General features: G+C 37.8%; 1 protein-coding gene across 1 annotated transcript; it reads right to left on the reverse strand.

The window, feature by feature from the left end:
* Positions 1-1,663: 1,663 nt before the first annotated feature.
* Positions 1,664-27,764, reverse strand: Hpgd (15-hydroxyprostaglandin dehydrogenase). The gene is made up of 7 exons (XM_021230162.2): positions 27,550-27,764; positions 27,208-27,331; positions 23,439-23,545; positions 16,342-16,438; positions 5,632-5,708; positions 4,327-4,490; positions 1,664-2,623 (listed from the first exon to the last, which is right to left on the reverse strand). Exons 1-7 carry the CDS (start codon positions 27,640-27,642, stop codon positions 2,485-2,487), a joined length of 801 nt encoding a protein of 266 aa, XP_021085821.1. The 5' UTR covers positions 27,643-27,764; the 3' UTR covers positions 1,664-2,484.
* Between the last annotated feature and the right edge of the window lie 44,325 nt (positions 27,765-72,089).

The raw sequence follows: 72,089 nt of genomic DNA on the forward strand, positions 1-72,089 counted from the left end.
TTGTCTAAAAGGATTATGATTCTGTTTTGTCAAGACCTTGAGACATGGGTGTGTATGTCCTACAATAGAGTAGTTCTACGTTATCCATGGTTTCAGTACTCATAGTTTGAAAATATTAAATGGAAAACCCCAGGGATAAACAATTCATAAGTTCTAAGTTAGTGTGTCTTTTCATTTTTTCTTGCTTGGGACATGAATAATTTTGTCCAGCATATTCATATTTTATATCTACCCACTAATTACTATCTTGGCTACCAGACTGACAGTCATGGTATCTGAACGCATGTGTTCAAGTAACTTATTTTATTTAAAGTTTTTAATTTGAGAAAAATGATCTGGCCCGGTCATTTCAATATCTCTTCATTAAGTCTCAAGTTTCTCTTATGAGGTTACATTTGTAGGTTTTCTGTTGTGAGAATTCTAATTCTACTCATAAAGAAAAATATTTAAAATATTTAAAACTACATATTATTTATATAAGGAGTTTCAAAGAAAAAATACAATTAAAGAAACTATTCCACATTCAATTAAGTAAATGTTTAACATAATAATATTTCACTTTTATGTAATATTTGATTTTAAGCATATTTATAGTTAATTTAAAAATTAATTCAAAGGATAACTTACATTGCTATCTGTGAATACAAAATAATTATTCATAAATAAGTAGTTTAAGTTGTAACTTCACATTATAGGGAGAAAAGATACAAGGTAAGTCACACTACACATACATATAGTACTATCATGTGCAAAGGCATTGGTGTCTAATTTTAATTCATTTCTACAAGATGTTCACAGATACTGGTTTCCTGGTGCATGCCAATATATTAGGTGCTGCTTCATTCAGACTTGTCATTCATATTCAAATTACACCTTAAAAATTAAGTTAATAGAGCCCAATTGACTCTGTAAATAATGCCAGGCTCCCAGGTAGGACATAGTGTTACCACTGAATTTGCATTTTACAAATCTCTGGAATTTGCTTGCTTCTGTAGCTTTGACCTGAGACATAAATCCTGCCCAATTATAACATTCCAAAAAATACTTGTAAGCTAAACACATCCATATACAGAATAAAATGCTTTATCTTTATATTGTTATTATTGTGTTTTCCAAACTTTGTCTAACTTAAAAATTGCTATAATTTCTTTTAGGTAAAGACTTGGTTTTCATGATATAGAAACTCATTATATATATGTAACAATGTTGATGTATATGAAAATAAAATACACTGTAGGCAGCCAAATGAAAAAAAATTATTGAATAGTTCTTCATGGAAGAATTAAAATTATGTAAGGTATGCTAATACTAGAGTATTTGAGAAGCACTCATCAATTTCAAATAGGTGGATTTTGTTCCAAGCTTCGAAGCCTGGATTTTGCAAACACAGTGAATCACTTACACAGCATTTCTTTGAGGAACTGACTGATATGAAAATTGTGTACTTTCACCCTTTTTAATATCATTTAGTGCTTACAAATAACATTACTCAAAAGGGGTGTGTTTAAAGATGTTTAGATGTCAGACAATGCAGAAAGCAAAGCTGAACAAATTCTCACCTTGTGTTATTATGAATATGAGCATATTACAAAACATTTTTAGTTTTGCATACGGCAGAATTGGTTTTATCATCCCACTAGGGTGTACATAAAAGACTAAATAATTTATGTTAATTCAAATAAAAGATTTTTATTGAAAGACAGGCACTTTGAAATTAGTACAAATCGACAAAGAAACAATCAGGAAAAATACATCTGATTCATTTCTTAATAGCATATATAATACAAATAAAATTTTACAGTTTTCTCCTTTTTTGCAATAACTGTTAAAAGTTTCATTCCTGAGGCTTGTGGAATCCATTGAATTTCTAAATTTAGGAAGGGAAAAAAGTGTCTTAGTTTGAGGCTGTAAAACTTTAGTGTTAATAACAGTATCATTTTCCCATACATCAGATGCTTTATTGGGACATGGTCACACTGGAATTCATTCCCTAACTACTGACCTCCCTCCACACACCAGATCTTCAAAGAGTTGACATGTTTAGCTTGCAGATAATGTACAAACTCTTATTACTAAACATTTCCTTTGCAAAGTAGCTTCCTCCTTTTGAAGTGCAAACATTCAAAGTGAATCACTTAAGGTCTGTTTTGACTTAAATAACAATTCAAGTATCCCATTTCTGAAAACTATTAATATTTATGAGCTACACTGATAAATATATTTTCTGAAAGGCAGAATATGTCTTGGATATCCTTTGTTCTGTCCTTAGACTATGAACTATAACCCCGTTTTGGCTTGCACTGTATTTTTCCTAGCTTATCGTAATCTTTATCTACACGTTTAACTAATCATTTAGAAAAATATTAACATCAGATACATAAAGGTAGGTTTCATACTACATCATTTCGTTAAAAGCTTTAGTAAAGATGCAGTCTGAGTGAGGCACTTGTGCTTTTTTTCAGTGATGGTTGATGCTTAAGATGTTCATGGATCTTTTACACAAGATGGCATGATGTCATAATCTTGAAAATGAATTCCTTTAGAAACTGTGATCTTCATAATGGCGCCGTTGAAAGTATCATCTTCAATGAGTGTTATTAATCCATTGGCAATGGTGGATGGGCTGAAAAGGAAAGAAACATTTGTATTTTGAAACTAAAGAATGAAACTCAGTAACTTCACAATACTTTCTTCAGCAGCCAACTACTTGTCATAAGGAGACTTATTTCATTAAGCTATTGTTACCTTTAGTTTTTATTCATTGAGATGTTAAGTAAATTATGTAACATATTTAGTGGTCATTGTGCAATGCATTTGAGGTCATTAATTATTTTGCTGAAAATGATCATTTTCTCATCTGTATCAGATCCAATAGGTATCAGACTTACTAGACAGAAACTTTATTGGAGGAGAAATTGAATCAATTAACAGCATTTATTGAAGATCATTTTTCAAGTACCATTATAAGTGCATTCCATGTATCATCTTATTGATCTGCCAAAGATCCCTACATTTGTTATGGTATCCCTTTTCTATGTTAGAAAACTGTATTTTCTGAAATTTGGTGAGTTAGTTCAGTAGAGGAGTCAAAACTGAGATTTGATCTTATTTCTGATTACTCCAACATAATAGTTATAATTCTGTGCTGAGTAAAACTCATCTAACTCATCTTGCAAAACAACTCATTTTTTTAATGAAAGATACCCTTATGCCAGGGTAGTGTATTTGGATTTTATTATTTATTTTTCATGAAAGATTTTATTAAAAATGTTCTTTTTCATACATTATATTCTGATTATGGTTTCCCCTCCCCTAACTCCTCCAAGATCACCTCCAATTCCCTACCCCTCAAATTCACATTCTTTCTTTCTCTATCACACTAGAATACAAATAAAACAGGCATATAAAATAATGATAATAAAATAAAAATAAACAAAATAAAAACAAACTAGAATAGGACAAAACAAACAAGCCAACAAAAGAAAAAGAGGCAAAGGAAAAGCTCAAGGAACACACACAGACACAGAGACATACATGGAAACCCCATAAAAATACAAAATAAGGTTTCAAGAAATGCCCTGACAGAGCATTATGAGACACCCTCTGAAAACGCCATTGAGTTTGTTTTGTGTTGTCTATCTACTGTGGGGGCATAAGTTCTGGCCTTAAGACTCATTTGTATGTCCTTCTGAGACTTCACTGGAGAAAACTAATTTTCGTTTTCAAGTGGTTGTCAATTGGAGATACCTTCTGGGTTTAGGGATGAGGGCTTGTGTTCACTTTCCCTCTCAGTGCTGGGACTCTACCGGGCTCAGATCCGTTTGGGGCCTGTGCATGATGCCACCATCTCTGTGAGTTCATATTTGTGTCACTCCATCTATTCTAACTTAGACACAGTTCTTTGATTGTGTGTCCATGTTTCTGTCTGTCTCTCATGTTCTCTCTCTCTCTCTCTCTCTCTCTGTCTCTCTCTCTCTCTCTCTCTCTCTCTCTCTCTGTGTGTGTATGGTGACCAATTGATTGCTTTTATGAAAGTTTGGGGGCCTTACAATATTACACACAGGTTTTGCTTGATTTTTGCTTGAAGTTTAGGTGAGCAAGTATCATTTAGAAAAGAAATCTGATTAACTCTGAAGGTACAGTCTGTTTTCAAAGCAAAATTCATAACATTTAAACACAATTCTATTCCTCGAGCCTATTTCTCCTTTCAAAATATCTGTCATCCCAAACTTTGAGCTTTGAATCATTTTCTAAGACTTAACACTTTAGAAAGATTGATTGCTTATAAAGATAATGCTTTTGTCCATTGTGGAAAGTTCTACTTACTCCAAGATGCCATAGACTTTCATCATAGCCTTGATCTGATCCATATATTCTATGTATTGACCCATATTTTCTTCTTTTTCAATGGACTTGAGGATTGGTGTGTTGACAAAGCCTGGACAAATGGCATTCAGTCTTACCCCACTCTTCATAAGGTTAGCAGCCATCTGCCAATCAGAACATAGTTACAGGCTTCAGGAGCTTTGCAGAAGTGTAGTCCAGGACAGGCTGAAAGAAGTTCTCTAAAGGCTGATACAAAGCACACTAAACAGATACGCTCTGAAATGAGGAACAATTGCACATAATGTATAAACATGCAGAATTCATTCATGAAAGCTCCACTGCATTACTGGTTTTAAAAGAAAACCCTTAAGATTAGAAAATTATCTAAGCTGCTCTCTTTACTGAACTCTTTGGGGACCTGAAGCTAAGCAACTGACATTTCTCTTGAGCCAAACATTATAATAGAAGTTCTACTACTTGTGAGAATTTCTACAGCATATAAAGGTTACTTCTCATTGAACAGAAACACACATGAAACAAGGTTGAATACTGAGTGGCTGACAAAGATGTTGTGAACTCAGGCTTTTAGTAACTTCACCTTTTGTTTCTTTCAGAAATGATGGCTCAGTATTTACTAATTCACCATTTGCAAGTAGCTTCGTAACTGCTGTGAACAATGAACGCTGACTGGAGAAATAGTCATAAATTTAAATGTGAAATTTCTGCTTTGTAATGGTTTATTTTCTTCTAGAAAATTGAAGTATTTTCAAATCAAGTTCTGAGGCCTAATCAACCCAAATTAATAGTAAAGACTGCCTTCCTTCTTGGGGATGATTAATACTGATGCTTCTGCTTCTGCTTTCTCTTTGTTGATGCAAAAACACTTTATCTCTCCAGTCCTTCCATCCTATCCAGCACCATCAGAGATTTTGCAATGATCCTTTTCTGTTGTTTGTGCTTTGTAATGCATTTCCCAAACAGCATGCAGAATTCTATTTAAGTGTGCTATTTAAGGACTCCTGACATCATCATTACACAATTGCAAAAACAAAGAGCATCCCCCATTATTTAACCTTTAAATATTCGTTTGCTTCACCCACCACTCCCTATTTTACAGTGATATATTCTTTATTTAATCTTTTAAATGACCAAAAACGTTTTTACTATCAAAATTTAAGAACATGTCTCCTCCATCTTTTGGCTAGATTTTGTTTTTGAATTAACTTCTTTTCTTATAGTCTATAAAATTTGGGTTTCATTTAGTAGGGCAAGGAGGAAGAGAGTCTGCGGTTATGACTTCCTCACCGCTGCTGAGCGTGTGAATCCAATTATGCCGTGCTTTGAGGCACAATAAACAGGTTGTTGTGCAATAGGCATAAGTCCTGAAAAAGAAAGAATATGTCTAAATTGATGTTTTAAAAAGTGAACTATATGCTAAAGACTACATACATGATGGTTTTTAGTCGCATCAATTTAAGATTAATATGGAAAATACATTCAAATGAAACCAGATATCCTTGTGCAACTGCAAAACCTAAAACAATCCCAAACAAACAACCATCCCACAGAACCTATTTTAATTGAGTGACTGTTACTGCCAAGCTTATTTCTCGAATCTGTTAAAACTAAACACTCATTTGTTTACTTTCATGTCTAATGAGTTTTTTTTTTCATTAGCTTCATTTTCCCTTGGAGACAGTCTCACTATGTATTCCAGGCTGTCTTTGAACTTGTAATCCTCCTGGCTTAGCCTTCCAAGTACCAGGATTATGGGTGTGCACTACCTTGCCTGGATCAAGTGATGCATTTTTAACAATTCTTTTTAAATATGTAATTCCTCTCAGTGAAGAAACTGGCCCCTGGTTATTGTGAGATTCATATCAGAAGTCAAATGAGTGTTAAACTATTCTGCTGAGATATGCCAGTCTCCACCCAGCTAACTAGTCGCATAATACCACCACACAGTTGAGAGTGTCATGCTGAAGTTCAGCAATAAATGTGGACCTTAACCACTCCCTGGGTGCCTTCCAGGCTCCCATTTATGAAGCATGTTTGCTCTAGAGCAGTTTAAATCCCTGAAGATGGCAGATCACACCTAGTACCCAGTGATCTCAAGATACTAGAACATGCTGCTCTTCTTGTTTTGGGTCAGTGAAATGTGCAAGTTAATGATATATATCAGTGGCAGTCAGCAAGAATTTACAGTGTCTGCACTGGGTACACAAGGATGTTAGAAGTGTAAGATAAAGAGAACAAGAGGGCGTAGTCAAATGGTTCTGTTTATGTTCCCTGCATCACCTATTTGTTACAGGTATATAGGACACAGGTAGTGTTTGGGTGACAGTGCTCACATCCTGTGCAGGAAACAAAAGGTGACTCTTAGGCACAGATAGGTTAGTTGACAGAGCCATGAGAACAACAAGGATATAGTTCATGAATGTTATCAAAGATGATGAATGAATGAATTTTTGTTACATATGTAGAGTTGACAAACTTATGATCTCAAGCTATTTCAAGGTATCACATAGGAGAAATATGTCAACTAGTGTTTTGTTGACTGTGGTCATGAGCAAGCACAAAATACACATGTCATTTCTTTAGAAGTAGAATTATAAATGAAATTGGAATGCCAATGAGCTTGTTTGCTTTTATGTGTAACTATTAAAAAAACAACTAATCAACAAACTAACCAAATAAACAAATAAAAAACCAAGGTTCTAGGATGTACTCCAGACTGGCCTCAAATTTTTTTGTGTAGCATAAACTGGCCTTGAATGTTCAATACTTTTGCTTCATCCTTGCAAGTACTTGAATTAAAAGCAAGAGTTACCACACCCAAGTGAATTTGTTCCCCTTGGAAAAATAGAATTGGGTTTTATGAATTTTATTTTAACGTTCTAGTTAAGTTTATGTGTATTTAAATTTTTACAGCTTTACTGAGTTATAATTGACATAAATTAAACAGCACATTATTAAGGGGCACAATTTGATAAGTTTTGATACATGTACAAACAAATGAAGCTGTGAGCATAATTAAGACAATGAACAAGTCCATCGACTTATGATTCTTCCTAATTCTCTCCTCCTGCCCTTCTTTTTCCACCTAAGAAACTACTGATATGCTTTTTGTTAGTCTTTATATTTTCTAGAATTTTATGCACATGTAATCATTGAAGTGGTTTTGTTTTGGTTTTTCTTTTTGGTCTGGTTCTTTCATTTGTGATAACTATGTTGGATTCATTCATCAGTATCTTACTATTATCATTATTACTATTATTATTCTGCTAAACAGCAATTCACTGAATGATGTAACATTTATCTAAGCTAAGCATTCACTTGGCAGTGGATATTTGGGCTGTTCCCAGTTTTGTGTTGTTAAAATTAAAAATAAAGAGGATTCTACCCTCCATTTACACATTTGGTCAAAATGTAGATGATTTGGTTAAAGGGAGTTTTTTTCCCATCACACAGAGGGAGTTGATTGCAGTTATTGCCTTCCACACTTTGAATGGGTGGGGAGATTATTGATCTGAAGTGCTTCTCAGGGTGGGTATAGTGGGACTCCATTCGAAGGTAGTTTAAGCTCTGCCTTCATTTGGCTAGATCTCTTCCTCTGTAGCAGCAAATACAGTTATGCTTTGGAAGAATTGACTTCTCTGCTTGGCTAGATCTGCAAGCATGCCAAACAACTACAGACTTGTCCCTGACCCTCTGTTTTATGTGTGTTCCTGCTCTGCCTGACTTTATCTACTCTTAGCGAAAACACAGCCTCCCAGTTTCTTTTTGTATCGTGTGCGTGCCCACAGATGGGGCCAATTATCCTCAAGTTTATATTCTGACCTTCTAACAAAAACCCCTCATCTGCTAGGCATGCCTGACACAGAGCTTTGTTTTAGTCACCCTCATCTCTCCTGCCAGTTTTCTTTACGTAAATTATGTGTATACTAATTTCAACATTTGTTTTGCACTGAATTCCAATACATACATAAGTAAAATTAAGCACAAAGCAAACATATGTAAATTAAAATGTATGTAACAAATGGGTGGACTAGTACTATATAAAAATGTAATTTCTAAACACTTTTATTATTTAAATATGACTCCCACCCCCCTCCTTGCCAAGAAACTAACAACTTTCAGACAGACTGGGAGAAAACACTTCTAAAACATATATGAATAAACCACTGTTAACTAAATATACCTATACATTTTTAAAACTTAACAGAAAAGAGATGAAAAACTTTTTAATACAGACAAAAACTACCTCTCTGTAGAAGATAATATATATATATGGCAAAGTGGTATATGAAAATATGCTTAATGTATGTGTCATGAAATTGAAAACTAAAATGAGGGTCCTCTTCACTTTTTAGTGCTGAATCTGGTCCTCTTTCCACCTTGGATAACATGCTCTCAACTGATCACTCCTTGTCACATGCACACAGGCAGTCACAAACTATTTCCATACGTAAAGTCTTGTTCTCTAGCCAGAACTAATTAGAATAGCCCAAATTCAGACGCTGACAGTCACAAATGCTGGCAAAATAGAACAATAGGAATTTCTATTCATTGCTGGTAGGAATGCAAAACGGTACAGGCACAATGGAGTCTGCCTGGCAGTTTTTGACAAAAATGTGTTTTTAAAACACAATTGTGCTCCTTGGCACTGACCTAAAGTAATTGAATACATATGTCCTCACAAAACCTGTATGGATGCTTCCAGTGGTCTTATTTGTAATTGCACAAAGTTGGAGTCAAGTGAGATATCATCCTATGAGTAAATGAATGCATGAAGCATGGGAGACTATACTCAGCACTAAAAATAAATGAGAAATCAAGCTGTGAACAGTTGAGGCAGAAACTAAACTGTTTATTATGAAGAAACAAAGCTGAACTGCAAAAATGACATACAGTATTATTCAAGCTATGACTTCCTAAAAAAGGGCAAAGTTATGGAGACAAGAAACAGGTCTATGCTTGCCAGGGCTGGATAGGGGAAGGATGAATGGGTAGAGCAGTGAATGCAGTATATACAAAATGGGAATAGCCAGTATGAGTCAGTGTTATCTGTTCAATTCTACACCAAATTAACCTCAAGAAGAAGTTACAATACCATGTCTACATTCATGATCAAGGGAATGCTAAATTTCAGTTAAGCTTGATGAAAATAAAGACTATATTTCTTATCCATTTTGAAGATCTTTTAATTTATTCAAATATGTGTTCCTGTGGTGGTTGTGGTGGTGGTGCTGGTGGTGGTTGTAGGATAATGAATCCTAATGTAAGTTATGTACTGTAAAAAATGTGTCATGGTATATTTATCTATAGCAACGTATGTATCACTGTAGAAAGGGTGCTGATATTGAAGGAGGCTGTTATTAAGTCATGGCAGAGATGTATGGACATTCTTTGCATTTCATTCCCATTTTTTCAACCTAATACTTCTCTATTAAAATAAAGTCTATTGAAAACAATATTCTTGATTTCAGTTTTATTTGGGATAGGATCTGATCATTGTATTCTAGCTTAACCTGGAACTCATTATGTAGCAACCCAGACTAGCCATGAAGTCAAGATCCTCCTCACCTTTTTTTGAGTGGTGGGATGACAGGAGTGTATCACTTAGGTAGGCAATGCCAATATTTTAATTAAATGTATTGAAAAGGATTATAGCACAGTGGGTTGTAAGTTGGGTATCAGGCAGAATGAGGTCAAATCTTCAATCCATGAGCCACGTCAACTCTGAAGAGGTAAGTATTGCATATTTTGGTTCCTCCTGATGAAACCATGGTAGTAATAAAAGCTACTGTGGGTCTACAGTACATATATATATATATATATTGCTTAAAATGACATACAAATAATAACCATCAATATGAGAGTTGATCCACATTGTCAAGTTGGCTAGATTTAGAATTACCTAGGAGACATACTTCTGCATATGTCTCTAAGGGTATTTCTATACAGGTGTAAAGGTTTCAGTCCTGGACTGAGTTTTGACAGAGAAAGAGAAAAAGGGGAGGGAGAGTAGAAGAGGGGATGCAGGGTGGAAGGAAAAGGAGAGGAGAAAGAGGGAGAGAGACAGAGATAATGAGATAGAGAGACAGAAAGATAGAGAACAGATGAATGCCAACTTTCCATTTGCTTTGTCTCCCAATCTGCCCAGTGTAAACAGGATTCATTGTTACAACTATACTTCCTTCTTTCCCTGGCATAGTTATTTATAGCCCTAAACTGTGAGTTAAACAAATCCTTCCAAACTTAAGTTGTTTCAAATCAGCCATTTGGTTACAGCCATAAGAAAATTAACAAATACAATTAGTACTTGTTATTATTTTATGCCAACATACTTGAACATTAGTCATTTTCTCTAAATATAAAATTGAAATTGTTGATTAATTGACATATTTACCCATTTAACTACTTTAAAAATTAAACTGTATCTTTCTCTACTAAAACACTACAAACCTGGGACAGTATCCTAATTAGCAAACTATGGACTGTTACAAATGCACTTTGCTAATAAAATACAAGATGGTTCTTTTAAAACACTGTCTTAAGCCTAATACCACCTTTTATGTCTGTCAACACTAGTAAACTTAAGATAGTCCAGTGGGTAAAGCACTTGTAAAAGTGTAAGGACCCTAGGTCAGATTTGCAGCATCCATGTACAAAGACAGACACTTGTATACTTGTAACCCCAAAATTGAGGGGTAGGAAAGATAGGCAGATACTGAGGGCTCATGGTCAGCCAGACTAACAAATCAGTATGAATAAGCATTTATGCCATTATGTATGCTGTGCTTAGACAAAAACTCCTATAGAAGAGTCCGTGTGGTCAGCAATGGCCAGAACTTCTTCTGGAGATGCAGAAGAAGCACATTTGTTGCTCCACTCAGGCTCATCTCACTCTGCTTGCTAGACCCATTAACTGCATTTAAAACTGCATCAGTGGTCATTACTCATTAAGTTCTCTGCCCATGCCATTGTGACAACTATGGCGATGAAGGACTCTGCATGTCTACAGGAAATTGTAAGGGCTGACCCAGATGAGTTGAATATGACTTGCAGCTCTGAATGCACTAGCGTGAGCCGAAAGAACAAAACCAAAACCAAAAACTTGTAAAGGAAGTGTGGAAAACAAACAGGAAGTGAATGATAAAAGCACTTTGAAAGGGAGAAAGAGTCTTCTCCAGTCTCGGACACAGGCCGCGCAGCAGTCGTGACAATTGGTTATCCACTACCAAGCGGTCAGCCCGGAAAACATAGATACAAGAAACATTGTATAGATAAGCAACTTATATTTAGAGATTACATATATATGTATATATATATATTCATGTAACAATAATTAATGAAAAAGGGGGTCATATATTTGAGAGAGAACTAACTATCTAAGAAATTGTCGATATAGGCTACCTTAAATGCCCTTCTCCGATAATGAGATTGATGACTACCTTATATGCCATCCTAGAGACTTCATGCAGTAGCTGATGGAAGCAGAAGCAGACACCCACAACTAAACACTGAGCTGAACTCTGGAATCCAGAGAGGGAGGAGTGATGAGCAAAGGGGTCAAGACCAGGCTGGAGAAACCCACAGAAACAGCTGACCTGAACAAGGGGGAGCTCATAAACACTTGAGCATAGGACTGATCCAGACCCCCTGAACAAGTACGTAAGTTTGGAGGTCTGGTTAATCTATAGGGCCTCTGGTAGTGGATCAGTATTTATCCCTAGTATATGAATGGACATTGGGTGCCCAATCCACAATCTCAGCCTAGACACACATGGGAAGGTTTAGGCCCTGCTCCAAATTATAGGACAGACTTTGAAGATCAACCATGGAAGGCCTCACCCTCCCTAGGGAGCAGACAGGGGATGGGATAGGGGATCGGAGGGGGGCAAGGGAGGAGGGGAGGGAGAAGGAACTGGGATTGACATGTAAAACAAGCTTATTTCTAATTTAAATTAAAAAAAGGAAAAAACATTTGAGAGAAAACAAAACAGGGTATATGATAAGGAGGGAGGAAAGGGAGGGGGATAATGCAATTATAATCCAAAAATAAGATAAAAAAGTACTTTCTATTTAATAATAATTCCTCTAAGATTTTAATTTGTTTGTTTGATGATCTCAATCTATGTACTATGGTTCAAGGTCATATATTTGATATAGTTCTTGAGAAAATTATAAATAAGGGGTCTTCTTTTACCTTGTATTATTTTAATACTCTGTTGTTTATGTGTACACTTGTGTGTCAATATGCCTGCAAGCGCATGCACACACACACACACACACACACACACACACACACACACGTGCTTATTCATGCTAGGTGAGTGGTCTACTGAGCTACAGGCTTAACCTTTTTTTCCCCCTGGAGACAAGGGTCTCACCATGGAGCTGACACTGTCTTCAGAGTGACCCTCCTCCTGTCTACTCCTCTGGAATGTTTGGATTACACTCTGAAATTTTATCAAAAGGACCTACTGTGTATGAATTAGACATTATTTTATAAAATGCAAGACTGCTTTAAAACTCTGGCAGTGACGTCATGTTAGGGAGCACTCTGGGTGGGAAGAGTGGCAGCAGGAGAGAGGCTAAGGATATAAAGCATGCTGGTGTGGAGTCTGCATTGGTCAAGCAGAGGACAACAGGAGAGGGCTGAGAACCCAGCAGAGTGGACAAAGAGAAACTTAGTCCATTGCTTAGTCTTTTGAAATGCAGTGTCTTATATGCTAGGATGAAAATCAAAGGGAGAAGGAGCTTGCAGTGACTATAGGCTAGATAGTTAATTTAAAACCAGAACAATCAGATCACTGAATTTCTACCTGCAGGAACAAAAGTTCATACATAGTTGTAGATTTGTGTCTGAAATAGGCAAAAAACAAAAGCAAAACAAAACAAAACGAAAAACCTCCAAGGGCAAGTGATATGACGAACACAATTCTTAGCCCAGGAAGCAAAATGAACATCATTAGATTGAGGGCCTTTTGATGACACATTGGAACTTGTGTCAAAGAAGGAAAAGCTGAAGTTTCATAGCCTTGAGATTAGAGTTCCCTCCTTGCCACCTCAATGAGTCCTGGAGGGACCAGGAAAGTGAAAAGATTTATTCAAGGCAGGACTACAATTTCCTTTATGGTTTTCATAAGCTCAGTCTTGGATAAAGAGGTAGACTCATAATCCATGTACATATGAGATAGATAAGGATGAAGGGTTAGAGTTTAGTATGTTTTGCATCAGACTTCAGGTGTGAATTCCAGTAATGTTGTGCATTGGCTGCATGGGCTGGGACATGACACTTAACTATATGACCTTGTCCTCATGCTCATAGCAGAGACTATGGACTTTTCTTCACAGGTTTATGCTTGGAACCAGAGGAGATGGCAAACGCAGTGTTTACGATATCACTAAATTTCTGTAGTCTGGTTGCTCAGTGTCCTCTGAAGGTTAATATGTAAATGATCTTATCTTGAGGACAGTGCGACTGAGTGATAGTAAATCCTTTAGGAGGAGACCTTTGAAGAGGTTCTCAGGTCACTGGTGACATGCTCATGATTGAGAATGGAGGACCCTGATAGTTATCTATTGGGATATTGTTGTTCTGGTCAATCATTCACTCTTCCACAATGCACTGCCCTTATAAGAGGATTCGAGATCCTATCTGCTGAACTTGGCCTACAACTTCAGAACTCAGTTCTAGTCTTTTTCCTTTAAGTTTTTTTCTTTCTGAGTGAATTATCCCAGGTATTTGACTATAATGAAAGAAAGCTAATGCATGAATAAACAATTAATGTCAAGAAGTGCGCCCGGGTGTGTGTTTAAACATTTTAGCTGGAAAAGATGACAGTAGTATTATCATGTATCTCTCTCCATTGCTGCTCCTTGAGTCAATTAAGTTCATTTATATAGTTCGTAATCTTTATCATACAGTGCTGTATTAAGTCAACCATTCCAAGCTTCCTAAGAATCACACAAGGCCTCCACTGACACAAAGATAAGGGGATCCACGTATATTTATGTAGTATCCATGGTTTTCCAAGCTTTGCTGACTCAATTGGCTGTATAAAGACTATCCATAGAATAGTCTCCCTGTTTCTCTCTCTCCAATTCTTTCTCATACTAGGAATTTATCCTAGTGCTTCAAGCATACAAAGTAAACACTCTACTATTGACCTATTACCCCAGGCTTCCCATCTCATTTATTTTTATAGAGGGTCATTTTTATTTTTATAGATTACTGTGAGCTGCCTGATGCAGCTGCTGGGTACTGTGGTCCTTGCAAGAGCAACTGCTGAGCCAAATTTCCAATCCCACCTCTCTCATTTAAAAGTAACATTTGGGACAGGGCCTTTTAGCGTATCCTTAGAATTGAAGCATTGTCATGTATAAGTATATGCCATAGGGGGGAACCCAATTGTCCTTAATGCTTTATCAGTTAGGTTTGTAACCACATTACATTAGGGGGTCATTTTCACTTTAGGCAACCCAGAAAATGAGATGTCAGTCTCATTTCAGATTTCCTAAAGAAGGATATTTATAAACATACAAATGGTACTTTTATAAGTTCTGAAGGAATTATCAAAATTCTGAGAATGAGAATTACGGATTGACTTGCATCATAGACACCTCCAAATACTACTACTGGCCACTCCTGACTCCCCTAATACTGTCGGAGGCAGAAAAAAACAGCAGTGTGAGTGTGTGTGTGTGTGTATGAGAGAGAGAGAGAGAGAGAGAGAGAGAGAGAGAGAGAGAGAGAGAGAGAGAGAGAGAGAATTCTTATTCTGAAGTTACTGCACTGAGACTAAGAAGGTAATTTAAGGTCTTCTTATACTTTGAACATACAGAGTTTAGACTTGCTATCAACATTGATCAGGTTTCTTAAATATTATGACTTCAATGGCACCTATCTATAAGCCTTGATTAACTATTCCTAGAACTTTGGTTGTTGTTCCTTTGTTTGATATGGGTCATTGCTGCTGGCTAGGCTGGCCTCTAACTCTGAGTCCTCCCTTTTTCCTCCTAACTCAGCTTCTGCAATACATCCATCCTTGACTGGAATTTTTAAAAGTTCAGTTACATAACTGAGTTGCCCCACATATATGTGGCTATCATTGAAGAATACAGTATTTAGCTGATATTAAACCGCTTTACTCTGAATGAAAATCACTACTGGATTGCTTGTGCAGCCTCAATTCTTCTTCAGTGTGGTAAAAGAAAAGCTGTCCACTGAAAACATTTTTTCTGGCATGCACAATTTGGAATCAATTTTTCAAGATACTTTAAGTAGCTAGATGAACCATGAGATCAAGTTCTATACTGGAGTGTGAGCACAATAATGTCTGTCAAGGCTTGGGCAGGAGGGAGTGGAAGAGCAGTAATGTTTCCTCTATGTGCCTTCCTTCCTTCTACTGGACAGGGAGGAGTCTCTCAAGTGCAGAGTAGCTCTAGAAGCTCCGTGATAAAGGCGAAACCCTCTGTTAGCCAGCTTTTTCTCAACTGCTGTATATAGATTAGGTACTCAGTACTAAAAATCTTGCCCTTGATAATATAAAGATATTGCCCAAACTTATTATTTATTGAAACCAGGGTGCGTGGATGTTGCTTAACACCTTAGCATACACCAACCAGTACCGATGATATCAAGTTTTAAAATTACATATTCTTAGTAAATTCACAAGGGACTAGAGATAGTTTATATCCCATTAATAGTTTTTATTTTGTCAAATATTTTGCACACGTGTTACTATTTGGAAGTATTAAAATAATATTTACAAAACAGTAGCTGGAAACACACACACACACACACAATACCACTATAAAGAAGTAAGAGATATATTGTTCAAATTTTCTGTGTGTGTAGAAATATCTAAGGAATAGTTAAGAAAACAAACAAGACTCAGATTCAATTCAATCTTGTCTTGATGATCCATATACTTCACAGATTTACTTTTGTGGTTCAAGTTACCAGCAGGAAAAACTTCCTGTTAAAATAAGAATTTCTCTTACCTGCCAATGAAGACATATTGATGATGACACCACCTTCACCTCCATTTTGCTTACTCATGTAATCCAAACCAAGGTAGGTTCCACTGATAACAGAAACCTAATCCAGAAACAATAATGGAAAAAGTGATACAACTATTAATCCTTGTAAAAATTCATTTTACATACTAACCATAGTACCCCTTCCCTCCTCCCTCCACAACAACATTGTTGGGCATATCTACTCCTGGGCATGTAGCCTACCCTTAACAGTAATTTATTTCTTCGGTTAGAGTCGCTTAGATAAAACTGAATTTTCATTTGCAAACATGCATATTCTTATCAGCAGTGTATAAAGGTTCCCTTTCCCCTATATCCTTGTAAACATTATTTTATTTGCTTTCCCTTGACTTAGTTTCGTTTTCATTTGCATTTTCCTGGTGGCTAAGAATGGTGGAAGTTTGAGAACTGTTTGTTCATGTCATTAGTCTATTTACTATTATGTTTTGATTTTTACTTTGAGATTGCGTTTGTTTCCTTTGAGTTCTTTTTTCTTTTCTTTTTTTCAAGATTGGTTATCTTGTTTTTATTAAAGGCAAGCCAAATCAAACGAGTAGAGTATTCAGTGCATCAGTTTAACTGACTTCAAAACAAACGATTATCTTGGTTACAAGGTTGATCACAAGTTTGATTTACTAAGGCAAGCAACATGAGGTAGTGCAGACGTATCACCCCCACAGTGGGTGCCTCCATGATCAGTGCAGGAATACTGACTCGCGTGGTCTTGTGCAGGAAACCACAGCTGCTGTGAGTTCATGAGAGCAGACGGGAGAAATGGTAGGGGTGGGATGAGTTGGGGAAGACAGAGTGTGGGGTAGATTTTATCAAAACGCTTTGTTATAAAGTCAAAAAAAATTAAAACAGAACTATCAAGAATATTTTTAGAGCACCGTAGTGTATAAACCAAATTAACTATTAGAATTTATCAAATTCTTTATATACGCTGGTAACTAATCTTCCTTTAGATAAATAATTAGGAAAGAATTTTTCCCATTCTATAGGCTGTCTCTTCTCTTGGTTATTTATTTTGCTGTGCCGAAATTTTTGACTTTCGCAGATCTTACTTGTTAATTATTACTATTATTTCCCAAGGACTGGAGTCCTTTTCAGAGAGCTCTTGCCTATGCGTGTATCTTAAAGTATTTGATGAGTATTTTCTTCTAAGAGTCTCAGAGTTTTAGATCTTATCTAAGGTCTCAGAAACATTATGAGTGGGTTTCTGTATGGGGTGAAGGACAGAAATCTAACCTTATTCTTCTGCATGTGTATCCACAGTCCTTTGAGCACCGCTTGCTGAAGAGATTCCTTTGTGTTGGGATTACAGGAAGAAGCTATTTATTTTACATCTGTATGTGTCTTCTCTATGTAACACAATAGAAGTGACCTCTCTCTTTATAGTGCCATGTTGGGAGACTAGAGTATGTGCCAGGTATGGCTAGTGAGACCCGAGGTTGGCAAGAAGGAGGTGAAGAATGGAAACCAGTGATAGTCTCTGTTGTTCTTAGGAATGACATGACAAAGTGGCTACATTATTCCCTTAACATTGCTTGGTAAATATTCAGTCAGTGTGAAGCACAGCCACGCTACTCGTCTCATGAAGATGAAACCTGAGCAGAAGATGACAGGTTGTTGAGTGAAAAGAGACTAGACAGATAGAAGCATACAGTATGGGATAAGCCCAAGACCTTCAGTTTGGGGAAATCACATAACTCTTTTCTAGCTCTAGTTTGAGTGGGGAGTTTCTGTTACTTGGACACAGTCTTAAGACATATCTACTACTTAATGCTATTAACCACACTAATGGCTTCGTTCTGATAGTCAGCCTACTGTTTTCCCGCTTGCCTCCTTCAGTGGATACTATTACTGCTTTTACTCTAACTTGTAAGAATTCACTATTCTCTGAAATAACTCTTCTCTATGTCTGCTTAAGCTTTTCAAAAATGAAAAATTCTCTTTGGACTGTTTTATTCTTTCTTTATCTATGCTTAACAGAAATGCAGAGAAAAAGGTCAAAAGGCCCTGAGTCTGAAACTGATAGAGCATATTTGTGTTTGCATTCTTTTAATTTTAAAAAGTACTTTCTTAGTAGTGTTCAGGGAAACTTCTTTTTGTAGTATATTTCTAGAACAACAACAAAACAAAAATAAGCCAAAATTCTACTCATGTAAGGCATTTTTCCAGTTAAGTAAGACAATAAATAATTTATAACAGTTGCCCTCTAAATGAAAAAAGAAAACAATGGATTATATAAGAAGGAAACAAGTATGTACATGGCTGAAATTACTGAAATCAATTAGATTCGTTTAGTTTCTGCCCAGTTCTTCAGCATGCCTGAGTAAGGTTCTAGGTTACACACACCAGTGCGTGCTTTTATTCTGATATTTAAAATTTTGCTGACATTCTGTGTTTCCAAAATCTGCAGTTGTGGCAAGATATGAACAAAAGTTTAAGCTTCAATTTTAAACTATTTTTTAAAAAATATATTTATTTTATTCTACATGTATGAATGAGCATCATGTGGGTGGCTGGTACCTTTGAAGGTATCAGGTCCCTGGAACTGGAGTTCCATAGGGTTGTGAGTCACTCTGAGGGTGCTGAGAACCAAACCTATATCTTCTGCAAGAGTAGCCAATGCTCTTAAGTGTTGAACCATCTCTCTAGCTCCCTAGTTTTAAAAGGCAAGATTCATTTTTGTATTTTCTATAGATGAGGACAAGGGAGTATTTTTCTCAACCATCTAAGTTGAAGAACTGATTAACTTTTTAAATGAAAGTGTTGATGGAAGAAACTTCAAGTATTATCTAAGTTTGGGTTGTATACAAATGATATCTTCATTTCTTTCTATAACAATCTTTTCCTTGTTCCAGATTTCACACACTACCCCCCCCAGACACAATGAACTTTTAGAAAAGTCATAGAATGAAATATGTCTTGTTAGTATTTCTTGGTTTTGAGAAATGCTATATATCTTATGTATTGGATCATTGAATCAAGTATCTAGATAAAATTGTGTGACATTTCAAGATGAAAGAGGACATAAATTTGGTCTCTACTCCTAAATGTGGATGTCAGTGAGGAGGCCTAGGTAATGTATGGGGCCTTGGGTAGTATTTATCCCTAGCGTACAAATAGACTTTGAGTGGCTATGCCACAATATGGGATGCTCTCTCAGCTGGGATTCTTGAGGGAAGGCCTAGGCCCTGCCCTGGATGAAATGACAGTCACTGGAGATCCACCATGGAGGGCCTCACCCTCCTCGGGGATCAGAGTAGAGATTGTGTGGGGGACTAGGGAACCTGGTGGGGATGGTGGGGAAGAAGGGGAGGGAGAGGGAACTGGGATTGACATGTGAAACAAGGTTGTTTCTAACCTAAAAAAATAATTAAAAATGAATAAATTGGGTCTGTGGTATTATTTAAGATACATTGTGAATGTAGTTAAAATTCTGTTTTTGATTTCAACAAAAAGTTCTCTAACTTCAAATAGAGAAGGGAGAAATTCTTTAACTGTTGATAAAATGACCAAATCAACATGTTCCTTCAGTACTTTTGATTGTGAATAGTAAACTTTCATATATAATACTCAAATTGTAGGTAAATCCTATTCCAAGTGTTAGAATATTTTGTTAATTGCAGTGGTCTATAACTTACATCCATGCCTTTCAATTCCTCTGTACTAGGAATAACTCTCTAGTAACTAAAGCATCTATACAGGTGGTAATATTCAAATTGTTGGTCTCCTTTTTATCAGGCACCACATATTTCTACAGCACACACACATGGTGTACATACATGCACACTCAGAGAGACATACACCTATATTTTTCAATACTAAAATTACCAATCTATCATTTCTCCATTTCCCTCATGTCACTCCCCTCTACTCTACTTAATAGTTTATGGTTTTCACATTACATTGTAATGAGAATATTGTGGCATCTAAATCACGTGACTTTGCTTTTTAGGGTCCTTGTATTTTCTGCAGGCCAATTTTTAAAGAATATTAGTAGAGATGACTATTTTTCTGAAATCCCCTTCACTGTTTAATTTTTCATGTCTAAGTTTCTTGTTTTAGTGCTGAATATTATGTCTTATACTTCGGTAGAGATACTTACAATTTAGCAAAATCTTCCTAATGTACTTCAACTAGAACTTTCATTGTTATAGAGTATCAATGACAGCAAATAGTTATTTCATTGCCCTTAATATCCTTTGGAGCCAACAAAAAGACACACATTAAAAACAATGGGGGTGGGGAATTCACCCTTTAATGAAACAATGCATTTTTCCCTCCCAGAATTCCCACCCCAAGTACAGCACCTAGTACGGCACCATAAGGTTCTGTTTGGGTCAGCCTATGTTTCTGAGTCTTGACTCAGACAGGAATAATTTTCCTTTATTCTTTTCTTTCATTGTTGTCCTTTGGGTGCTGGGCAGAGTCTTGTATGCTTTGTGTAACACTTTTGAATTTTTTTCATGCTATTTCTGATGTTACTCTCCCCACTATGTGTCTTTTGTCTGCTATATGTCTGACCCCAATGTGGGCTTAACTCAAACAGCATGCTTTTGTCTTTTTCTTAAATTCTCATTGATGAATGCATGATAAACTTTAAAAAATCAGCAACAGTTCTGCATATTTTCTCAATTCATCTCCTTATTAGAGGTACAATAAGGCAGAAGAATCCACTTCTTATAAAAAGGAGGTCATGCACAAATATATATTCTGATACCTAGAGGGGAAATATGCTTTATTGAATGTCTCTTACATAACATGGGGCTGTATTCTTCACACAAATTATGTTCCATTTAAGCTTAATGGTGGTTAGAGGTAGGAAATTTAACTTCTTTTCACATCTGTGAAATTCAAGATCAGAGATATAAAGCAAGAGTCCATAAATTGTTAGATTCAGAACTAAACTTAGGTTTTTATTAACTTCAAATATGCCTCCCCCTTTTTCCTCAGAGAAAATTGGTAGTCAACTAGTATTTCTAGAAAGAAAATAATCAAAAACAGCTTTATATTTTGCTTTTCATTTGACTATAGTAAATGATTCAATATATGTCAATTATATATCAAAATTAGATTGTTTTTCTCATTTGTGTGGAGATGAATTGTTTATGTTCATTAAAGTTTCTTTACTAATATTTAAAATAATTCTACCTACCAAAGTTATTACAAATATGCAAAGCAGCTAAGTATTAAGTACAGCACAGTGACATTATATGTGAAAATACAGAGTGCTATTTTATGAGTTTCTTCCTAGGGGATAATAAGCTTAGAAACAGGAACTAGCTGGGGCTGAATAGATGGGTCAGCTGGTAAGAGCACTTTTTTGTTTTGTTTTGTTTTCCTGAGGACTGAGTTCAGGATTCATATATATGAAACAGATATTACATCATTTCCATGTACCTCCATCCCCAATGCATCCTCCTGATCTATTGATCTATTGTCATGGATCTATTGCCTGCCATTGATCTATTGCCAGAATGATCATTTGTGATTTTTGCAAACATTTTTTTCTATGTAGGACATTCCTGGTGATCTCTGAGGGATTACAAATGACGCTGGCATTTCTTTAAGATAAAGGGAGAAGCTCAAAAATGACTAGTGAGACAATAGAATGAGTGCTTTCCCTATGTGGGAAGACCGGCGAGATCGTGAGGGTGAGGAATAAGAAACTGGTAATATAGTGATGAAAGTGCAAGGACACATGGGATGGTTTGGCGAATCACCAAAGACTGTACTAAAATACAGGGAGGCACACTCAATTAATACATATTAATTTGTCAAGAGTTTTTGTCTTCTACCCAGTAAGAACACAAAAGGTAATTTTCTGTCCTCAAAGAACTTAATGTGTGCTAGCACAAGTTGTATATCTAAAAACAGTTCTAGTGGACTTATCCACTGTAGCATTCTATGAGAATGGGGAGGACCATGTTGGATAAGATTTCTCAGGAGGATGCATTGTGGATGGTGGTACATGGCGATGGTGTAATATCTGTTTTGTATATATGAGCCCTGAACTCAGTCCTCAGAAGAACAAAACAAAACAGAACAAAAACCATGGCTCCAATTCTTAAGCTTATTATCCCCAGGAAGAAACTCATGAAACAGTACACTGCATTCTCACACGCGAAGTCCCTGTGCAGGACTTGATGCTTTGGCTGCTCTGCAAATTTGTAAGAACTTGGGCCAGAGCATGTTGGCCCTGCATAAAATCCATCTGACATTTTGTTTTAGCTACACACCTCTTATGTTTTATTTTTGTTCTTGTTTTCTTGCAATGCCGGGCAAAGGTTTGGGTTTTATAAACTACAATAGCCTTATGTTGAAGGTGTTCATAAAATGTCATAATCTATCCACTTGTACAACATTGGATGAACTGAAAATCTCATTTTAAAATGTTACTCATAGTTTGCTTCAGAGGTAGCTCATCTTCAAATGTGGATATCACACAAAAGAACATGCTTGTCCACACACACACACACACACACACACACACACACACACACACACACACACACGGAATTACTGAATTTCATGACAAAAGTCATACTAACAATAAAATTTAATAGTCTCCTTAACCTTGTTTTCTGATCTATTTCCAGAATTTAAGACTTGTTTTTCAAATAAGTTAGTTGAGTCAGGATTAAGGACCAGATGGTAAATATTTTTAGCATTACAAGCCATAAGGATTTTGTCACAACATTCAGTCTGCTACTATTGCAAAAAAAAAAGTCTAGACACAAAAATACATAACAATGACTGCAGGATTGTATCTTAATTAAACTTTATAGATACTGAAATTTCAGTTTCACTTATTCACATATTTCATGTCATTAATGAATTGTATTATTTTGCTTCTCTCTAATATTTAAGACATGTTTTCGTAATTACAAATATAAAGTATCTTAATATTAAGATTATTTGCTAGCTTTTACTAACATACTTTTTTACATGGAAGGTCAAAATTGGCGTTCTATAAATATAATAATAACATTTTATGTATAAAGAATTAATACTGAATACTTTAATGAATAAATAAGCCTAATATAGCTTACCAAATTAATTTGCAGTGTCTGCTCCCAGTTTTTCTCATTGTTCACTCCTGCATTATTGACCAAAATATCCAATCTTCCAAAATGGTCTACGACTTTTCTAAAAGTATCTAATAAAAAAGAGACAAATATTTTCATTTTCCATACATGTGTTTAAATGATTTCCTATGAGAGGATATTTATTTTATTATTCAATTTTATTGTTGTACTACAAGGTTGAATTTTGGACCTGATATACTAGACAAGCCCTCTACCACTGAGTTATATCCCTAGTCATCTTTTGACTTTTTATTTTGATTCAGGGTCTCACTAAATTGCCTCGATTATCCTTAAACTTGGAGTCTTCATGCTTCAGCTTCCATAGCTGAAATTACAGGCTTGTACCATCAAGTTTGGCTGAATTTCTAAATCTGTTTAACCACATAGTAAGAATTCCACTCATAACATAGTTCTCCATAAATGGTCTGTAGATAAATTTATCACCTAGAGTTACATAAATGTTAGATAAGTATAGTTATTGCATGCCTACTAAATCAAAATCTGACTTCAACATATACTTAGGTGATTTGAATTCATATAGGGTTCTATAATCAATAAATTGATGGAGTTAATATTAGAGAAGTGAGCATCCCAAACTATGAACTCTCTTGAGATCAGTTTGTGTAGTTAGTATCTTTCTTTTCTTAAGAAATTATTGAAACTCTTTGGTATAGACAATAACACACATTCTTTGTGTTTGTTTGCAGCAAGAGTTAAATCTAGGACCTACACATTATAGAAAAGAGCTCTGCCATAGGAACTATGCCCTTAGCCCCTCAAATAACCCCCTTTAATAAGTTATATTGTGTATTTGAAGTATTAAACTAACTCAAGTACTCATGCATTTAAATTTATTATGACCATATTTCAGAAATCTTTAATGTCTGAATAAGTAGAAGTTTACTTTATATGAATCAGTTGATTTCATCATGTTAATGTTACTTTCGTGTTTACTGTTTCATTCTTCCCTCCTATTATCATTACTACTTTACATTATGGCTTTGTATAAAACTGTGTTGAATTGGGAAATTTATGTAGATTTTAAGACTTGAATCTCACTCATTGCTTTGTCTAAGCACATATCAAAGTCTTGTAAACCCTCTATAGACAATTCAAAGTTGGTTTTACCACCTTAGTATTGGGAAGCTCATTTTTTTTTTGAGAAAGGATTTCTCAGTGTATCCTTGATTGTCCTGGAACTTACTCTGTAGACCAGGCTGGCCTCAAACTCACAAAAGTTCTCCTGCCTCTGCCTCCCAAGTGCTGGAATTAAAGGAGTGTGTCACCACTGCCTGACAAGAAGCTCATATTCCTTTAAGAATCTTTTTATATAGTTCTATATATTTAACAAGTTCCCTGGTCATTTTTGTTCTACTTCTGTTACTTCAGACTATAGACAGCAACTGTGTTTATTCTTTCACACTACAGAAATGTATTTCCAGCCGTTCAGGTGAATACATGGACTTCTTTAAATAGGTAGATCAACCCAAATTTTTTCTTGGCTGAAGTAAATTTATTGAGTTTTTAACAACCATCAAATATTTTAGGGGAGGCAATTAGCGTGCAAGTTGATTGTTAAGCACATTGTCAAAGTTTTTGCACAAGTATCACTTTGTACTCATTGGGCCAAATTAGAAAACAACAAAAATAATAACAATAAAACAAACTTTTTTACTTTTTAGTGGAATTTTGTAACCATTTCTTAAGTCTTATTGGTTCCAGAAAAGTTCAAGGAATATTAATCTGCCCCCACCCCTCCTATCCTAGATTTCATGTTCATTCCTCTACAGGGACAGTCCCACTTAATGGGAAATTAAGTTATCAAATACATATGTATGATTTTTCTTTAATTTTCTGCCCTCCTTGTTGCCACTGCTTTGATTTAATTATTTATTTATTTTTTGTTTTACGAGACAGGGTTTCTCTGTATTGTTTTGGAGGCTGTCCAGCCCGGCCTCGAACTCACAGAGATCCGCCTGCCTCTGCCTCCCGAGTGCTGGGATTAAAGGCCTGTGCCACCACTGCCCAGCTCACTGCTTTGATTTTACCAAAGTGCTCTGTGCCATCTGCTTTTCTTGAGCCACTATAAGACTGCTGGAAATTGAACTTGGGACCTCTGGAAGAGCAGCTAGTGCTCTTAGCCACTGAACACTCTCTCTAGCTGCCATCTACTTTTCCATGGCTACATGACTTCAAAGTTGAGCTCCCTCTGACATTTACATGGTATGATACTCTTTACCATGCTTTCTGTGCTGTTTCATTTGTTAATTTGTACAGTAACACCTCTAGATGAGGAATCTTTTCAACTCCGTATTTTTACAATGTATCTAAACAGTTTTAAAGGTCTTGGGCAGCATTAAGTTCTGAAGTTGTGAGAATCGCTGTCACCCTTTAATTTTATGTCTGTACCTCTCTAAACAACAGGTGGAATTCTTATAATTGATAAACCTTCAGGATCATGTGTTATATGTCTGAGTTCCCTTCACAATTACTTATGCTTAAGGAAGCTCATAGCTATAGTACTCATTTTGAATATTGGCAAAGTAACTTACATTAAATATCATGTGTAAAGCTATATAAATTATCTATACTGATCCCAATTCCAGCAGCATGAATGCTGGGTCTTCTTTGAACCTAAATGTCACTAATATGCTATCAATAAAACTATCCTCTGGCAAAATATGTTCTGTGACTTTGAGTATGACTAAGAGTATGACTGCTCTTAAAAATATGTCCTACTCATGCATACAATATTTTGCCTGACATTTTATCACTTTCACATTTTAATGATATTCTCTTTAATACAGTTTCCTTTATCTTTAGATTCATTGTCAGTCCATTTTACTCACAGGATATCTAACATCAAAGAAACCTAGGACCTCAGTAACCCTTTAATAGAAACTCTAGAGTAAACCTGGTGGAAGTTTTCTGACTTCTGGATTGAAAATGTGCCTACCAATTTACTCCATTCCTTGGAATAACACCTTGTGAAACACCAATATGTTTTTCTATATATTTCTCCTGGGAAATTTGCTTTATGAAAATTCCTTGAGCCCTCTATACATAGCCAGTGTATATTGCTGACGCCAATATTCTTCCTGATATTTCACATGTCTATTTTAAGAGATCACAGAAAAACAGGAAAACATTGGGGAAAGGCGATAGCGTCTTTTCTTCTTTAATTCTAACACCACACAGTTATTATTTTAAGAGCCATCTTAGGTGGCGGGGTGGGGGGGTTGGGGGTGGGGGTGGGGGAAGACCCAGAGAAAACATCTGGTCAAAAGCATTTGGTTTGCCTGTGACCCTGGCCCTTGAGCTTATACTCTGAAGTGTTTAAGAGAAAGCACATTTGCTTGTCATTAACTCTGCATCTCCTAGCTTTCTGAGAGCTATTGCCACAGTTCCTCAGCCTGTCCCCTCACTGAGTAATTACTGTAGCAGCAATGTCTTCGAATACACAAAAGACATTTGATTACATTATGTGCTGCCAAGTAACTAAACTAAAAGGATTTCTTAGGGAGTCCTGTCTTCCCTTAGTTTTTATAGCCATGAATTGTCAGAAAGAAACACAACAGTCCAAACTATCCATTGGAGCTAGAAGGGCGCAGCTTCTCCGGAGAGATAGAGCTAGGCTGGAGCTCAGGCTCGAGGGCTCTTACCTGGCAGTCTTCAGGTTGCTGCTTGCTCAGGGCATATTCCCGAGTCTATAGATTGATTCCCTATGTCTTACCTCTCAGTTGTTTCTGGTCAGCCACATCACACTGGACGAACAGAGTCTTCTGAGATTCGAACTGCTCATCCAGGGCAGCTTTACACTTTATGCCTACTTCGAGATTCCAATCCACCAACGCTACCTACAAATAAGAAGAGAGAGGGAGCAGGTCTTATGTGCAGCTCCTGCCCCCGAGCCGCAGACGCTCAGCAATGAATAAACAAGACGCTCCCTTCTTAGACTTCAGAATGTGATGATCCAAGTTCGGGTTCTCTGCCAGCGGCATTGGAACTCTGCTAGTGAGCCTGGGGCTTTGCATCCTAGGGGCTCCAGAGTGTGGGTGGACGGAGAAGTCCTTACCTTGGCACCGTGGTGCAGCAGAGCCTCGGCGAAGGCTCTGCCTATGCCCTGCGCTGCACCGGTCACCAGGGCCACTTTGCCGTTCACGTGCATGGTGGGTTGCGGCTCAGCGGGTGGTGGGCGAGCTCTGCTTCTCTGCTGCAGCTTTTATGGTCCCCTCCGCGCGCCTGTGCAGCTGGCGGTGCTGGGAGCTCTCTTGCCAGTGGGCGGGGATGAAACTGTCAAACCAGCGCATAGGAAATAGTCACTGTGTCACCTGCCCTAAGCACCCGGGTAGACCCGAGGGGATTTTTGCCTTCTAGGCTTTCAGCTGTTACAGGATTTGCTCTCAAGCCTCTGGTTGCTTGAAGGGGCCGAGCTGACAGAGGAAAGGCAGAAAGGAAGGTAGAAAGAAAAACTTTCAAAAAAGTTTCTTGGACTACTCGAAGGCTAATCCTATAGGAGAGCAGAGAGGAGGCTAGGGAACTGAGATTTCTCCTCCCACCCTCAGCAATATTAAACTACAAGCAAGCAAAGGAAGGAACAAAAGCAAAATTTTAGGGTCGATGCTCTCTCTCTCTCTCTCTCTCTCTCTCTCTCTCTCTGTCTCTCTCTGTCTCTGTCGGTGTGTGTGTGTGTAAAGGTTTTTGCATAACCTCTTATCTCATAAACGAATGCTATTGTAGGGTAAGAGTGAGCAACGATAACTTTATTTACTGGTGTTTTGTATAAATATTGGGCATGGGAGTTTAATTGTGCTCTGACCCCCCAAAAACCTGAGTCATATTTCAGCGCTAGAGCTTTAAGAATCTTCTCGGGGCTCCTGTTGCAGATTAGTGTCAATTGTCTGTTATCGTAAATGGTCCACAGTGAAGCTTTCGCTTAAACTGTCAGCATCGCTGGTAGCCTGGTGTATTGTTGGCTTTAATGCAAACTCGCACATTGGAAGTCCTGGTCTGCGAGGCTCATAGGCTTGGGATGGAGGTCTCTCCAGCCCTGCAGGAACTGGAGAGCTCGCTATGTGCCACTGTGACTGTGAGGACTCAGGTCCACTGCCTAAGCCTTTCCTTGCAGCGGTAGGCTTCAAAGTACATTCTGTCAGTTTAATTCATTGGTATTTATTTTCATAAACAAAGAAATCTGAGCACCCCGGGAAGCCCGAGATCAGCAGCAGAATGAAGTCTTTGTGTACTTTGCCTGCTTATAGAAGGAAATCTTAGGGAATGAGCCTGGTTCCTCACGGAAGTGTTTGGGAAGGCTGCATAAAATCAAGTTGGTATTGAGCCAACTGGTTTCAAAGTTGCATTGAAACTGGATCTTGATAAAAAAATTTCTGAGAAAAGAAGATAGGACGACATTTATATTCCAGCATTGTACTGGGAAGAGGAAGGGGAGGGAACAGTATTTGATTTTTCTCTTTATTCTTGCAATTCCATGCACGTATACAGGGAAATATGACCACCTCAATCCCCTATTTTCTCTCACCAAGCATCCTCATGCCCCACCAACCTGCCTCTTATTTTTCAAATAACCGACTAAGTTCAGGTAGTCCTGCCCATACCTTCATGGGTGTGAGACCAGGCACTGAAGCATAGGAAACTCCCAGTGGTCACTTGAGGGCTCATGCTGAAGTAGAAAAGCAGAGACAAAAAAAAATCATAATAAAGAAAGACAAATAACAAAACCCAGCACCAATCACATTCGTGCCAGAAAGGGGGTGGAGTCAGAAAGGAGCAGGCCTGTCCCTAGGAAAGACTAGTCAGAGCTGGAAAAAGAACTACTGAAATGTGAGTGATGATGTTTGAAGATCAGCTTTGCTACGCTCAACAGGGAAAAAAGCTTCAAAGAAGAAGAAAGAGGTTACTAATGTTCAGTGCTTTGATGAATATGGGATGTGGCAAAAGATTTTTTAATTTTCTAGGGTAATAATAGCTAGTATGAGTAACTTTAAAAGGCCCAGTACCTAGAGCTGAAATCTCAGGAGAAAGTAGCTGAGTAGGGGAGAGATGGTTTCAGAGCCAAGACCATCATCACAGAACATGGGCTGGTTTGTAACTGAAGAGATTAGAAGGCGAACAAGTTTTTCCTTTAAGAAAAGGACAGAGTTGATTTATACTAAAGACTGTGTCAAGGGGGAAAACAGAAGTTTGGGGGTCTTTGGGTAAGCTTTAAGGTGACCTTGTGGGTGTTGCCCCTTTTATCATGCCTTAGATTCTTTATTTGTTAAGTAAGAATTAAGCAACACATGTGAGGTATTACACAGGGCCTGGCACAGAATAATAGCACAATAAATACTAATCATAACAAATTGTTTCTAGATTGTTCATAAATCATATGTGTAAGATAGGGGAAAACAAGGACTTATTTTGTACATAAAGAAAATCTAGGCCTTCAAAATAAGGACCTGTGAACCCTCCTTAATCTATTTACAATTTCCCATTACCAGTTGCTTCATTTGAACTTTGTCTTTTGTGATAGCAAACAGCACTTAGGCTGCTGAATTTATCTGCCCTTAATTTTCTTCAACCCGGCTTCGATGCAAAACCAGGCAAAGTTCTAAAGACATGGATGGGCTCATGCCTCCCCGCTCTTGGGATAAAAATTCTTTAACTCCAGGGTACTGTATATGATGTAATCAGTGCTGTACATTTATCTGATAGCCTCTTACCACATTCCCGGAAGCAGTATCAGTTACAACATATTCCAGTCTCCACCCTCAAGACCTTGTCCTGCAAGACTTGCTCACTGCAATATCCTCCTCCTCCCATTCATCGACTGCTTTCGTGTTCAGCTATCAAATCCCTATCCTGGAAAATCCAGCTTTCCACCGACTGCAATTAGTTGGCAATGCGAGTGCCTTCACAGAGGCAAGCTGTGTCTTTTTCTGTGTGTCTTCCAGTATCTGGGCTAAGTGTGTGTGTGTTCTCAGTGCATGCTGGGTGAAGAAAAGCAGGGGTGAACATGAGTTATGTCTATAGAAGATGGAAAATTTTGCCTGAATGCCGAGATTTCAGCTCCCATGGGAATTTTCTTCACATATTAAAATCAGAAAAAAATTTAATAATTTTAGAAAAATTTTCACAAAATTTAATATATTTTAGAAGAAAGGTACATTTTAATTAAAAATATCTACAGGCCATTGTACATTCTTGTCTAAAAAATACCAAAGCGTTCTTTATTCTGTAAAGATACCTGCCTCCTCTGTGGATTTTGATAGATGTGATTCTACTTCCCTGTGAAACATGGGAGTTGCATTATTAACCTGTGTTTACATGAACTACGTATTTCTACCACCACAGGGAGTTGCTACTAAAAATGTGATTCATGGCTAGAAAGATGAGAAATCTGAGGTTTATCATTAATGTAATTTTGTGAGAACATTCCTGACTGTTTAATTTTTTAACCAAGATCTCTTAAAATAAAAGCAAAATGTTGTGAAATTTCAAAAAAGATAATTATCCCCCTAGGGAAAATGCAAGTATTGAATATTTATCATTTACAGAGGGAGGGTGGGGTAGAAATCTCAAAATAGCAAATAGCCCAGTCTTCCTGAGGCCACATCCAACACCTATCAGCTTGTGACCTTCAGCAAATTATTTAGCATTCCTAGTCCTAGCTTCCTCACAAGCAAAATGAGTTTAATAATAGTGCTTACTTCATAAAGCCATTGTGAAGACTATAATAAGTTAAATACAGTTCAAGAGCACAAGTCAGTGACTGGCATACAACATATGTTATATAAATGCTATTATACTTAAGTACTGTACCTGTATAATTGCATATATTATTTACAGCCAAAATATGAGGCAGTTATTATTGTGGTTATTTTATAGATGAGAGAAACAGGTTTGGGGAGTCTGGAGAACTTGGTCCAATAGCAACACCACTTACCTACAAAGTTGAAGAAGGCTTTGACTTGGTTCTGCCTGATTCTTGAGTAGACCACTTTTTAATTTTGAAAAAAAAATATTTTGTTTTGATAAAATTCTCATGAGTGCATTTAATCGTGTCTAAGTATATTTGCTTCATTTTATTTGTTCAATGTAAATAAGTACAGAAAGAGGCAATTTAGTAGCAGCAGCATCAATAGCAAAATCATGAAGCCAATGTGGGACACCTCTGGGGTCTGGGTTTTTCTACTGTATCCATTTGTCTCTTTAGAATCCATGTGGTGGAAACTTAGTTCTCAATGTCATATGCTAATGGTATCTGGAGTTTAGCATCTTCAGGAGGTAATTCAGATCCAGAGAGGTCATGAGGGTGGGTCCCTTACCACTGCGTTGGTGGCTTTATAAGTAGATGAAAAGAGATATTGCTTGTTCTTGACTGCAGGGCCCTAACCACCAAGAAGGCCTGTATTGATGCAACTTCTCAACCTTGAACTTCCAGAAGATATTCTAAATAAATTGTTTTATAATGTACTCTGTTGGGGGAAGTCCTGTGCATTTGTCAATAAAGTACTGTTGAGCCTATAGGGAACCAAGATAGGAGGGACTAGGAGTCCAGGAGAACTCTGGGAAGGAGAAACACAGGAGAGTTGGAGATGTAACGCCATTGGGGTAGGAAGCCCGGAAACCTCTCCGGTAAGAGACATATTTAGATTAACAATTATGGGGTAATTACTTAAGTCAGAGCTAGCCAGTAAGAAACAAGCAAGGCCAACAGCTTCATAATTAATATAGCCTCCTGTGTGTTTATTTGGGACTGATGCAGATCAAGAACCAGGCGGGCGGGAAGGCTTTCCTCCCAAGGAAAGCTTCTCTTAACAAAATGGTGATCAGGAGTGGGATCATGAATTTCCACGCAAAATAACAAAAGCTTTATAGGAATTTTGGAAACAGAAGAACGGAGAGAAGCACAGATTTTTGGTAGCAGCATTTTTCTCAGGTGTGCTCTGTTTTGCTAGTGACAAGCCGAGATTCACGCGGTTCGCTTACAGGAGTCTTCCTGACTCAGCATAAAAAAGAAAAAAAAAAAAACCAGCCAGCAAGGTTGTTTTAAGAGACTCTACTAACGATTGAAAGGTGTGTACGTACAGCTGGAAGTGGCAGCTTTTGCTGGATGTCAACATGGACTGAGGCAGTAAACTGGAATCACGCTTACGCCCGCCATCTTGGAAACCGCAGTTTAAACTGTGGCGGTTTTAACAGATAAGATACGTGGCCAGAAAAACGTAAAGGTTTACAGTAAAGTCAGACTTGGATAAAGAAAAACCTCTAAAGGTTTACAGTGTGTTTAAAAATATACGTGAGATTGAGAGAGAAAATGAAACGACAAAGTGGTAAATAAATGCAAAAGCTGGCTGTGGTGGCGCACGCTGGTAGGAATTGCTCCAGAGTCAGAGGCAGACAGGTTTCCAAAGAGAAACCCTGTCTCAGAAAAAAATAAATAAAAGTGAAAAAAAATAAAGTAATAATAGATAAATAAATAAGCCACGTAAAGATGAAAAATACACAGAGAGTCTGGATACTGTATGCTATTGTGTTTTTCAGTTTTTTGATTGCTAAGGAAGGAACAAATGCTAAAGTACACTTGATTATAAATACTACTAAATTAATCCAACTTCTATCTTTTGAAAATGCCTTGACTTCAAAATTTAAGTATAAGGATATGTTACTCGGAAAAGGAGTTTTTGCTTATGTTTCTACAGAAAATGAAAAGCTGAGGATTCCTTCCAGGCTTCTGTGGTTCGGCAAACCAAGACCCCCGGAAGCAATGGACAAGGTGTTCCAACAGTTGAGAAAGTTAAGATGATACAGCTTTACAGACCCTGAAAATATGGACTTATACAGGTTTCTGAGTTTTGTCATGATCCCCATGGTATAAACAGCGCCCCCTTCCAGCAGGAAGCAGTTTGGAATGAGCGACGTCCCAATTCCCATCTTGTTTATAAATCTTTGTTTTCATTTAAATGGGATTGTTTATAATTGGCTAATGATCACAGCCAATATTTTTTTAATGGTAAAAAAAGAGAATTATGGTATGGGTATTGTTTTTCATTTATTGATACAAATTCAAGGTCAATTTTGTGATATGTATATTTCTTCTCTTGATTAAGTATTGTGCTTATACTGATCTTTTAAAATGTAATACATAATTGAATACAGACTATAGATAGTTATTTATAATAGAATTTATAGTTAGGTAAGTTAGGTTTTCTAGATATACAGAAATATATTTGAGATAGATAGACAGTCTTCAAACCTCTCACAGACCTTCAGAAAATGGTATTTAAAATGGTTTAGGGTTTTTCTTGACAATGAGAAATGTGTGCTCCTGGCAGCACCAATTACGTCTGAGAGGAAGATGGGCATCGAGAAAACTTGTTATGGAGTTTGCTTTCAACATGGCAAGATTAGCCATTTGGCAAGAAACTGCTCTTGCCTGTACTGCTTGACTGTTGTTGTATAAGCTGAACATGCAGGACCCACAGAAAAGTGACTACTGAACTCAGTCTTATAGGGTTCCTGCTTCATGAAAGATTCTAAGAGACTTTCTACAGGACAAAGAAAAATGACTGACAGACTGCCAGCACAGATGGACAGTTTAAAATTTCCTGCTTTGCTGAGAAGTGTTCCAGACACATTGTGGCCTATGGGCTGAAGATGGATGCCCCAACGTTACAGTGGAACTTCGGGTGACTGTCCAGGCAGTAAGATGTCTCTGTCAATTCTAGTGTTTATATATTATCCTTCTGTGGTCTTTGATGGAGTTGAAGACATATAGCTGTAATTATAGTTTTCCTTAGTTATGATAAAAGATAAGCTACATATAGAACTTTGGACTCACAAGGATGGGATGGATGACATTTTCTTTAAATCTTGCTAAAATATTGTAACTATGTTCTTACTTGATAACTGTTCTGTTATATATAATTTGACGGTGTTAAAGTTAAGACCTTTCTTTTTGTTTAAACAGAAAAGAGGAGATGTTGGGGGAAGTCCTGTTCATTTGCCAATAAAGTACTGTTGAGCCTATAGGGAACCAAGATAGGAGGGACTAGGAGTCCAGGAGAACTCTGGGAAGGAGAAACACAGGAGAGTTCGAGATGTAACGCCATTGGGGTAGGAAGCCCAGAAACCTCTCCGGTAAGAGACATACTTAGATTAATAATTATGGGGTAATTACTTAAGTCAGAGCTAGCCAGTAAGAAACAAGCAAGGCCAACAGCTTCATAATTAATATAGCCTCCTGCGTGTTTATTTGGGACTGATGCAGATCAAGAACCAGGTGGGCAGGAAGGCTTTCCTTTCAAGGAAAGCTTCTCTTAACAGTACCCAGCTTCTTCTATTTTGTTACAGCAATAGAAAATGGATTCAGACACAAGCTACTTTTCAATATCTAGTAAAGTCCTGTACTCTTGTAAGATACCTCACTAAATCCATAGATCGGCCTTATAAAGCACACATCACTTTTTATTTATTTATTTATTTATTTATTTATTTTTTATATTTTGTTTTCCAGTTTAAATTTAGATAAGAAACGAGGTTGCTTCACAAGTCAGTTCCAGGTCCCTCTCCCATTCCCTCCCCTCCTCCCGTGCCCTCCCCCCAGCCCCCCCCCGTTATCCCCTCATTCCCCCAGGGAGGGTGAGGCCCTCCATGGGGGTGTCCATAGTCTGTCATTTCATATAGGGCAGGGCCTAGACCCTTCCCCAAGAGTTCAGGGTGAGAGTGTACCTCACATAAGCACACATCACTTTTATTTTCATTTTATAGATGAAGAAATTGAGACTCAGAGAAGACAATGATATGACTCAATATCACCCTGAACTTTGGCACAAATCTGGACCTTTATACAAGTCACATGGCCCCAAAGCCACTGTTTTTCTATAGTACTCAGCTGCGTTACATCCATGTGTTTTTGCTTTTGTTTTTAATGTAGCCTCTCTTCCCTCTGAGAGCACTTAGGTCAGCAGTTCAGTTTCTACTGAAGCCATGAAAAGGAGAACAAATTGTCATTCCTTGAATTTCCCACTGCCATGTCTGGCACTTACTTAGTGATAAAATGAATTATTTATTATCAGATTTCTCACTTGATGGTCATATTTCTTTCTGGATTTTATAGACAAAAATTAACTGCAAACACTAAATGAATGAATGTTCAGATCACAATGGTAGGTTTCAAGTTCAGATTGCAAATAAGATATTCCAAATTTTTCATACTGTGTTAGTTTGCTAGACTCTCTATAGGAAAGTATTATTGATTTGGAGGAGTAGCAGTAGAAATTTGCATTTCACAGTTCTGTTAGTTCCAGGTCAACATGATGAGAAGATTGATATCTTCTAAGACCTATTTACATGGCTTGCAGGTAAGCTGCCTCTTACAGCGAATATGTCTCATTGATATCTCCTTTTGTGGCCAAATTTCTTCATATAAGGATACCAGGCAGATTGGATTAGGGACTGTCCTAATGTTTTCATTTTAAGTCAATCACCTTTTTAAAGACTTTACCCTAAAAAATACTTTTTAAGAGCCAGAGTTTGGGAATGGTAGTGGAGAGAAGATGTCTTCTACACCTAGTAGGTCACCACACTCATGGGACTTGCAGCCCAGAGCAGCTGACTTTTTTTGCACAGATATTATGGAACAGAAAGGAGCTCACAAGCCCCACCTCTAGCTGAGGAGCTATGGACAGGCACCTAGAAAAACATAAGGTGCTCAGAAAGGGCTTAATGAGTTAACTAAGAATGAATAAACAGAGAACACAAAATTAGGGAGAGGGGGTGGGGGGATCTGGGAAGGTTACAGGAGGAAATGGGATATGAATATAATAACAATCAAAATAGCTTGTGTAGATTTCCCAAAGAATTAATTATTTTATCAGGAAAACAGAAACAGACCCCATCTTTAAACATATAGTCATGCTCTATGTTTTTGGGATTTAGACTTCAAATTTAGTGATAACAGGCACAAAATTTCTCACATTCCAATCTGAAAATACAAATCCATTTAAAGATAGAAATATGTATTGGGAAACATAGTCTCATTAATGATTAAACCAGTCTTGTGGTTTGAAAATAACAAAGCATTTCACAATCTTATGAACAGTAAGAACCAGAAGGCTGGTTAAAGAGACAAAGAAAATTGAATGGTCAAAGTTACCATTATCCATTGGCTGTATGTTGATAGTCTGTTGACAGGAAGCAAGAGAAAAAGATCTCTACTTGCTGTAAGTAACCTTGAGTAGAGTCAGAATAATTATTTTATCTATGTTCCCATATTGACTATCTGTTGCAAACAATGACTCAGTGGCAACATTAATCTAGTATATCATGTACCTGTCATGAAGTTTTGTGTAGGAGAGCTCAGTATACTAAGGTGGAGAGGAAGGTCTTCTATGAAAGTATTATTGATTCTCAAATGAGAAAGGTGAGTAGAAAAGATGTTAGGAAAGACAGAAAAGGAGCAGTACAAACAAGAGTCTAAGGTTACAGTGCGAAAATGTTGCAAAAATTGGAGGGGGTTTGAGGGACAGCAAAATGATGCTGGAGAATAAGACAAGGGCCAGCACACTAGGGCAAGGAAATGAATTTCAGATTTTTACCTGCAAACAGCTGAGATCATCCAATATCTTTTAAAGCCAGAAAACTTTCTCATATTTGGTTATTTGCAAATTTATGACTCTTGGGGAAGGAACTACTGTTAGGATACAGGGAGCAGAGTAACTTCTCCTTCTCTCCTTCTCCTTCTCCTTCTCCTTCTCCTTCTCCTTCTCCTTCTCCTTCTCCTTCTCCTTCTCCTTCTTCTTCTTCTTCTTCTTCTTCTCCTTAATATTATTATTATTATTATGGTTTTTTGAGACAGGGTTTCTCTCTGTAGCTTTGGAGCCTATCCTGGCACTTGCTCTGTAGACCAGGCTGGCCTTGAACCCACAGAGATCCTCCTGTCTCTGCCTCCATAGTGCTGGGATTAAAGACATGCACCACCAGTGCTCGGCAGAGTAAGTTATTTACTCAGTTGCATTGCTATGAAATGTATAGTCCTGGGAAGAAGCAAAACAGTGGGAGACACCAACATGATGCCAACCACAAAGATTACTTGACAGGACAGAGGCAAGGGAGGACCATCAGCCACTCACATATGCATTTTTTGCTTTTGAGTTTGTCATAGTTTTCACAATAATGAATAAGGTAAGCTTGTACATTTGCCTTTTAAATCTGAGGAAGGCAATTTCTTTGTGCTTGGCTGAGCTGTTCCATCTTTGGGAAGTAATTTGTTCCTTTTCAACTGTTGGGCAGTGTCCTAGAAAAATCTCTTTAGATTGGCAATTTTTCTATTTGGAAATTCAACTGCCTTGGTCAGAGACGCATAATCACATTAGTCTTTTCAAATTTTATAGTATGACGAGGAAAAAGAAATGCATGTTTTCCACATTTGAGGGATTGCATGTATTGTTTTCAGACCTTCTTAGGCTCAGTAGAAACAATGTCTTCATTCATTTTGAGGGTGTTCTGGATCCTTATCAGATGGGAAAGACCTTTGAAGGTCCTAACAAAACTAACCCATGGTTTAGTCTTCTCAAGTGAACAGCCAAACATTACACAGAGGGAAGGTTAAGAGTCTAGGATGTGACTACATTGTTGATAAGTTATTAAGAATTTGAGAATTTTTTCAGCAGATGTCAATGCCATCTTTGCTCTATGTCTTGGTTAGGATTTCTTTTTTAATTAATTTTATTTAAATTAAAAGCAATCTTATTTTACACACAAATCCTAGTTCCCTCTCCCTTCCATCCTCCCAATCCTTCCACCAACCCCCTGTCCCCCACCCATTCACTGCTCGGGGAGGGTGAAGCATCCATAGAGGATCATCAAAGACTGTCACATCATTTGGGGCAGGACCTAGGCCCTCCTCTGTGTATCTAGGCTGAGAAAGTATCCCTCCATAGGGACTGGGCACCCAAAGCCCATTCATGTACTAGGGATAAATACTGGTTCCACTGCCAGAGGCCCCATAGACTGCCCAGGTCCTCTAGCTGACACCCAGGTTCAGGGGACCTGGTTCAGTCCTATGCTGGTTCCCCAGCTGTCAGACTGGGGTTTGTGAGCTTCCACTTACTCAAGTCAGCTGTTTCTGTTGGTTTTTCCAGCCTGGTATTGACCCCTTTACTCATCAATCTTCCCTCTCTACACTTGGATTTCAGGAATTCAGCTCAGTGCTTAGCTGTGAGTCTCTGCTTCTGCTTCCATCAGCTACTGGATGAATGCTCTAGGATGGCATATAAGGTAATCATCAATCTCATTATAGGGGAAGGGCATTTAAGGTTTCCTCTCCACTATTGCTTAGATTGTTAGTTGAGGTCATCTTTGTGGATTCCTGGAGATTTCCCTAGTGCCAGATTCTCATTATGCGCATAATGACTCCCTCTATTAGGGTATCTCTTTTCTCCTTCTCTGTTCTTCCCTCAACTTGACTTCCTGATCACTCATATTCTCCTCCTTCCTCCCCTTCTCCCCTCCTTTTTCTCCTCCCTCCCCCCTCCACTGTGCTCCCAATTTATTCAGGAGATCTTGTCTCTTTCCCCTTTTCCAGGGGTCCATGTATGTCCCTCTTAGGGTTCTCTTTGTTTCCTAGTGTCTCTGGTGACGTGGATTGTAGGCTGGTAATCCTTTGCTCTAAGTCTAGTATCCATATATGAGTGAGTACATACCATGTTTTTCTTTCTGTGTCTGGGTTACCTCATTCAAGATAGTTTCTCCTAGTTCCATCCATTTGCCTGCGAATTTCATTGTTTTTTTTCCTGCTGAGCAGTACTCCATTGTGTAAATGTATCACATTTTTTTTCCTCCATTCTTCGGGTGAGGGGCATCTAGGTTGCTTCCATGTTATTACTATTAGAAACAATGATGCTGTGAGCATAATTGAACAGATGTCCCTGTGGTGTGAATGTGAATCCTTTGGGTATATGCCCAAGAGTTGTATGGTGTATCTGGGTCTTATGGTAGATGGATTCCCAGTTTTCTGAGAAACCATCACAAGTGTGCACTCCCACAGTGATGGAGAAAGGTTGCCCTTGCTCCACAATTCTCCAGTCTGAGCTATTGATTGTAGTCTTGATCTTAGAATCTTAAGAGTTGTTTTGATTTGCATTTCCCTGATAACTAAGGATGTTGAACATCTCTTTAAGTGTTTCTAGGCCATTTGAGATTCTTCTATTGAGAATTCTGTATAGATTTGTACCCCATTTTTAACAGGATTTTTAAATGTCTAGTTTCTTGAGCTTTTTATATATTTTGGAAATCAACCCTCTGTCAGATGTGGGATTGATGAAATTTTTCCCATTCTGTAGGCTGCCACTTTGTCCTATTGATGGTGTCCTTTACGTTACAGAAACTTTTTTGTTTCATTAGGTCTGATTTATTAATTGTGGATCTTAGAGTCTGTGCTATTTGTGTTTTGTTCAGGAGGATGTCTCCTGTGCCAATGTGTTTGAGATTATTATTTCCCACTTTCTCTTCTATTAAGGTTCAGTGTATTTGGATTTAAGTTGAGGTCTTTGATCTCCTTGGACCTGAGTTTTGTGCAGGGTGATAGAGTTGAGAAAGAAAGTAGAGAATCAACACCCTTTACAACAGTCTCAAACAACATAAAATACCTTGGTGTAACTTTAACCAAGCAAGTAAAAGACCTGTATGACAAGATCTTCAAGTCTTTGAAGAAAGAAATTGAAGAAGATATCAGAAGATGGAAAGAGCTCCCATGCTCATGTATCAGTAGAATTAACATAGTAAAAGCGGTCATCTTATAAAAAGCAATCTATAGATTCAATGCAATCCCCATTCAAAATCAATTTTACAGACCTTCAAAGAACAATGTTCAACTTCATATGGAAACACAAAAAATCCAGAATAGCTAAAACAATCCTGTACAATAAAAGAACTTTTGGAGAGAATATCATCCTTGATTTCAAGCTCTACTACAGACCTATAATAATAAAAATTTCATGGTATTAGCATAGAAACATACAGGTGAATCAAAGTAAAAGAATTGAAGACACAGATGTAAATCCACACACCTATGGGCACCTGAGTTTTGACAAAGAAGTCAAAATTATGCAATGGAAAAAAGAAGGCATCTCCAACAAATGGTGCTTGTCTAGCAGGAGTTTGGCATGTAGGAGAAACATATTTTAATTATATTTCTGTGTATATTTGGTAGCTACAATGGGAATTAGAAAGATGACTAAATGGAACTGCACAGTTAGAGGTAACCCTATGTTTCCTCATTTGCAGAGTAATTGTTCATAACTCTGAATTACTTGGGAAAGAAATTAATGCATGTGTATTTCTATTTTTACATATATTACTTTGGAAAAGAAATTTTAAAATGTTTATATTAGTCATGTCCTTAAAATTAGGAAGTATATTTGAGATTTGACTGTAGGTCTTTTGATTGCAGATTTCACATTTCCATGATATCATTCTTAATAGTGTTAAGTGAATTAACAAGACATCTGAAGAAATGACTGACCTTTTAGTATTTGAGTGGTTCTTTCACTCTGAGAATGTAACTTTAAAACATAATGAAGAGGTGTACAATTACAAAGTAAAAATTTTTTTGCAGAGAAAAAAAATTTATAATCTGGTTGATAGTATAAATTTTCTAGGTTTATTAATAGGCTCCTTTTGACATTTGAACTTCCTCATTATCTTAAATTCACTTTAATTCTATTTAATTTGTCCTAGAAAATAGTACAGTACATTAGCCACAATAGTCATCCACCATAATTTTGGCCTTTACAAAAAGAGTTTATTTTGCAGTCTGAGACTTCATGTCCGTAGCTATAAAAGAATGTGGCTGTTGCTATAGGTTAAAAGATCTAGTTACAAGACTGCACTATCATCTAACTGTCATTGAAATTTCCTACTGAGAGGTCACTTGATGGTAATGTGGCATGATATGGTTTAGGCTTCAAATGACTTATTCTGGCCATTATGGAACAAAAAGGATGTAAATGGCAAAAGTGGACAAGATGCATCAATACAGAAATTCAAAAATACACATAAAAATGTACCAAGTTGTCATTGCAGTGGTTAAAAAAAGGAAAGACGTGAATGAGTGTGAAGACTGTCCATAATTAAAGAGGTCTTAATGGTAGTTAAAAGTGTTTTATGCTAGTGACAATGTATATTATGTCAAGGCAGCAAGAAACATTGTGACTAAATTTCAGGTTATTAAAAATGAGGAAAGTAGAATGGCTGAAGAGAAGAGATGGCTTAGCAATTAAGAGCACTGATTACTCTTCCAGAGGACAATTTCCAGCACCCATGTGTCAGCTCTCAACCTTATGTAATCCAGACTTAAGGGATCCAACTCACTCTTCTGGACTTCTTGAACACTGCATGAACATGGTACATAGACATAGATACAGGCAAGACACTCATACAATAAAATAATAAAATAAAATGTGAGGGAAATGCAGATGCCTGCATTCACTTCTCTTCAGAAGTAGTGCTTGGACATCAATTCTTACCAATAATACCCTTACATGTTTCAGCTTCTATAAAATGAAAAGGAAAATAAAAGAAAGGAAGAAAGGAAGGAAGAAAGACAGACAGAAGGAAAGAAAGAAAGAGAGAAAAAAAGAAAGAAAGACAGACAGAAGAAAGATCTTTGGGAAACACTGACCTAGTCGTTAAAATGGCAAATAGTACCTAGTGCCCATTATTACGTGAACATTGGGATATATGACTGCTTAGGGCTCTTAAGTCACCAGGTGGCTGACCATGTGGCACTTAAGGAGAGAACTGTAGAAAGTTAATTGAAAGGGTTCTAGTCCATCATTTAAAGAACTTGGAAGTCATCCCCTTCCTAGAAACAAGTAAGAAGCAAATATACTGAGGAAGCAACAGTTTTTCTCAGAACAAATTAGCAATAATGCAACAGACAAAGAGTACAGTTCCTAAGACAAAGTGACAGGTAAGTATCAAGTTCACAGCTATTTGGGGCAGAATTCAGTGAGCTGATACACCAAGGGGAACATAGCCAATGTAGGAAAACCTGTTATAATTGATGGCTTGCTAAAGGGTAAATCTTGAGATTCCTAGGTGTATTGAGTTTTAACTCCATATGCTCTAGCAGGTTCTCAAAGCATCAGATCATTTTTTCCTCAAGGGTAGGGGGTTTAACCACTTTGAGTTATACCAGAGCTGTTTTTAATAAGGTTAGTGATACAGAAAAACTAACTTCAAGGATTTAAATAGAGCATAACTTACTCAAGGAAAAGGGAAAAGGGAAAAGGAAAAGGGAATGCCCAATTCTAGTCCACTATTGCTGCCCAGTACCACCTAAAGGATGAAAAAACTAAAACCCAAACAACAAGTGAAACACCTCACAAAACAAACAACAGCAATAATAGAAACAAAACATATAACAACAAAACCAGACTCCACAGACAAACAGCTGGGAGAAGCTTGTTAAACAGTACAAAGCTAGAGTCAATAGAAGACCAAGATCTAATAATAGGACTATAGAATTCTTCTCCCCCCACAAACTATATAATGTGTAAGACCTAAATATAGGACTGTAGAATGTTTCTCCCCACACACTCTACAATGGTATTGTAAAGACCTATCTATAGATCTCTTTACCAATGACATCATATCCAGCTCTCAAGAAACAATTGCAGAGGAAGGAAACAAACACAGTTTGAAGAGAAAAGCAGGTATTAACTAATACCAGACTCTGATATATCATGAATGCCGGAATAATGAGACTAGAAAATTCAGGCAACTCTAATTTCAGTGTAATAGTGTAATAGTGTAAAAAACTGTAGACACTCTAAACATAGACAAAATTTTAACTACAATTAATAAAAATTGTTATTTGAAGACATATAAAAATATGTAAAGCTTGTATATGTATACAAATAAAATGCAAAAATAAAAAGAAATGCTGTGGATTAATATTATAACAGAATTGAAGAACTGAAGAATGTCTTGGACATGTATAATTAGTAAATTATACATAGAGATAAAATCCTTGGAGCCCAGTTTCAGTTCCTCTAGTCTCTGGGGGCAATAGGTATGGAAGTGATACATATACATGTAGGCAAACACTCATACACCACAAAATTTTAAAAATTTATCTTTTTAAAAGCAAAGGCATGAAAGAAGAAATGAAGGTAAAAGAAAAATACTTTAAATTCTTAATTTATCTATCATATTCTATATATTTCAAAACAGTAAAAGCAATAATCTATTTAAAGATTTGATCTACATAAATGTGAATAATATCAACAAAAATGCAACAGATGGGAGAAAGGAATTAAGTTTTTTATTGTTATACAGTACCACATTATCTATGAAGTAGCATAGTTTTATTAGAAAGAAGATTTAAAATAGTAAATTAATATTTCTTCCTTTAAGGCAACCACTTTGAAAAATATAACAAAACAAACAAGCAAGCAAACAAACAAAATATAGGTGTTGTGACACATGATGATAATCTTATTGTTGGGTACTTTGAGCCAGGAGGATTGTGAGTTTGAGGCCAGCTACTTCTCTACAGCTAGTCCTAAGTAGGTTGAAGTGAATAGAGACTTTGTCCCAAACAACAACAACAAAAAGAAAAACAGACCAAAAAACAATCAAAAAGTGCAAAACTTGCTGATAAAGGAAAGAATAGAAAAAATGCTCCATTAAAATCACACACACACATACACACACACACACACACACACACACACACACACACACACCACAAGGAATTGTAAGAAAAAAATGAATAAAGATAACTAGGAAACTATAACAAATATGGTAGATGTGATCCAAGTGTAATAGTAACCACTACAAAAAAAATCAGTAAATTTAATGTGATTAAAGACTGTAAGGTGGACCAAACAACAGATAAACAAAAGACTCCTTTTGTTTTTAACTGAAAATTTATGTTAAATATAAAGATGGGTTAAAATGTAAGTCACATGCTTATATCAATTAAAGTAAGATCATGGTAGTTATATGATTGCAGAGAAGATGGACTTCATGTTAAGGAAAGTCATCAAGGACAAAAGAGGCATTTTTATCATTAAAAGGTCAGTTACCATGACTCCATCACAGTCTGCAATATGTCTTCATTTTACAATAAGACCATCCAAACATATGTGTAGAGTGTAGTTTTTTCACTGCGAGTTGCCTGGGCTCTGCCACAGTTGCAGTCCCCAAATAACACACAAGACACCATATTAATTATGAAGCTGTTGGCCGTTTGCTTGGTTTCTTACTGGCTAGCTCTGACTTAAGTATTTAACCTATAATTGTTAATCTAAGTATTTCTCTTACTAGAGAAAAGGGTCCAGACCTCTTACTCCTCTGACAGGTTTGTGTCTCTCTTTCCCAGAATCCTCCTCAACTCCTAGACCCACCTATCTTGCTTCCCTATTGGCCAAAAGTGCTTTATTAACATATACACAGGACTTCCCCATCATCTCCTCTTTTCTGTCTAAATAAAAAGAAAGGTTTTAACATAGTCAAATTGTATACAACAGAACAGTTATGAAGTAACAACAGTTACAATATTTAGTCTATTAACAGTAAGATTTAAAGAAAATATCATCTATCCTATCTTTGTGAGTCTAAAGTCTTATATGTAACTTATCTTTTATCATAACTAAGGAAAACTATAACTTCAGCTACCTGTCTTCAACTCCATCAAAGACGACAGAAGGATAATATATAAACACTAGGATTGACAGAGACATCTTGCTGCCTGGACAGTCACCTGAAGTTTCTCTGTAATGTTGGGGCATCCATCTTCATCCCATAGGCCACAGTGTGTCTGGAATACTTCTCAGCAAAGCAGGAAATTTCAAACTGTCCATCTGCATTGGCAGTCTGTCATTCATATTTCTGTATCCTGTAGAAAGTCTCGTAGACTTTTCCATGACGCAGGAACCCTGAAGGACTGTTGGAGTTTAGCAGTCACTTTCCTGTGGGCTCTGAATGTCCAGTTTATACAGTAACAGTCAAGCAGTCTAGGCAAGAGCAGTTCTTGCCCAAATGGCTAATCTTGTCCATAATGAGTTTCTTCGATGCCCATCTTCCTCTTAGACATAATTGGTGCTGCCAAGAGCAGACATTTCTCATTGCCAAGAAAAACCCTAAACCATTTTAAATGCCATTTTCTGAAGGTCTTTTAAAAGTTTGAAGACTATCTATCTCAAATATATCTCTGTTTATCTATAAAACCCAACTAACCTAACTATAAGTTCTAACTATTATTGGTAATTATCTATAGTCTGTATTTAATTATGCATTATGTTTTAAAAGATTAGTATAAACACAATACTTAAGAGAAGTATACATATCACAAAATTGACCTTGAATTTGTATCAATAAAGGAAAAACCACACCCATACCAAGTATTAATTTCCATACCAAATTACCCTTTTACCATTAAAAAGAGATTGATTATGATCATTAACCAACTATAAGCAACCCCATTCAAATGAAAACAAAGATTTACAAACAATATGGGAATTTGGATGTTGCTCATTCCAAACTACTTCCTGCTGGATGGGGGCACTGTTCATACCATGGGGATCATGACAAAATACAGAAACCTGTAGATGTCCTTATTTTTGTGGTCTGTAAGGCTGCATCATCTTAGCTGTTTTAATTGTTGCAACACCTGGCCCATTGCTTCTGGGGGTCTTGGTTCATCAAACCATAGAAGCCTGGAAGGAATCCACAGCTTTTCATTTTCTGTGGAAACATAAACAAAAACTCTTTTCCCAAGTAACCGGTCCTTATATTTAAAGTTAGAGGTCAAAGCATTTTTGAAATACATAAGTTGGATTAATTCAGCGGCATTTATAATCAAGTATACTTTAGCAGTTTTTCCTTCCTTAGCCACTGAACAACTGAAGAACACAATAGTATACAGTATCCAGACTTTCTGTGTATTTTCCATCTTTATGTGGCTTATATTACTCTATTTCTTTTACTTTTATTTATTTTTCTCTGAGACAGGGTATCTCTTTGGAAATCTATCTGCCTCTGCCTCTGGAGTTCTGGGATTAAAGGCGTGTGCCACTACACCCGGCTACTGTCTTTGTTTATCTTTTCCTTCCCAGTGCTGGGATTGAAGGCTGTGCTACCACACCCAGCTACTTTCTTTATTTTTTATTTTTCCAGTATCTTGTTTCTTTTACTTTCCTAAGTCTACCTATAGTTTTCTTCATCTGAATCTGACTTTACTGTAAAACTTTATGTTTTTCTGGCCATGTGTCATATATAGGCTAAGTATTGCTCTTACCAGAGAAAAAGGTCTGGACTTCAAGATGTCATTCTGTAAAAATGTGTCTGATTGGTTTGAATAAAGCACTGTTGGCCAATAGGGAAACAAGATAGGTGGGACTATGAGTTGAAGAGGATTCTGGGAAAGAGAGACACAGGCAGAGACAACCATGTAGCCTGTCAGAGGAGTAAGAGGTCTGGACCATTTTCTCTGTTAAGAGAAATATTTATATTAACAATTATGGGTTAAATACTTAAGTCAGAGGTAGCCAGTAAGAAACCAAGCAAACAGTCAACAGCTTCATAATTAATATAGTGTCCTGTGTGTTATTTGGGGACTGCAACTGTGGCAGGGCCCAGGCAGGAGGCTACACTCAACACATATATGTGTGGGGGAGGACAGGAAGAACTACAAAGTCAAACATGAATTTTCTATTACAGTTGGAAAATTGAATGCCATGCTATAAGAAAAAGACAAACAGACACAGCAGCCAGAAAATCTGCAAGGACAGCTGAGTTCCACCCTACCACAAATCAACAGGATGTAAGTAACATTTACAAGGAAATTTATCCAACAAGAGCATAGTACACGTTAGTCAACTCACATGTAATATTCCCTAAGAGACACCACAACTTTAGGCCATTAAACACTTGCAAATTTAAAATGAGCAAAAATCATACAGTGCCTTCCTCAGACAACAGTGAGACTGAGCTAAATGAGAATAAAAGGTAGGATGGAGGCTGAGCATACACACTTACTGTTAGATCAAGTACCTACTTTTAACATAACATGCATAACATACAGGTCAAAGAAGAACTCTCCAGAGGAATTAAGAAAGTATTTCCAACTTAATGAAAACCCAGCTTATCAAAAATGTGGAATGTGGTGAAAGCAGTGCTTAAAAGGGGAGTGATAATACTGAGAACACAGATGAATAGTCCCTGATTAATGCTGGGTTTATCACCATACCTGGGGGAGTGGAAGCCATCTGTGTTCCAAACAAAGAGGACTTAAGAGTTAGAATTTTCGTCCTTCCTAGGATGGTGGTAGGCTATGTGATATCTTCTCTTGGTTCTTGGCAGCTGCAACAGGGAGAGAGGTAGAAAAGACATTTTAAACAGAAACTTCTGCCCTTTGCCTTGGCTCTCAGACTGCTGAAGAAATGGGCTCTAGAGAATGCAATTTGCTTAGGAATTTCATGCAGGGAGAAGGAAAAGACTGAACAATTGGTGCCAGGCAGAGAAGGAACTTACCTCCTAGAAACAGATTCCACACAATTCTACCAACTTATTAAGACTGCTTGGAGATACTGCTGGGCAGTCCAGAGCCAAGACAAATGATGGGAGGGACCTCGCAAAAGATCAGTGCAACTTGTAGCTTGATTATACTCTATACCCCCTGAAAACTGGGGGTGGTGGTGTCTATGGAGTCCTTTATTTGTTCCTCTTTCCAATGTGGCTACACTGTATTATCGAGGCTATCTAGGGAAAACAATATATTTATTTATCAGAGAGAGAGAGAGAGAGAGAGAGAGAGAGAGAGAGAGAGAGAGAGAGAGAGAGAGAGAGAGAGTCGCACCGACCAGGAGTCAGAAGCGTGGCTGGCTTCCAGGAGGAAAAAAGGGAAGCCCCTTTTCCTTTCACTTCCTTTTATTTCTACCTTGACCACGCCCTGTTGGGCGGATAGCTTTGTGGGGTTCACTCCTACACTGGATAAATCTTATCTGCTGTCATTTTGTTTCTTTAATTAGCATGTTGAGGATGGACGACTGGGTCTATGCTGCTTGTTGAGACTGTGGGTGCAGTAGCTTTCACCTGAAAACCTTAGGAACAGCTTCTCTCACTTACCTGCTTGATCTTGAGGACCAACATTTGGATATTTACAGCTTATTAAGCTGTGATGGTCTCATACAGAGCAATTAATTTTTGTCTGAATGTGCATTAATTTTTCACGCATTCATATCTCTCTCATTATTCATTGTATTGAAACTTGCCTGTCCTATTTTTATTGAGTGCTTTCCAGTTTCAGGATGGATGATCCTTCCCTAAAACCGATGTTTTGCAATGCATTGTTTTTGACATATCCCAAGTGTCCCAAAGAGTCCACATTCTCTTACTTAAACAGTAAGGAGAGTTCCAATTCCATGGTCTCCACATTCCCGCTTGAGTCCTTCGTCACTAGAAGTCCAATGTGCTATCCATTGTGCCACTGAGCCACACCGCACTTGAGGTCTTGCCTTGCTTTCCCATAAGGATGGACTGTAATCTGTAAGTCCAATAAACTCTTTCCTGCACAAGTTGCTTTGTGGTCAGAGGATTTATCACAGCAACAGAAACAAACTAATTCAACAGTGGACCTCAATGGATGGCTAGTGATAGTCTCTGAAGGAGTCATTGGAGAGGTAGAGAGGGTATAGTAGTGCATTAACTTTTGTTCATTCCAGTCCATTGTGGTTTCCATTGTCTTTTTTTTTGTTTCTCTTTATTAAACCAGTTCTCCAGATTTGTATTTTCTCTCTGTCAGTCCTCTTTCCTACCTGCTTACTTCCTGTCTTTCTTCCCCCTTTCTTTCCTTCTCCCTCCCTCCCTCCCTCCCTCCCTCCCTCCCTCCCTCCCTCCCTCCTTCCCTCCCTCCCTTCCTCCCTTCCTTTCTCCCTCTGTTTCTTTCTGGGTCCCATGTATCCCAGAAAACACTCAAATTCACAGTATAACCAGATGAAATAATCATGAAGATCTCATCCTCTTGCCTTTACTCCCTGAGTACAGTTGTGTATGACACTACAATATTAAGTGGTGACGTGAATGGAAATCAGGGTTTTGTACATGTTAGATAGGCACTTTGCCAACTAGATATATCCCAAGTTCTCTCTTTGTCTCTTCATGACACATTTTTTTACCTTGAATTTTATAAACTCACAGTGTGGCTTTGATTTTCTTCTAATAGTTTTGTATAATCTTCTTTTGCTTAATGCTTGTTTCAACATCTAAATGTTGATGGTTTTTAGAGCATGGACTCAAACCTCCCTTACATTGTACAGACTTCTTCAGTATACACACTTACTCCCATTGCATCATTATAAATGAAATTTAGGTGTTCATGAAATCTATAAGTAAAACCCAATTTGTGTACCCATAATTCTAAGTTTACCACTCTTCCATTTTCCCTATCAACTGTCTACAGAATCAAGTAACCATCTTGCATTCCTTGGGTCTGTACATTATGGGGCTATTTCTTCCCTTTCACATTTCACAGATTATTGTAATTTCCAACCCTTACCCTTCAGAGACCACCATTAGTATCAGTTGGTCTTCTCTAACTTTGCCATACCTTCAGACTGGCAGCTAAAGAAGTAAGTTTTAGGCAATTTCTATTCACAAATAACTCAAAATGTCTGTTTAGTGCAACAACAGTTTTCTATTATGTTATAATTACTTCTTTGTCTCACTCACAAATGTAATTTTCCTTTCTTTTTTGTTATGTTCTTCCTTTTATTGAAAATGGATTTCTTTTTCTCATATAATATATCCTAATTACCATTTCTCAGTTCCTCCCCACCTCCTTTCCCATTTCTGGCTCTCATTAGAAAACAAGTTTCTAAAGGACAAGAGCAAAATAAAATATAATAAGATAAAACCTAACACATTGGGATAGGACAAAACAAACAAACAGAACGAAACAAAGCTCAAGAAAAGGCACAAGAAATAGACACAGAGACAGAGAAGCACTCCTTTGCACACTCAGGAATGCCATAAAAATACTAAACTAGAAGTCATGAGATATACATAAAGATCTGTAGGGTAAAAAGAGAGAAAGAAAAAATACACAAATAAAATAAAATAAAAGTAAATAAAATAGAAGTTAAAAAATAAGATAAAGTTAAAGAAAGTATGAGCCCTGGCATGACACTATCATGAGTCAAAGACCCTCCAACAAAGCCACTGAGTTCATTATCTCTTGGCCATCTACTGCTGGGCATGCAGCCTACCCTTAAGAGTAGTTTGTTTTCTCAGTGAGCCTCCCTTGGAGGAAACTAAATTTTCATGTGCAAATGATTATCAGTTGGAGATTGCTGGGTTAGGATTTGGAGCATGTATTCACTTCTTTCAACTCTAGGACCCCATCTGGTACAGACCTGTGGATGCCCAGTGCATGCTGCCTCAGTCTCCATGAGCTTGTGTGCACATGGATGCTGTTGACTTAGAAGGCCTAGTGTTCTTGGCGTCCTCCAACCCCTCTGTTTTTACACTCTTTTTGCCTCCCTATCTACAGAGCCCTGAGGGGAGGGATTTGGTTTTTTTTCTTTACTTTAATTTTTTTTAAATTTAGAAGCACTCTCTGTCTCTCTCTATATATATCTATATCTATATATACATATTACTTTAGAAGCACTCTTAGTTACATACTGATTCCCCTATTTCCCTCAACCTCCCATCCTCCGATGTGTCCCACCGACCCCCCAGCCCACCCCATCTACTCCCCAGGGATAGTGAGACCCTCCACAGGGTACCATCAAAGTCCATCACATCGTTTGGGGGAGGGCCCAGGCCCTCCTTTCCATATTTGGGTTGCAAAATAGTATCCCTCCATAGTGAATGGGCTCCCAAAGTCTATTTGTGCACTAGGGATAAACACTGGCTCCACTGTTACAGGTCCCATAGACTGCCTTGTTCTCCTAGCTGGCACCCACATTTAGAAGAACCATGCTGGTTCCCCAGCTTTACAACTAGGGTCTCAGTGCTCTCACTAGGTCAGGTCAACTGTTTCTGCGGGTTTCTCCAGCACCATCTTGGCTCCTTTGCTGATCCCTCTTCCCTCTCTCCCTCTCCTCAAATAGATTCCAGGAGTATGGCTCAATGTTTGGCTGTGGGTGCCTGTTTCTACCTCCATCAGCTACTGGATGAATGCTCTAGGAATGATAACCAAGGTACTGATCAATATCTTTATAGGGGAAGGGCATCAAAGACAGTCCATCACTGCCTAGATTCTTAGTTGGGGTCTTCCTTGTGGATCGAGGGGAGGGAATTGATGGAGATATTCCTTTTATAGCTGAGTGTTTCAACACCTCTCACTCTTTAAATAAGGTCTAGCTGTGAGTCTCTGTATCTGCTCCTATCTGCTGCTGGAGGAAACCTCTCTGATGTTGGCTGAGCAAGGCACTGATCTATGCATATAGCAGTATGGCATTTTATTATACTTAAAAAACTAAAACAGTAGCATTTGGTTTTATCCTAGATCCCTGCGCTATCTAGTATCAGACTGTTTGTCACCAAAATAGTGCTGGGTATGGTTTCCATCTCACGGAGTGACCTCAATGAAATTAGATATTGGTTGGTTACTTCCACAAACTTTGTACCATCATTGCCCTAGCATATCTTGTAGGCAAGGCACCAATGTAGCATCAAGGATTTGTGCTTGCATGATTTTTTCCGTTTATTTTTTTTTGAGAGGCTAGAAGGGGAGCTGAAGAGTCAACAGGAGGGAATTAAAAAAAAGGGGGGGGTGTTCCACCAGAATCTGCATAGCTTCCTGGGAATGGGGCAGAGAATAAGGAGAAGCCACTCCAGGGAATTTGCTACAGAGCTGGGACTAATACTGGATGAGTGGATACTGAAGAGAGGAGGGCAAGTAAGTATCTGAAGCTTGTCTCACTTCTCTGGCAGGCTTGGCTGGTATGTTCTCAGAGAATTCCTGCTGGAGCTGGGGGACTGGGATGACAGGATGAGTAGGGAGGAAGGTTGGAAAAGAAGACTTGCTTGATCTGCTGTGGGTGGGGGACGAGAAAGTGGGGTGGCTGCAGCAGGCAATCTGCTCCTGAGATTGGGGTGAGAACGGGGAATTGGTTTGGATGAGTGGGGGGTGAGGTAAAGATCTATAGTTAGGGTACATGCTTCCTTGACTGGAGTCACCTGTGGTTTTCCAGGGAATGCCTGCTGGTGTTGGGGGCTTGAATAAAGGAAGGAATCAAGGGAAGAAAGTTGGAGGGGAAGATCTATGTGAGCCACTGGAGATGGAGGCAGGGACAGAGGCAGGATTGTACTTGGTGGTTTGCTACAGATCTGGGGAGGAGACTATGGTACTGGTTTTGGGGCATCTGAGGGAGAGATCTTTGTTATATTCCAACCATCTCTGACATGTCTTTGTAGTTAGTATTTTGAAGTCCAGACTTGTTAGGAGAACATAATATTTAAGACAAATTATAAATTGAAGTGATTAAATTATTCTGATATCTTTGATGTAACATTATGCAGTACATAAAAACCTGAGTATATATTGGTACAAAACTTGTTGAATCTTTTTTTTTCATAGAAAATAGTTGCAGTGGGGGCCACTAGATACTTCCTGTACCCGAATCCTGCAGAGGAACCTGGAGGAAGTCCAAAGCAGACAGCATCAGTTGCCATTACTGCCTTGCCCCTCCACCCTCCAGTATAGTGAGCATATCAGAGAGAGAGGAGAGGATAGACCCTTGAACCCATACCTACCAGAAGAGGGAGAGACTCCACCTATACCCACTGGAAGAAGAGATGGGAAGATGACAGTATGAGAACACATCCAACAACAGAAAGTCTTATGTGACACCACAAAAATCTAGGAACTCTACACCACCAAGACCTGAACATCCCAATGCAGATGAAACAGAAGAGAATGACCTTTAAAAACAACTTCATCAAAATGATAGAGGCTCTCAAAGAGGATATGAGAAAATTCCTTAAAGAAATGGAAGAAAAAACAAACAAAAAATATAAGAAATCACCAAATCTTTTAAAGAAAGCCAATAAAAAAACCAATCAAATAGATGGAGGAAACAATTCAAACAGTTCAAGACCTGAAAACTGAAATAGAGACAATAAAGAAAATACAAACTGAGGGAATGCTGGAAAAGCTGGGTAAATGATCAGGACCTACAGATATACCTACAGATGCAAGCATAACCAACAGAATAAAAGAGATGGAAGAGAGATTCTCAGATGCTGAAGACAAACTAGAGGAAATAGATTCATCAACCAAAGAAAATCTTAAATCAAACAAATCCTTAACACAAAATATCTAGGAAATATGGGACACTATGAAAAGACCAAACCAAATGAAGAAGCCCAACTCAAAGGTATGGGAAACATACTTTACAAAATCATAGAAGAAAACTTTCCAAACCTGAATAAGGACATGCCTATGAAAGTGCAAAAAACACACCAAACACCAAATAGACTGGACCAAAAAAAAAGTTCCCTCACCACATAATAATCAAAGCACCAAACATACAGAATAAAGAAAGAATATTGAGAGCAGCAAAGGAAAAAGGCCAAGTAACATATAAAAGCAGACCTATCAGAATTACAGCAGACTTCTCCAAGGAAACTCTGAAAGCCAGAACGTCCTAGATAGATGGACTACAAACACTAAGAGACCATGAATGCCAGCTCAGACTACCATACCCAGCAAAATTATCAATCACTACAGATGGAGAACACAAGATATTCCACGAGAAAACCAGATTTACACAACACGTATCCACAAATCCAGCCCTACAGAAAATACTGGAAGGAAAACTCCAACCCAAGGAAGTCAACTACACTCAGAAAAACATAGGCAATATATAAACTCACTTTACCAAAAGTCAGAAATAGGGGGAAAACTCATGCACAATACCACAACCGAAAACAAATCCAAAACAAACAAGAATCAACAATCAATGGTCATTAACATCCCTCAATATCAATGGTCTTAATTCACCTATAAAAAGACACAGGATAACAGAATGGATATGAAGACAGAATCTATCCTTCTGCTGCTTACTAGAAACAAATCTCACCTTCAAAGACAGACACTACCTCAGAGTCAAGGATTGGGAAAAAAATTTTCCAATCAAATGACCCTAAGAAACAAGCTTGTTTAGGTATCCCAGTATCTAACACATTAGACTTCAAACTAAAGTTAATCAAAAGAGATGAAGAAGGTCATTTCAAACTCATCACAGGAAAAACCCATCAGGATGAAGTCTCAATTCTGAACATCCATGCACCAAAAGCAAAGGCACCTACATTCATAAAGGAAATATTACTAAAACTCAAATCACACATTAAACACCACACACTTACAGTGGAAGACTTCAATACCCCACATTAACCACTAGACAGGACCACCAGAAAGAAACTTAACAAAGAAACAAAGAAACTAACAGAAGTTATGACCAAATTGGAATTAACAGACATCTATAGAACTTTCCATCCAAACACAAAAGAATATATCTTCTTCTCAGCAATACATGGAACCTTCTCAAAAATCAGCCACATACTTGACAACATAGCAAACCTCAACAGGTACAAAAAAATTGGAATAACCCTCTATATCTTATCAAATCATCATGGTTTAAAGTTAGAATTCAACAATAACACAAATTGCAGAAACCCCACAAACACATGGAAATTGAACAATGCCCAATTGTATCACTATGTGCTCAAGGAAGAAATAAAAATGAACTTAAAGACTTCCTAGAATACAATGAGAATGAAGACACAACATACACAAACTTATGGGACACTTTGAAAGCAGTGCTAAGAGGAAAGTTCATAGCATTAAGTGCCCACATATAGAAGCTGGAGAATAGTCACACTAGAGAATTAACAGCAAAATTGAAAGCTATAGAAGAAAAAGAAGCAAACTCACCCCAGAGGAGTAGATGCCAGGAAATAATCAAATTGAGGACTGAAATCAATAAAGTTGAAACAAAGAAAACAATACAAAGAATCAATGAAACTGGGAGTTGGTTCTTTGAGAAAATCAATGAGATAGACAAACCTTTATCCAAACTAACCAAAAGGCCAAGAAAGAACATGCTAATTAACAAAATCAGATATGAAAAGGGAGACGTAACAGTGGACACTGAGGAAATCCAGAGAATCATCAGGTCATATTTTGAAAACCTATACTCCACAAAATCGAAAATTTAAAGTTAATTGATAATTTCCTGAATAGATATCACTTACCAAAATTAAATCAAGAACAGATAAGCAATTTACAGAAGCCTATAAACTCTAATGAAATAGAAGCAGTCATCATAAGTCTCCCAACCAAAAAAAAGTCCGGGGCCTGATGGCTTTAGCTCAGAATTCTACCAGAAATTAAAAGAGGAGCTAACTGCAGTACTCCTCAAAATATTATACACAATAGAAGCAATAGGGTCACTGCCAAACTCCGTTTACCAGGCTACAATTACCTTGATACCTAAGCTACACAAAGATACAACTAAGAAAGAGAACTACAGACCAATATCCCTCATGAACATTGATGCAAAAGTACTCAACAAAATACTGACAAATCACATCTAAGAACACATGAGAGAAATCATCCACCATGATTAAGTAGGTCAGATGCTGAAAAAGCCTTTGAAAAAATCCAACACCCCTTCATGATAAAGGTCCTGGAGAAATCATGGATAACAGGAATATACCTGAACATAATAAAAGGAATATACAGGAAACCAACATCACCATCAAATTAAATGGAGAGAAACTCAATGAGATTCCTCTAAAATCAGGAATAAGACATGGCTGTCCACTCTCTCCATAACTCTTCGATATTGTACTTGACGTTCTAGCTAGAGTAATAAGACAGCAAAAGAAGACCAAGAGGATACAAATTGGAAAGGAAGAAGTCAAACTTTCACTATATGCAGATGATATGATAGTTTATATAAGTGACCCAAAAAACTCTACCAGGGATTCCTACAGCTGATAAACACCTTCAGCACAGTGGCAGGATACAAGATAAACAAGCAAACAAAAAAAAGTAGCCCTACTAAATATAGACAATAAAAGGACTGAGAAAGAAATCAGAGAAACATCACCCTTTACAATAGCCACAAACAGCATAAAATATCTTGGTGTAATACTATCCAAACAATTGAAGGATCTGTATAGCAAAAACTTTGAGTCTTTAAAGAAAGAAATTAAAGAAGACACCAGAAAATGGAGCGATCTCCCATGTTCTTAGAGAGGTAGGATCAATATAATAAAAATGGCAATTTTGCCAAAAGCAATCAATGCAAATCCCATCAAAATGCCAGCATAATTCTAAACAGATTTTGAAAGAACAATAACCAACTTTATATGGAAAAACAAAAGACTCAGGATATCCAAAACAATGCTGTACAATAAAGGAACATCTGGAGGCATCACTATTGCTGACTTCAAGCTCTATTACAGAGCTGTAGTGCTTAAAACAGTTTTGTATTGGCACAAAATACACAGGTAAACCAATGGAATGGAATTTAAAACCCTGATATTAACCCACACACCTATGAAGACTTGATTTTTGACAAAGAAGCTAAAACTATACAATGGAATAAAGAAAGCATCTTCAATAAATAATGCTGGCATTACTGGATGTTGGCTGTAGAAGACTGCAGATAGATCCATATCTATCACCATGATCAAACTTTAATCCAAATGCATCAAAGCCCTCAACATAAATCCAGCCACACTGAATCTCTTAGAAGAGAAAGTGGGAAGTAACCTCAAACAAATTGGTACAGGAGACTGCTTCCTGAACATACCACCAGTAGCACAGACACTGAGATCGACAATTAATAAATGGGACCTCCTGAAATTGTGAAGCTTGTGTAAGACAAAGGACACAGTGAACAAGACAAAATGGCAACCCACAGAATGGGAAAAGATATTCACCAACTCCACATCTGACAGAGGGTTGATCTTCAAGTTTTACAAAGAACTCAAAAAGCAAGTCTCCAAAACACCAAATAATCCAATTAAAATGTGGGGTACATAACTAAATAGATAATTCTCAATAGGAGTCTTAAAATGGCCAAGAGACACTTAGGAAAGTTCTCACCATCCTTAGCCAGCAGGGAAATGCATATCAAAATAACTCTGAGATACCATCTTACTCCTGGCAGAATGGCTAAAATCAAGACCACCAATGACAGTTTATGCTGGAGAGGACGTGAAGAAAGGGGAACACTCCTCCATTGCTGGTGGGAGTGCCAACTCTTACAGCCACTTTGGAAATCAGTATGGAGATTCCTCAGAAAAAATGGTAATCAGTCTACCACAAGACCCAACAATTCCACTCTTAGGCATATGCCCAAAAGATACACATTCATACAAGGACATCTGTTCAACCCCTGTTCAAAGCAGTATTATTTGTAATAGCCAGAACCTGGATGTTGTTCCCTTCTCCCATGGGGTTCTGTTGACTGCTTGTTATTAGGAGCTTTTAGCTAAACACTTCTTGTCCCCTCCTCCTAGTAAGGCCTGCATGCAAGTTCCTATTTTCTGTCCATCCTCTGTCTAAATTCTAATTCCTGATTTGGGCCTACCCTTTGCCAGAGGGCCTGGGAACATAGCCTTCTGACCTTGGTGATTTTCCACCTTGCCAGCCTTTGGTGTATAAGGCTCCACCCTTGTAACAATCACCATTCTCCTTGTAAAAATAAACCAGTGTCTTTGTCTTAATTTACATCCTTAGCCTTTCACCTCGGATCATTGTGAAGTATTGTAGTGGCCCACAACTGAGAGACAGAGCTGGGAGAAAGAGATGGGGAGAAAAGGTGAGCAAAGAAATAGGGGAGAAGGAAGGTTAAGTCGGGGTAAGAATAAAGGAGAGCAAGATGAGAGATACCACAATAGAGGGAGCCGTTATAGGTCTCAGGAGAGATCTGGCATTAGGAAGATTTCTAGAGATATACAAGGATGACACCAACTGGCAATGTAAGCAATAGTGGAGATGCTACCTTAAATGCCCTTCCTGGATAATGAGATTGATGACTCTCTTACATGCCATCCTAGAGCCTTCATCCAGTAGCTGATGGAAGCAGAGGCAGACACCCACCGCTAAACACTGAACTGAACTCCTGAATCCCAGTTGCAGAGAGGGAGGAGTGATGAGCAAAGGGGTCAAGACCGGGCTTGTTTAACCCACAGAAACAACTGATCTGAACAAGGGGGAGCTCATGGACCTCTAGACTGATGACTGGGAGGCCAGCATGGGACTAATCCAGACCCCCTGAACATGGATATTAGTGAGGAGGCCTCAGCAATCTATATGCTATATGTAAAACATTTTTAAATTAAAAAAAGAGTTTTAATAAAAAATAAAAAGAGTCTGAATCTTCAACCAATGATGGATGGAAGCATAGACAGATACCCACAGCTAAATCCTGAGCTGAACTCAAGGACCCAGAGACAGAGAGGGAGGACTGATGAGCATAGGGGTCAAGACTGGGCTTGTTTAACCCACAGAAACAGCTGAACTGAACAAGGGGGAGCTCTTGAACCCCAGACTGATGGCTGGGAATCCAGCATGGGACTGATCCAGACCCCTTGAATGTGGGTGTCAGTGAGGAGGTCTAGGCAATCTATGGGGCCTTGGGTAGCAGATCAGAATTTATCCCTGGCATACAAATGGACTTTGGGTGCCCATGCCACAATGAGAGATGCTCTCTCAGCCTGGACTCTTGGGGGAGGGCCTAGGCCCTACCCTGGATGAAATGACAGACTATGGTTACCCCCCATGGAGGGCCTCATCCTCTCTGAGGAGAGGTGTGGGGGTTGGGGGTGGGGGAATGGGGGTTTTGTGGGAGGCATGGGAGGAGGGGAAGGACAGGGAGAAGGACATAGGATTGACATATGAAGCAACCCTGTTTCTAATTTAAATTTTAAAATAAAAAAGACATTAAAAAGTAAAAAGAGAGAAAAAAAGAGAATAGTCGTGGCATTGAAAATTTGACCCCCCAAATACATTATTTGAATCTACTATTATAAAAAATTCAAGTGAGGAAAATGCTGCATAGAATGTCCAAATGAATACCCCCCAGCAAATCCCTAGAAAACCTGGTGCTATGGTTTGAATGGGAAGCATTTACTACATGCTTAGGTGTTGAATAAACTTGGATGCCCTAGCAACAAGTACTACTTTTGAAAGTAGGGGAAACTTTTGAAAATAGGACATTAATAACAAAAGTAGCTCAGTGGGAATATACCTTTAAAGGTTGTCCCTGGACTATAGTCTCTTCCCTTCTCTCTACTCCTTGTCTACCAGGAGGTAAGTAGTACTTCTGCCCTCTGGAAATTCTGTCTCACCATCCACATATAGACTCAACAGAGCCAAGATCCATGCACTGAAATGTCTGAAAATATGAGCTGTAATGATTCTTCTCTTATTTTAGGGATTTTTCACAATAACAAAAACTCAGATTAATGTAACTTCTTTTACAATCTTCTGTTGCAAATTAGACAATTATTACACTGATTTATTTGTGTGTGTGTGTGTGTGTGTGTGTGTGTGTGTGTGTGTGTGTGTGCGTGCGCTCACTTATCTGTGTGGAGGTCAGAGAGTGACTTAGGTTGCTGGTTATCTTTAGGCTTTGTGGCAAGAGACTTACTACCTGCAGAGACATCTTGCTGCACAGCGTTCTTTGTACATATTTTTGACCTATTAGCACAGAAAAGGCATATGGCATCAGACAATGAGAAAAGTATGTTTGGGAATAAGGGAGATTCCTTAAAGAGCTTGGCTTGCCAATAAATATATTGGCAATGTGTCAGAAATTTAAAGAATGTAATAAATTCAAATTATACCTTGTCTAGATTGCGAACATGCTGACACGGCAGTTGCAAAGTTTGAGGAGGAATTTAACTTTGCTCAGTTACTTGAGAACAAAGTATAGTCTCTAAAATTATTTATTCACCTTTTGAAAAAGTTTAAAAAGTATTTTATAGCATTTTTAGATTTATAGAAAAATCGAGCAGAATAAACAGGGTCCCCATACCTTGTCCCTCAACATTTTCCATACTTGTGGATACTTCCTCTATTCTTCCCTTAGTATGCTACATTGGATCCATTTGGCAACCCAGGATTGAAAAAATTGTAATAGTTTACATCACAATTCACTAAAACTTTTACACAGTTTTATAAGTTTTTAAAAAGCAAGATATTTATTCATTTTAATAATATGTAGAATAATTTAATCTCACTGGTGAAAATACCTTGTGGACTACCTATTTATCTCTCTAAGTCAAGTCCTGCAAACTATAGATTTTTCAATTTTTAGGATTTTTGCCTTAAACTAAGCATGGTGGCGCACACCTATATTTGGAATTCTAAGGCTCATTGATTGTGAGTTCAAGGCCAGCCTGAGCTACACATATGTACTTTTCTGCACAACATAGCAGGATTCTCTTTCTTTCACTCCCATATTTTTCAGAGTGCCATAGGTATATGACCTTTTCAGATAGGCTTCTTTTACCTATAATTAATCTCGCCCTCATAGGCTCATGATGTAACAGAGTTGAGGGAATTGTGAATAAGTAAAGTTAATAAATTACAATGGTCTTAGACAAGCACGTGTCTTATGTGAAAACATGCAGAGGCAGCAGGATAAGTAAAGATGAATAACCTACAGATAACGAATTAGGTGTGGCTGTCCTGTTAAGCTTCCTACATGCGCACACACATTGTGTGTTTATGGCAACATCACCCCATTGTATAGTCTAGTCTGGCCTTGATCCCAGGGTTCTCCTGGCTGCATCTCCCCAATGCTTAGATTACAGGCATCCACCACCCCTTTTAGCCCTAAAGCAAAGTATTTGTGATTAGTGTTCTGTGGATAAAAATAGCAAAGTATTTGTAATCAGTGTTCTGTGCAAAAGTTTTGCCCCAACCCAAACAAGCAGTCATTCTTCTCTAGTGTCTAGTTTGACAGTTTCAGGAGATACTACTTTACATATAGTCCCTTGGAAGCCACCTTCTGTATATTCTTGATCAGGTCTATATAACTATAGACCACACACCTGATGAAAAGGAAAGGTGAACAATATTCAAAAATATCTCTCTGCATATGCAGAAAACAGTGCTATTGATGCAGTGTTCTGTACTTGACTTGAGTTTCTGTCAGTAATGAGAAATCTGTGACAGATACAGTTGTAACTGAGGGTGTCTTTTTCAGGCTCTGTAAAAGAACACCACTGGCATTGGGACCAGGTTTATCATTAGTGCTTGAAGTGGCTTTTCAGAGCCCATTCTCTTTGTGGGGATGCCTTGCTGAGTCTGGATATAGAAGGGGAGGGCCTTGGTCCAGCCTCAAAGACATGTGCCAGACTTCGATGACTCCCCATGGGAAGCCTTATCCTCTCTGAGGAGTGGATGGGAGTGGGGAGGAAAAGTGGGGAGAGCAGGAGGAGTGGGAACCGGGATTGGTATATCAAATGAGAAAACATTGTTTTAAAATAAAAAAGACAAAAAGAACATCTCAGTCACACAAGAAGTGAATATATTTTACCTTAATTAAGTTCTATGTCAGAATAAGCTGCCATGTTACCTTAAGATTATTTATAAACAAGTATAGGCACATGTTCACACGGTACACGAAAAAAACAACACTTTTTTTATTTAACACATTAGAGTGATTATAGATAACATCACTGCTTTCTACATTTCTGTGTTTTCAAGTGTATTTTGGTTATCTTTAATTATAAAACAATAAATATTCATATGATGAAAACATTAAGATTCTCACAAAGAAAATGAAAAAACATAAAACTCAATGTTACACTGAGATATTTTAAAAAGCTATCTTGATGTTTCACTCATTTCTATCTCTAATTCTTCATTCCTAGTCTCTAATTTAGGTCAATAACATGGATCAATGCAAATAACTTTGAAAGCACAAAAGGTTTTACTGTCAGCCTATTACTTTAGCCTGTTACTTCGCAGCAATGGCTCTGGTTTCTGAGCATAATAACTTTAGAGGAAGATGTGCTTTGATGGGTTTAGCTTTGACTGTTTGCTGCCCATCTAAAAGACTTGGCCTTTACTGGTGCTTTAAATAATAATGGCAATAAAGTAATATAGAGAAGCTCAAGTCACTTCTTGTACTTGAAACATTTGGCAAAAATGAGTTCCAGGACTATTAAAACTGACATGTCTAATTTTGGCAGCTCTTTATTTCCTCAGGGCATAAGCAGCATTTGCTGGCCTGTGGTGTACAGGTTAGTCTTGAAACACTTTGTTTTCAATCCTAAAATCCCTGCCAGTCTTCAACAGTGATCAATCTTTACAATAAGTCATATAATAACATTATGATTTGTGTCCCAGATTCAGAATAAAAAACATTTTTTCTTTAGTTAAGTCTAAAACATATGAATTAGGCATAGTGTTTTGATATATTATAAATATAATATGTATTAAAATAATATATATTTATATATAATATTAATCAAAAGTTCCATTTTGTTTCCACATGAAGAGCCCAATAAAATGAATAATGAGTTTCTTTAATGACGTCAGTGGGAAGATGTGATGATCACAATTCTCATTGACATACCTAAAGTAGTGCTGTTTGTTAAGTCTCTCCCAGTGTGGGCATTTCTTGGTATTCATCTGTGGTTGAAAAAATTAGCTTTATAATGCACAGATAGACAAATTTGTTTCTCTGACAAACTGAATAGCTGTTGAATTTCAGAAAGCTCGTGTTAAGGAGAAATCACAGCTCACTCATTTGCAAATTAAAAAAAGTCTCTATCTTTTAAAACTTTTGGATATAATCATATCATGTATAATTTAAAAAACCAATTCATTTCATACTCTAGAAAATACATATGTTCTCTAACTGAGGTACCATAGCAGTCCCTGTGTGTGTGTGTGTGTGTGTGTGTGTGTCTGTCTGTCTGTCTTATAAATAAATACTTCAGACTAATGATTAGTCAAGTGTCACATGTGCATGTATATTAAATAAACAATGTAAAATAAATTTCATGCACTGTGGTCAGGGATGTAGGTTAGCTGATTTCCACCTCTCTCTCTTCTCCTCCAAATCTAGTCCCCCAGTCTTACCACCAGTGTGAGGATTCTCTTTTCCTCTCAGCCTGGTAATCACCAGGTCAAGAGAAGAAAGAGGCATAAGGAGTGACAGAAAGCTTTTGACAATACATGAGCATGAATGAAGACAGCCCTCCAGGGCTGGAGTTCAGCAAATCAGTTCAATTTTATTCCAGAGTATACGGAATATATAGGATTGGGGAACCTAGAGACCAACTCTAATTTGCATTAAGTGGCATGATCCTATCACAAGGCTTACTATGTGGCAGCAGGATCCTATAGCAGAGCCCCTAGCACAAGTCTTCTCAGCAGGGATCTGTTCAATAATGAGGCTAAAAATGAATTGGGAATCTAGTTTTTGAGACAACTTTTAGATAGGGTTAGTCCTCCAAGTCAAGGGATATTCTGCAGATATGGGCAGGTAGAGGCAGGAAGATCTGCTGGAGGGAAGGTGCTAAGCTGGTAGGCCATGGGGAGGCTGTGACCTCTGACCAGCCAGAAACATCTTCTAACAGACCAGCTCTGTAGAAGACCAGCGGATGCAGCTTATCCCCATGGCCTCATCTCCAGTGGATCACATAGATCTTCCCCACCAAACTTCCTTCCTCCCACTCATTACTTTCACCCAGCCTCCAACTCCAGCAGGCATTCCCTGGGAAACCATAGGCCACTCCATCCAGAAAGCAGGTAGGCTAACTGCATATCTTCACTGCTCCCTCCTCTTCTCCAAATCCAATTCCTCTCCCCCAACCCCATCTCAGTAGCAAATGAGCGGCTGTGGCTTCACTATCCTCTTTGATACCATCCCCAGCTGATGAAGCAGATTTTCTCTTTCAACCTTTCTCCTACACACACAACTCATTACATGGATAAGACAATCTTTTGCCTACATGAACCCTTCATCCTTATATAGGGAAAGGAACTCTTCATGCCATCAAAGGAGAAGTGTAAACACCAAGCTGATTTACAATGGTGCCCTGCCTGCAAGACATGCTCGACCAATGGTGTCACAAAGCTTACAGGAGTAAGCAATGAATAACTGATTTGACTAGAGGCCTGTTCCACATGATGTAACCCATGATTAAAACTGCTTATATGATGAAAAATCTGAGATTAGATAATCTAGGGACCCAGAGTAGAACCAAATGCGGCTATTTTACAAAACAACAACAACAAACATAGCCATAAGTGATTTCTAATGACATTCTCCTGTACTCACATATCCTTTCCTTGCTCAGCCATCATCAGAGATTCCTTCTACAGCGGATGGTAACAAACACAGAGACCAACAGCCAGAGACCACAGAGAGTGAGAGTTCTCCCTCAAAGCTCTCCCTTCAGGGCTATGGGAAACATGTAGAGGAGGAGACAGAAAAAAAGTGTAAGAGCTGGAGAAGAGGCACCAAGAAATGAGGTCTACTAAATCAATATGACTGATGCACACATGAGCTGTGGAATTTTAGTTTAAGCTGTGTTACATTTGTTGATGCTGTGTCACATTTGTTTAATGATTCAAAGATGTGTTACATTCATTTGATTAAATAAAATAAGCTGGAGTCAGGAGGCTGAGTCAGCAACTAGCTGGCAGGAAGTGGTAGGGAGGAACCATGTGTAGCCAGGGTTCTTAAGTGGAGGCTGGACAGAAGGATGCCCTGTTTGGGGGGAGACATGAGCTAGGAGAGGTCAGCTACTTGCTATTCAGCCTCTCTGAACAATCAAAATTTCACCTCAACCTTTGAATCCTGAGTTCTATAAAAGAATAGAGATCTAGAGAAAATTTCCTTTAGTGCTGTGATAGACCTGGTGCCTGAGGAAACAGAATTCCCTTCTGGTCAGTGCAACCAAACCGCTATTGGTAGCTGAGGAGCATTGCTGATTAGGAAAGCAGTTGTTTAAGGGGAAGCCTCTGAATTTAATGAAAAACAACAATGTGTACTCCCAGAGACTGAGGCAGCATTATGGTTTCTAGTTCAGTGTTTTCGTGGGGTTCCTGATTGAGGGAATGAGTGGGTTTCAGTGTTTTGTGTCTTCTCTTGTGCTCTTTGCCTTCTTGTTGTGTTTTAATTTTTCAATTTTGATGTATTTGTTTTCATTTATCTTACCACATTATATAATTATTATTCCTTAGAAGCTTGTTTGTTTCTCATGAGAGACAGGACAGGAGTGAATCTGGATGGGGGAGAGGTGGAGAGGAACTGGTAGGAGTAGAAGCAGGGAAAACCACAATCAGGATATAATATGTGAAAACAAAATCTATTATCAATAAAAAGAAGTAAAAGAGAATTGACAAGCAAAATAAAGAAGTCATTAGTCTATATATCATATTCTTACGTAAAAGTGTTTAAAACATCATTTTAATTTATATTTATTCACAGAGTAGTAAAATGCTTTTCTCTTATTATCTTAAAATTCATATTACTTGATCTCTTTGTTTTTTCTTTAGTTAGATTTGGGTTTATATGTTCACTCATGGGAGTGTATAAGCATGTGTGTGCATATGTGTGTGTGTGTGTGTGTGTGTGTGTGTGTGTGTGTATACATAAATGACATAAAAGAGCATGTCATTTGTTCCTTCCAGACAATCTCAGGTGGTGCTCTTGTCTCACCTCAGAGCTAGGGTTCCAAGTGCTTACAGGTACAGATGGGTTCTCATGTTGGAGTTGGGATCTGAACTCTGGTCCTCATGATTGAGGAATAAGTTGTCTTCAATATTGACCTACCTCTCAAACAGCCCCACATTCTTTTTGTTTTCTATCATCCATTCATTTGGTGTCTACTTCCCTGCTTTTTCAGTGATGAACTTTTCTGTACCCTCTAGAAATGAACAAATTTAATTTCTGCCATTTCATAATTGTGGTGTTTTCTGGAAGCCCCTTTCATAATACATATTACATTGCTGTTCCAGGGTTCCACGGGTAGTTACATGGTTATATTTCTAAGAGACTGTGGCATTCACTGCTGTGGAGTTTTCTCTTGTCCCACCTAGGTCCTGCTGCCCCTTCAGCCCCAAATGAGCACACGAAGACTAATATTAATTATAAAACTGTTGGCCCATGACTAGGGCTTTAATGGCTAGCTCTGTCTTAATTACTAACCCATTTATATTAATCTAAGCATTTCCATGTGGCCTTATCTTACTGGAGAAGGGTCCTGGACCTATTACTCTTTTGGTGGCCTACATGGTGACCATTCTAGTGGGCTGTCTCTGCCTATCTTTTCCAGAATTCTCCTCATATCCTAGTCCTACCTGTCTTCCACCCTCCTTGGCCTAAAAGTGTTTTATTCATCAGTCAATAAGAGAAACATATATATATATATATGTATATATATACATATATAACATCCTTTCAATTAATTTCAAATGTTATCTTTTACTTACATTTCAAATGAATATGTTAATATGTGGATAAATACCAATTTCAAGGTATTTGTTTTGTCTATTGAAGAGTAAATACAATCCATTTTCTATGATATTTTTCAACTTACAGTACTAAATATAGTTGCGTTGTTTAATTTGGATTTATACTTACTACTTATTACACATATAACAACTCCTTTTAATTTTCAAAAATTTTAATCAAAATATAATTATACTACTTCCCCTCTTTATCTTTCTTCAGTCTAGTCCATCCTCTCAAGTTGATCTTTTCTTTGATTATCTATTGTTATGTATGTATTTAAATATATAAATATGCAAATATAATATGCTGAGTCTTGTCAGTATTGTTTGCATGCATATGATTTTAGGGCTGACTACTTGGTATTAGATAACCAATTAGGAATATCTTCCCTGGGAAAGACATTCTCCCTCTCTAAACAATCATTAGATTCTGGTAGATCTTTGTATAGGGGTGGGGCCCCAAATATTTCCCCCCCCTAAAGTAGAATGTCTATTGGCGTAGTCCTCATTATGATCTTTCTAATTAGCCACATTGCTGAGCTATTGTTGATACAACTTCTCTATCCTTTCTAAGAGACACAGTCCCAGAGAAGAGTTTCTGATCCTCTATCTCTTATAATCGTTCAGTCTCCTCTTTTTTGTTATTTTTTGAGCCTTAAGTACAGGAGCTGTGTTATAGTCATATTCATTGATTCTTGGTACCCCACAATCAGTTGATATCTGCATTTTGGCCAGGTGTGTGTGTGTGTGTGTGCATGTGTTTTTGTGTGTGTATTTTAATAATGGTCTTTGCTTTCTGCAGAAACAACAAAAACAAAAGCTTCTTTGATGCAGGGGAAAGAAGAGTAAACTTTCTTGTGGGTATAAGGATATGTTTTAGAATGCAGTCAGGAATTATCATTTTCTGTCTCATGTGATGATAGTAAGTTTTCCTCTAAGGTCTATGACATCATTAGCTCAGCGCAGTTGGCTAGGTTTCTAGTATAAGATATGATTTCTTTCCTGTTAAACAGGCCAATATTTATTATTTGGTTTGTCATTTTAAACGAGAAATTGTGATCTATAAGTTCTAATTATTTGTATTAAGATTTCATAATTTTGCAATTTAGTAACACTATCTTTCTAATGGTTTAAGTTATATTGTCTGAATTATTACCAACAAATGTAATTCCCCCATTCTCTGAGAATAATTTCATGCCGAGTCTGATGACTAGGAGTATTTTCTGTTTCAATTTTTAAATTTGTTTCCTATTTTATTTTTTTACTAATTTATCTGTGGTATGAAATGACTAGTCACCCTATATAGGGCAGCAAATAACAAGCCAAAGGAAAGATCCACCAAAATGTAGAATGGTTAAGAAATGAATTTAGTTTGGGATTATTGACAGAAGGAGGAGCAATGTATGGGTGGGTAAATTGCTGACAAAAACTCTGTCTCCCCAGCACTTATTAAACTGCTTACACTCCCTGAGATACTCTCCACTCCATAATGGAACTTCAATGGGTTCCATCTACTGCTGCTCTTGTGTGGTTAATCAGAAGTGCTGAGAGTTCAGGAGGGTCACAGCATGTCATTTCCAGAAGACAGAGGTCCACAAACTATCTAAGCATAAATAATGACACTTCTTATTTTTGTAGCTTCTGCAAACTATTTCCTTTATATTGTAAGCAATTCAAATAAATAGTATCACAAAAATTTTAACCTGAATAAAGTGCCTTAGAAATATAAAACAGAAATGAAAGGCAAATTACCACCCTAACCATCTATAATTTCTTAGTACTACATCACAAATCATTTTAGTTCGACATCTCAGTCATCTCTGATTTGAGATAATGATGGATATTTGTGCATTTATTAAAATATGAAAGAGTGTTCTCTTAATAGTTGATTTCCTTTTATTAAGATATTTCATAGTCTAGGATGGTTTGCATCCCTGTTCAATTTAAACAAAATGCTACTTGTCTTGGGAATTCAAAGAACAGCTACGGAATGATGGTGACAACATGAATTTAACTGGGTAAAGTTTTTTTTAAGTTCTGTAAAAAATTATATGGGATGATTCAGACAGGAGCTGTCATAATTTTGTACTGTGCTCTCAGTTTTGTTGATATGTCTCTTCTCTGTTAATTCTAAAAATGGCTTAAAGTCTGAAATCCTATTCTCTCCAAGTTTTCTCTCATTTATTCTGTTAAATAAGTTTTTACCAAAAATCCATTATCATTAGTAGATACAAACAGTAGAAATAATTACATTGAAAAATAAATTCTAAATATTTTACTGATTATTACACTTTCTATGCACGGATACATCATAATCTGTTCATTTCTATTCGTCAATGAAATGCCATAACATATTTTAAAAGACAACCCAGTTTGCAGGACTCTGGTGTTCCCAGACACAATGGTACAATATTTCCTACATTTAAATTGCTCAATGTTATGAGAGAAACAGAGGACAAAATGTTAGAATATTGTCCTGGATAATGAACAGCATATGCAAGAGTTAACTGAAGTATAAAGAGGAATTAAGAAACAGAAAAAACCTTTGCAGAGGAAGTAATGCTTGAGATCAGTGTGTGCTAAGCAAAGACAGAAAAAGTGTATTCACAGGCCGATGGATGGAGCAGCATGCACAAACGCTGAGAACGTGAGGGACAGCCCATTACCAGTAGCCACCCCACAGATTCATGAACAGAAGGCTCTGCTCACTACTAATAATGGTGGTATACTTGAGATTCTGGAGGCTATAGTTGGTAGGACCTAGTTGAAGAAACTGTGTCACCACTGTGTGCTTTTGAGGAGTATCTCATCACCAGTTTATACTGACTTTCTGCATCCCAGCCACCATAAAGTAAGACATTCTTTCCATTTATATTGAACTATTGTATTCTGTTTCACATTATCCCAGAAATGTCAAGCAGTCAACAATGGTGTGTATCCTCTCAAATCAGAAGACAAAATAAATCCAACTTCTTTTTAAATTTTTTTATTACTTTAATTTTAAATAGCTTGCTTCACATGTCAATCCCAGTTCCCTATCCCGCCCCTCCTCCCGCAACCCCCACCAAACCCCCCCCCAGCCTCCCACCCTATCCCCACTTCCTTCCACATAGGGGATATCTAGAGTCTGTCATTTCACTCAGGGCAGGGGCCAGGCACTCCCCTAAGAGTCCAGGCTGAGAGAGCATCCCTCTTTGTGTTATGGACACACAAAGTCCATTTGTATGCCAGGCATAAACACTGATCCACTGCTCAGGGCCCCATAGGTTGCCCAGGACTCCTCACTGACTCTCACACTCAGGGGGTCTGGATCAGTCCCATGCTGGCCTCCCAGATGTCTGTCTGGGGTCCAAGAGCTCTCCCCTGTTCAGATCAGCTGTCGCTGCTGGTTTTGCCAGCCCATTCTTTGCCAATTTGCTCATCGTTCCTCTCTCTGTCACTGGGTTCCATGGGTTCAGTTCAGTGTTTAGCTGTGGGTGTTCACCTCTGCTTCCATCAGTTACTGGATGAAGGTTCTAGGATGGCTATAGACATCAAGTTCATTATCAGGAATGGGCATTTAAGGTGGTCTCTCCACTATTGCTTAGCTCGCCAGTTGGTGTCATCCCTTTAGATCACTAGAGGTCTCACTGGTGCCAGATATGTCTTCTAATCTATGACTCCTTCTTCTCCATATTCTACCCCCCACTCAACCTTCCTGTTACCCCATGACCTACTCTCTCTTCCTCTTCTCCCCCTCTCTTCTTCCCAGCTCCCACTCCCCCCCCATCCCTCGCAGGGTTCCCAATCTGTTCAGAAGATCTTGTCTCATTCCTCTTCTCTTGGGTACCATGTATATCTCTCTTAGGTTCTTTCCTGTTTCCCAGACTCTTTGTCAGTGGAAGTGCAGATGGGCACTATCCTGATCCATGTCTAAAATCCATATATTAGAGAGTACATAGCATGTTTGTCTTTTTGTGACTGGGTTACCTCAGGATGGTTTCTTCTAGTGCCATCCATTTACCTGCGAATTTCATTTACACAGTACTACTTCATGTGTACCCTTTCACCTATAAGGCATGCCCAGACTATATAATCATGGCTCACTGAGGGGACAGCCCAAACACATTTAACATGGCAACTATACAATTCCATACTATAGGATTGTAGTGGAAGGAGTGTGGCAGAAATGAATACCTTTAAATGGTTGACACCTATGTCATCTTATACTTCACAGTTCGCTGAACAGTATATGGAAACTTAATCTTGCAGATTATTCTATGTGTCTGATAGTTATGGCTTCTTCTGTTCAGTTACTCTGAATGATAGACAAAAATCATCACCAGAAATTTGAGTCACTAGATATGTGAAGTATGAAGGCTGGAATAGGATATAAGAAAGGCAGATTTGGCTATCAGCAGGGTCAGTGAGCTTAGGGCATTGTGGTCTTAATAGCCACCGACTCTTTGCTTTGGAATATGTATACAGAAAAGTCAAACAAAGGAACATTAATGGTAATAAGCAATAAAGACACAACAACACAGCCATTCTCAGCAGCAATGGAAAGATGTAAATTGGAAACATTATGGTACATTTTTGTTAGGAGCCAAGCAACTTAGTCTCAGATTAGCATATGAGTAACTGTCCAGTGGGCTTCCTCAGAGCAAGGCACGTGTGGAAAGGGACTCTTGTTTGGCAAGGACAAGTAGTCCATGGGGTAACGCAAGAATTTGCAAAATTGTGCAGCTTGCGGGCTCCTTTCTCTCTGATTATATTGGAAATAGTTTGGGTGTGTTTTAGTTTTGCTTTGTCAGTCACTCATGCAATAGCTGTAATTTTCCCTGGAAATTCTGCTCTTTCTTAAATATTTTCCGTTATTATTCAAAAGGGCCACTGTTTCTCAAATCTCTTATCTGGAATTATTACCTACAATTGCTAGTCCTGGGAACTTTTCTGACTCAGTAGAGACAGTTAGGTAATAAGAGAAAACAACACTTGAACATTAACCATGACTCACAGTTCTGGAAGGGAGAGTAAGACATGCATACATAGAATAGGGAAAAGTCTCAGGAATACGCATAGTGCCAACTGTTGAGAATAAGATTACTGAA

The sequence above is a fragment of the Mesocricetus auratus genome, unplaced genomic scaffold (assembly GCF_017639785.1).
Source record: "Mesocricetus auratus isolate SY011 unplaced genomic scaffold, BCM_Maur_2.0 Super-Scaffold_6731, whole genome shotgun sequence".
NCBI lineage: Eukaryota > Metazoa > Chordata > Mammalia > Rodentia > Cricetidae > Mesocricetus > Mesocricetus auratus.

What these genes read in the sequence shown, in the direction of transcription:
- Hpgd (XM_021230162.2), bottom strand. Translation starts at nt 27,642, where the DNA reads ATGCACGTGAACGGCAAAGTGGCCCTGGTGACCGGTGCAGCGCAGGGC. An exon ending in TGACCAGAAACAACTGAGAG is followed by an intron (nt 23,546 to 27,207) that starts GTAAGACATAGG and finishes CTTTTTTATTAG; the next exon opens with ATACTTTTAGAAAAGTCGTA. An exon ending in AAAGTCTATGGCATCTTGGA is followed by an intron (nt 2,624 to 4,326) that starts GTAAGTAGAACT and finishes TTTCCTTTTCAG; the next exon opens with CCCATCCACCATTGCCAATG.